General features: G+C 40.3%; 1 pseudogene; it reads right to left on the reverse strand.

The window, feature by feature from the left end:
* Nucleotides 1–30,694: 30,694 nt before the first annotated feature.
* On the reverse strand, nucleotides 30,695–54,700 carry LOC102914594 (abl interactor 1 pseudogene; annotated as a pseudogene).
* Between the last annotated feature and the right edge of the window lie 6,248 nt (nucleotides 54,701–60,948).

The raw sequence follows: 60,948 nt of genomic DNA on the forward strand, positions 1-60,948 counted from the left end.
GCAAAATTTAAAAAGTATTTTCCAAAGTTCCTTCGTATTTAATTATCACACTTTGGTGGTATGAATAGAGGAAGATAAGGAAAGTAATAACTTTGACTTCATGGCTTCAATCTGACAATGCTGCCAGATCAAAGTAGGGAGCTACAGTTTGCCTAAAACAGGTAAGTTCTGTGGTTATTTGAATATAACTTTTAATCTGGATTCAAACATCTCTTCCCTATGATTCATTTGAAAGAAGCTGGCTGAAATCGTCAAGGGTAACACACTATTTTTTTGTGCGCATACTTCTTAAGCAGATGACAGTAGCTTTCCCTGGCAAAACATTGCCTTTATGACCGTTCATGGCTTCTCGCCATCCCTTGCCTCTCTTACCCTTTCGTCTCTGCTTTGGTTAAGAGTTGATTCTGCTAATGCCCAATAGTGAAACTCCTTAGAGAAGGCAGCTACTGCTTCCTTCCTTGACTCCTTTCTGCAACAGCCCGCTGGCTGAGTTGCCTCAATCCCTTCCTTGAAACTTCTTAAGAAGCAATACCATCTCCAGCTTCTGTGTGCTCTTCATGCCCCTGTGAATGGCTGTTTCAGAAGCCAGAAAGGCCAGAGAGCCAAAATGCTTTGTTCTGCCACATCCTACCAAGCCTACCTTCATCCAAATGGCATGCAACTGGCCCCAGACTTGCCTCTGACTGGAGTTGGGCACCCATAAACACATTGAGCCAAGCCATCAGCCTACTGTTGCTGTTTAATTAAAGTCAGGTTGTTGTTTGAATAGAAAATTGGAAAGTTGAGAGAACACCGGAAATCCTGAAAACTTTGCTATAGTGATAATTTCTCTAAAGTTTGTGTTGTTTATTTGAAGATGTTTCCCTAAATCCTACTTGCATATGCATGTTTTATGCCTATCTACCTGGATACATATATGTATATATACATCCATATGTATAAAAGATACACATATTTTTAACTCTTTCTAGGAATGGAGCCAATAAGCAAAGACACCCCAATAAAATTAATATATGTAACTTTGTAATCTGGGTATCTAATAACATTCGTACAAGATGATCTAAAGGCATTTTGTTAGATTGAAAAGCAAGGATGTGCTCAAAAAGAAAATTTGAGGGGGTCTGTCAGGAAGGACTTTGAAAGGGCGCCTGTGGATCAAATCTGGGACATCTTGAGCATCAAAATAAGGAAGCAGAATAATGAATAATAAACTCCCGGATAAACATAAGAACTTGTGAGTTCATGTGACCATATCAATATATGATAGACAGGCAGACAGACGATTAAGTGGAGCAGAGAGGAAAGCTTCTACTTATAACTTGTACAGAAATCAGGAACTTGTACAGAAAACACTCCTCTTTCCACCTCCCTCAGTCAGCATTATGTTTGAGGTCCACCCAAATACTAGGAGGTAAGGACCATGTATAAAAGCAGATTTTAATTTTTCATTATTTTTTTTAATGAAACCAGTGGTCCTTTCGTAAGCTAACTTAAGAGGTACCTTATAAATGACTTGGGCTTTCACAGTTTTAGCCCTTGGCAAACACTCTTTAAGGAACTGACATAGATTTGGATTTCAGGACATAAATGTGGATTTGGTGAAGAAGGAATGGTGATAGCAGAGTCACTGTGTGAGAAGTTCATAGATACCATGTGGAACCATGCTCCATTGCTAGGTGTGGGTTGTTGAGGGAAACTGGGTTTTAATATTAAATGTCAGCTAATCCAAGGCCTGTATCTCACCTTCTAGTTTAGTTCAGCCCAATCTTATTACTTAGTAGAAATACAGACTCTCTCTACATAGCCCTGGCTGTTCTGGAACTCAGAGATCCGCCTGCCTCTGCCTCCCGAGTGCTGGGATTAAAGGCGTGCGCCACCACCACTGACTAACCTGGGGACTTTCAAAAGAACAGATGCCGAGTGTTACACCTTGAAATTCCTTTCAGTTAATTTGGCCACTGGGCCTTGATGTTTCTTTCTCTTGAACTACCCACATGATCTAGTGTGCAGGGTTGAAAGTTACCATTCCTTCCAAGTATGACAGCTCCAGTATTGGTGGCACCTTCTCAGTGAGGGGAGAGCAGTGAGATAGATCCTCATCAGTCTCTGCCATTTGTTGGCTTTGATCAAGGAAATCTCCAAACACTGACTGACTCAACTTGTTTTTATCTGGTACATTTTCTCTTATACCTACAACCACAAACTATTCCAGTCTATTTTAAGCCTTCCTGTGGTTTCTAAAGCACAATACTTTCCAAGCTGAGGACTTTACCATTGCAAATCTCATGGGCTATGTATGACTCAATCTAGAGTAGACTAAGTGCCCCAATGAGTAACTGAATATCTTCTTATTGATGAGATAAGGTGCATAAACATGCCTTGAACTGTAAATACCTCCATAAAATAGTGAGCTTCTTTTTATATGGGCTTGCCGTTGCTGTAATCTAGAATGTACAATGCAGGAAGTTAGGCAAAAGCCATGGAATAATTGCCATATGTAAACACGAGCATATATAAATTTGAATTTTTGGTTCAGCCACTTATTAGCCATGGTTCTTACCCTCTCAGAGCTTATATTTCATTAAAAAATGAGAATATGAAGAGCATTTACAGAAGGAAATATTGTAGCATAAAAGAGCTAATATAAATGGTGATTGACAAGAAGTAAGCCCTGAGTAATGAGCAGTTACTCTCAGGTATTAGTCAGCTTTTATTATGGAGCTGCTGCATAACCAGTAATCCTCCAAATCTTAGTGGCTTACCCAAATATTAATTTTATCACTCATAAGCTGATGAATTATCTATAGCTTCTCTGCCAAAGGTTTTGTTCAAATCATATAGATACATGTAGGACTTCTGTCTCATGTTAGAGTCAGCAGCTACCAAGGCATGTTCTTCTCATAGTAGATGACAAGAACATAGAGGGGTTTGATAGACATTTTCACTGTAGTATCTCAGCTCTGAATTTATATGACTAATCTCAAAGCCAGCATGACAGAGAAGCATAATTTATCCACTAGTGGCATGGCAAAAAGAACACAAGGAGTAATTATTAGCATGTAATATATTATGCCACACTTCCATTCTTTTCTGTGGGATACCAACAAAGAGAGGGGGGAACAGAAAGAAGGAAGGAAACAGTTCCTATAGTAGTTCTGCCTTGTACCTCATTTATGAGAGTTGGTACAGCCTCCTTTGTAGAAATGGTCCATTGCCCGTGCCCTGGAAGAAAAAACATTCTCTGGCACAGCACCCTCCTTTCTTCTTCTAGTTTCAAAGTGCTGATGATGAAAAAAAAAAAACCAAACTACTCTAAGGCAGTCTATAATTCACTCCAGTGCTTCTCAAATCTTGCCTGTACACATGCATCTAAACTTATTTTGAAAGATAAACAGAAGCAATGGGTAGTGGTGCTCATCTAATCAGACTGTAGTATACAATGATTGCAAAAATAACTAGATATTTATCTATATCCAATCTTTTCCCTTTTCCCTCCAGCAACTCTTAATGATGTATAGATAATGCCTATGACTATTTATTCCAAATGATCGAATCACTATTCTGATATATAATGATGGTAGCCTAAGAAACTTTTGAGTGTGTATGTCTATTTGTATACACATTAGTGTGTAGGGTTGCATGTGTGTGTAAGTCTGTACAGAGAGATCAGAGGTTGACATCATTTGCCTTCTTTAATCATTTCTCCACTTGATTTTTCTTTGAGACAGGGTATCTCACTGAACCTAGAACTCACCAATTGTCTAGACTGGCTGCCTAGTGAGCCCTAAGGATCCTCCTGTGTGTCTTCTTCCAAAGTCCCAAGATGGCACATATGTGCCTGCAATTTAATTTAGATTTGAAAGCTGGATGAACAGGTAGCCTCACACTGTTTTACCAGAATGTTCTTGTCAAGCATGTAGTGTGGTGAGTAGAGCATCACCAACCATGTCCTTGCATAGTCATTAACTGAAGGCAGGTTTTCATGAAAACAATAAAGGATTTTACCACCAACAACAACTGCCATGACCAAGGATAATTTTGAATGTATTTGAAGATATCAAGCCATCAAGTCATTCCTTTGATCTTAGTTGGAGACTTAGAGACAGCAGTGTGATTGGAGGGGAACTAGAGAGCGGCTGGATCACACTGTTACATAGTTCATTTCAAGCTCTCCGCCACTTCCTCAGAAATGGTCTCTAGGCCCACACACTTCAGAAAGACCTAGAACCATAAGATGCAGATTCCTAGGCAGACTTCAGACTTGCTGAGGCAGAATCTCTAGGATCTAAGAAGTTCCATGTTTTTTATATGGTGGAGGAGAAAGTTATTGTAGATATATGGAAGAGCATAGCCAGAGGCAGGGACATCTGGGAGAGTCCTGAGTGGTTATGACCAGCCTGAGCTGTGCCATGTGGGGAGAGGGGGATGGAAAGAGAGAGGGAAGAGAAGGGAACCAGGTGCAGAAGCCATGAGGTCCAAAGACACAGAAAGAGTGGGTAGCCAAAATGGTTGGATTATATGAGGACCAGCAGCCCAGCCCCTGGGCTGGAGGGTTCAGGGTAGAGGGCCTGGAAGGCCCTGTAACAGGTAGGGGCTGAGGGATGCAGGGAAAACCTGGAGGAGGCCAGGTCCACTTTGATCCATTAAATAGGCACCTTAGAAGCTCCACATTTTATGCACATCTAGGTTCTTGTACAGCATCAAGCACAGACAGACATTCTGCACATCTTTGCTTCCAAAGTTTGGTTATAGAAAACATGAACTTTCCATGATGAAAGATTATGGAGTATCACTCACTGATAAATACAACCAGAGGCCTAGTCTTTTTACTATTAATGATGAGCTTTTAAAAAATAAAGTAGTTGCTGGGTGGTGGTGGCGGCGGCGGCGGAGGCGGCAGCGGCGCACGCCTTTAATCCCAGCACTCGGGAGGCAGAGGCAAGCGGATCTCTGTGAGTTCGAGGCCAGCCTGGTCTACAAAGTGAGTTCCAGGAAAGGCACAAAACTACACAGAGAAAACCTGTCTCGAAAAACCAAAAACCAAACCAAAACAAACAAACAAAAAAAGTGGTTAAAATGTGCAATCCAGGAACTACAGTATTGAAATTGTTAGTAAATTTAGTATTTTTTTCCTGATGTAGAGATTTGATGAATGTTCTGAACTTTTTTTGTTGGTTGATTGGCTGTCTGACCTTTGGAGACAGGGTCTCATGTAGTCTAGGTTGATCTCAAACTCACTATATAGCCAAGGATGATCCTCCTGCATCTACCCCTCAAGTGCTGAAATCACAGGCATGTGCCACCATGACTGACTCCATAAATGGCATTTTTATGTGGTTTTAGATGCATGAACTGTCTGCAATGAAGGTAGCTTAACCATCTAAATTAAAATTCTTTTTCCTTTTTCATTTAATGTTTTAGGTGCATTTTGATACTTTTAGGTGCAGGGGATAATAGAAAGCATTCCGTCTTCAATAAATGGTCTCTGTATAAGGATGGTTTTTGAACCTTGAAATATAGACAGGAAACAACCACCAGGAGCCAATCACAGACTGCCTCCTCCTTTGCCCACCCTATTTCGTCTCCTGTTAATTACAGTTAAGTCCCACGGCTTCCTTGTTCAACTATGGAAGATGCTGAAAACTTCTGACTTAAATAACTAAATATGAAGCTGTAGAAAGGTGTGAGGACATCTGTTTCTTGAATTAGGAACATAACCAGGAAATTTTTTTTTTTTTTAAAAATCCTTGTCATATCTCACTCTTTATCCAATTAACAAGTATGGGTTATTTTTAAATGCTGGCAACTGTTGCTCAGTGAGGGAAAGGTCTAGAAAAGAAATCCACAAAGAGAATTGTCAGTGTTAGCTGAAGGCTATCTGAAGAACAGCAGGAAAGGTAAAGACATGGCCTGGGCATCGAGGCTTTTGTAGGCTCAGACGTAGAAAGTTTTCATTCTCTTTTTAATGACAAGTAAGATTTTGAAGTGGCAAGGGAAAATAATATTATCTCCAAAGTGTTTTCAAGAGAAAAGGAGATTTGTCTGTAAAAATAACAAGTGCTCCCCTGACTAACAGGGCTGAAATGTCATTTGTTTCAATTTCAAAGTTTTCTGAACTATTTCCCTTAACATATCTTCTAGCATTTTCCAGGGAGCTCAGGCAAGCCCTGGGATTGAAGCCAATATTTATTTCTTGGTTCTCAAACCATTTTTTTTGAGACAAGGTTTCTCTGTGTAGTAGAACTCACTCTGTAGACCAGGCTGGCCTCAAACTTAGAGGTGTGTGTGTGTGTGTGTGTGTGTGTGTGTGTGTGTGTGTGTGCCTCTGCCTCCTGAATGCTAGGATTAAAGATGTGCGCTACTGCTGCCTGGCTCACGAACAGGTTCTAATGGCAAAATTTGAGTGTGTGGAAATCTAATTGTATTTTGACTTTATTTTCTTTGGTAGCTCTTAATACTGTAATAACAACATGAGCACCAGTGAAGTAATACTGCACCACCTAAGACTCATGTTAAATTCTACTTATCCTGTGAAAGATATGGAAAACCATTTCTAAGAGCCATGCACCTTGGAAGTTCATTCTCATATATTTACGTGTACAGGATAATAAAGAGCATTATCTCTTGCAAAAATATGTATTAAATGCAAGGATGGCTTTGAAAGCTGGGAGAAATATAGAAAACCAATGCAAAACTCACTGATGTGTACTTAAACTTTGCATTTCTCCACCTGTCTCTCAATGTGCTTGCAAAACTAAACCAGCCATTTAAAATTGGCTGACATGGATATTTTCTCTAATTGAAGAATGAATTTTTTTACCTTGATATAATTCATTTTCATGAAGGTTAGTTACTGCCTGAAGGACTCCCAGCTTGAGTAATAACAATTTTGACTAGAATAAACAGGGCTTAATCCTTGGTATGTATAATATGTTCTCATTACTTGCTGAAAGAATGAATAAGAAAAGGAAAAATATTTGCTTTAGACTAGGCTAGAGAACAAATTTGTACACACATTCACATGCATGAGCACACACTTAGATACCTCCTTGGCTATTGTAGAATCAAACCAGAGTTCTTTAGGATATAAAGCATATTTGCAAATACAGATGAATCAGTTGACATTTCATCTTGGCAAATCCCCATGAGTCTGCACTGGAACACCTTTGTCTTCCTAGTGAATTGTGGGTATTTGATCTCACCAATACAGATTTGAAAATCTTTGAGGGCAGAAACTTTATCTTCTATCATCTCTGAAGTTTTACTGCAGTAATTCAGAGCTGTGGATCTGATACATGCTTGAATGTCGGCTGGCTTGTATGATACAAGGTTTTTAGAAAACCCAAACATAATAAAAGCCAGGATTGTAGTGTACGCATGTTTTAGGGATTGTGATTCTTATATATTCGTTTTTTCCAATGCAGGGTATTGGCATAAAATTTTCAAAGTGTTCTTCCTCATACATGTTCTCACCAGAACGCCCATGAGAGGGTAGGTAGGGCAATTCCATCTGCAGCCCTCTGGTGTCACAGTCAGATGTGGTCTCCTTGTCACAGTGCCAAACCATTTGTTTGGCTGGATGCAGACAATTGACCAGTTGTTTTGAATGGTAGCAGGTATAATAGCTACTTGTCCCACTGCTGTGACAAATATGCAACAGAAGCCACTTGACAGGGAGGGGTGTATTGTGGCCCACAGTTTGAGGCCGTGGTCCATCGTGGTGGGGGAGGCAGAGCAGTAGGAGTGGAAAGCAGCTGCTCGCATTTTAACTACAGTTAGGAAGCAGAGGGAGATGAATGTCACGCAGCACCCTAGCCCACGGGACGGTAGCACCCACATTTGGAGTGGGTCTTTCCTCCTCAGCTAAGGCCCTCTAGAGACACCCATATAGACAAGCTCAGAGGCGAGTCTCTTAAAAGATTCTAAATCCATTTGACAATCAAAATTAACTACCACAGGGGTAGATTGCATTGAATGGTCCATATTGAACACTTAGCACTTACTTGTTGTGAATGGTTTTTTAAAAATGAGTAACTATTTACCACTTTATGTTTGCCATGTAATGTATCCCCTATAGAGGAGATAACATTTATTATTCCTTTTGTTTTTTACTGTCAGCAGTACTTTCTAATTTTCTTGGAAAAAAATTTCATGCAATATATTCTGATCATACTTTCCCCCTTCCCTAACTCCTCCCAGATCCTCTCCACCTACCAACTGCGTGCATACCCTTTCTTTCTCCTTCTCTTTAGAAAACAAATACACACACACACACACACACACACACTTCACATACACTTTTTTTTCAGATGAGGAACTGAGGGAAAATGACTGAAGTTGCCTTAAGTTAAGATGAAATAGTAATTAAACAATTCCAGGCATAGTGTAGTACCTGGGGCTTCTCAGTCTAGGGCAACATGGCTAAAATGTGTGGTCTTGATCCATTTGTGCTACTATAACAAATATCCATACTGAGTTATTTATGAACAATGGATATTATTTTTCACAGTTCTTGAGGCTAGAAATCCAAGATCAAGGTGCCAACATATTCAGGGTCTAATATAGTTCTGGTCTTTCTCTGCTTCCAAGATGGTCGCTTGTTGCTGCATCCTCCATCCAGAGAGGATGAATATTATGCTCTCACATGGCAAAATGACACAAAATCAAACCACTCCAGTTCTTCCAAACCTCTGTTCTAGGGGAATGAATCCACTAAGGAAGTCAAAATGGTCTTGACTCAGTCACTTCTTCAAAGGCCTAGCCTGTAGTACCACCACAGTAAAGACTGCGATTCAATATGGACACTGGAGGGGACAAACAGTCAAACTCCATAAACTAGTACCTGTGTTTTCATAAAAATAATAGAAATTGTCAACCATGAAATTACAAGCCACAGACAATCACCTGCACATTCTCCTAACTTATTAGAGTAGCAAAAAAAACTAAGGCCTTTGAACTGCCAAGGCATACTGACATTGGAGCAACCTAGACAGACATTGTGAAATTGCATTAATTCTGTTGTGGAGATTTACTCTGACAAAATCCTGGCAAGTGCACTCAACCTGAGAGAGATTCAAGGGCTGGGGAGATGGATCCATCGGTGAAGTACTTGCCATATAAGCAGGAGAACCTGAATTCAACCCCTAAGAACCCATGTTACAAAGCTGGCCATGGTGGAATGCATGTAATCCCAGTGCTGGGGAAGCCAAGCCAAGATGGTGGATCCCAGGGTTTCACTGACCAGCCAGCCTAGTCTAATCAGCAAGTTGCAAGCCAACAAGAGACTCCATCACAAAAATCAAAGTAGATGACACCTAAAGTTGTCCTCTGACCTCTACACACAAATGCACATATGTTCTCCCTTGATAGCATGCATGCACTCATGTATGCACACACACAGAGAGAGAGAGAGAGAGAGAGAGAGAGAGAGAGAGAGAGAGAGAGAGAGAGAGAGGGAGAGACATACACGAGAGAGACAGAGACAGACAGGGAGAGACAGAGAGAAGATTCAGTAGGGGTCTCTTGATCTTCCCCCTCTGAAACCCTACATTGTCAAGTGACAAGAAAGAGCCCCACAAAAGCCCCCTGTTGTGCTACATAGAGGGTGTTATGCTATGACCAGTCCGCTAGACTTGCCAGCAGCTCTCCAGGGAAAAGGAGAGGATTCTAGCCTGATGCTAGCTAGCCTTCTGCCTGCTGATGCCCCACTCCCAGGCTCTCTTAGCCAGTTTGCTTCTCAAAGATGGTGAAACAATCTTTCAAAGCATGTTGCCACTTGCAATTTTGATGTGAATCCATGGATTTGGGGTGTGGTGGTATTGTGTTCCCCAAAATATTGTGCATGCTAATAAACTTATCTGGGGTCAGAGAACAGGACAGCCACAATATTAAACATAGAGGATAGGCAGTGGTAGCACACACCTTTAATTCTAGCATTCCAGAGGCAGAAATCCCTCTGGATCTCTGTGAGTTCAAGGCCACATTGGAAACAGCCAGGCATGGTGACACACACCTTTAATCCCAGGGAATGATGGCAGAAAACAGGAAGATATATAAGGCATGAGGACCAGAAACGATAAGCTTTTGACTGGTTAAGCACTCAGGCTTTCAAGAAGCAGTTCAGGTGAGAGCCATTGGGATGAGGACACAGAAGCTTCCAACCTGGCAAGGTGAGGTAGCTGTGGCTTGTTCTGCTTCTCTGGTCTTTCAGCATTCACCCCAATACCTGGCTCTGGGTTTGATCTTATTAATAAGAACTTTTAAGATTCCTGCTATGTTTGGGTAGCTTTTTGGAACCTGCAAGACATGAATGCAGTGAAACAGAGACAAATACAAGTAAGAAGTTGATGAAACCAATGATGAACGTCCTTGAGAATGTCCGGGCATTAGGAAGGCTTTTAAAAACCAATCGCTAATTCAATGTGATTAATTATCTTCAAGTAGCTCATAGAGTGTTTCCTGAGCAGTTCTGGTCATTTCAAATCAAGTAAATAACCCACAGCTAATGTGCTGACATTTTAAAGAGAAAAGGCAGTTGCTAAAAATGCCCATCCAATTTCCACTACTTACTACAAGTCATTAGAAGCAAGCAATGGGCTCATCGATCTGAAGTGCCTCAGATGCTATTTACTTGATTCAAACAGATTTAGCCAAAGAGAAATTTGAGAATTCTCCCTGAGATGGGCAGACAGACAGGCAGACGAAAAGAAGACCTTGAGCTGAGAAACTATGGTGTCCCAAACCTAGAAAAGCTTACTTGAAAAGAGTAACTGAGTTTCTGTCATAGTAAATCAACAGAGTCACTTTAAGGACCTCACAGGCCAGCATCATGTGGAAAGTCATTAAAAGTGCAGAATCTGTCCCATCAAAGAAAATGTTCTGGGAATTCATATGCACATTAGTATTTTAGATGCTCTGGTTTGTGCTATCATGCCTCATTATTTAAGTACTCAGTAAAAAAATAATTGCTGGGTAAGGAAGAAAGTGCTGCCAGATAGAAGCATCTTACTCCAAAGATGTATGGTGGGAATAAGCCCTCTCCTTTCCACTAACTTAGCCTCAAAGCAAAATTTAATAGTCCACTTGGCCACACAGCCCAGCAGTTGAGCACAAAATGAATCTGGGGTTGTTTGAGTGAGATCCAAAATGCCAATGGGAGACAGACTTCAAAGGATAAATGGTTATCTGATTATTACACAAAAATTCTTTTAAAAGTGATTTTTATAGCTACAGTTACCAGCCAGACAGAGCTTGCCAAGGTGGGATAAAATTCTAAAGACTAAGATATGCCTTTGGTCTTGGATGTATGGAGTTTAGAAAAACTCAGCTAGAGCAAACCCAGAAGGCTGGCCAGCTGAGGCAAGATGCCATGAGGGGAGACTGATGCAAAACATCTGGGCCAGGTTTGGCCGCTACCCTGAAAAACCATTTGGGGAGAAAGGCTATGTGAAAATGTTCACACCCACAGTGTAATTTTGGGAAATTTCTTTTGCATCATATTTGATACCAAAGTGGACAAATTTGATTTCTCTACTGGGATAGTTTGATTTCAAATGTCCTGTAAAAGCCAACCTTGTCTCTATTTTTCCTTGTGTACATCTATGATTGTGTAATTGCTTATTCTGAGGCTTTAAGAAATAAAGGGTTGAAAATAGACACATATCTGACTCATCAAATGGTTGTACAAGCTTAGCAGCTAGAGCAAATCACTATTTAACAAATTCATTGGCAAGCAATGCATTTGAATTTTCTTATTTAACTTTTTTTAACGAAAGAGAAAATGCTTTAAAACCAAGAAAATGCCTCTCTTTCCTTCTCTCCATGAAGCAAATCTTAGAAAACACTGACCACTTTCATAGGAAAATATCCTGATCATAGTTGCACTTTGCTATTAAACAAAGGTTTAAATAAAATGGGCTATCTGAACCCACATTCGACCCCATATCTTGTTGTTTACTTGGTTGGTGGAGATGACATTGAGAAAAACAAACCTAAGTTCATTCTAGTCAATGAACAGTCTTTTGCTTCAAAATACACAGAGCCAGGTGTGCAAAACGCACTTTCTTTTAATTGAGAAAAAATTTCCATATAGTATATTCTGATCATTGTTTCCCCTCTCCCAGCTCCTCCCAGACTTTTAATGCCAGCACGAGGGAGGTGGAGAAAGTAGAATACATTCAAGGCCAGCCTTGGCTATGTAGTAAGTTCAAGAATTCCCTGGGATATAGGACTCCACCTCTCAAAAAGAGTACCCCCATACTTCTTATTGTAATTCTTCTACTACTCTTGGCCCAGCCAGCTGCCAGCTGTAAACAGCCCCAGAAAGAGGCTCCCACTGAGGATTCTGGCCAACACTTTCTGAATAAGCTTGGAAGAGGGATCCTCAAACTGCCCATCCTCTCAGACACCTAGAGTCCCAGCCGATACCTTGATGTTAGTTTTGAGATACCCTGGGCCAACCAAACTGTTCCTGGATCTCCACTCAGTGAAACTGTGAGATATGGACTGCACTGCTTTAAGATGCCGATTTTCGGGGTAACTTACTGTAAAGAATGAATAATACACAGGGATATTAGGCTTCTTCTAGATTTATTCCATCATCATTTCAGCAGGTATTTATTGAGAAACTACCACATTCTAAGCACTCCTCAAATGGAGGTTGATCATCTACTCAACCAAGAAACATATTATGACCCTCCTGGTTCCTAAGCCCTATGTATATAGCACAGAAAGAAGGATTTTACACTTGGAAATTTGTTTGTGGCAATCACCTTTGGAAATACAACATACTACTTATAGTTAGCAGTATTAATTTCTTTATTATACACCGATGGCTTAGTAAATATTTGTAGATTGAATGCTTTTCTATGACATGTGCCTACTTGTGTACTTGAACATGGAAATGATGCTATGCCACGTGTCTTTCTCTCCTGCTTTCCACTGTGTTTTTGAAACAGGGTCTCTCATTGAACCCAGAAGTCATCGGTTGTCTAGACTTGCTGGCCAGTAAGCTCCAGGGATCATCTGCCTTTTGTGCCCTAGCACTGGGGTTACAAATACACATGGGTGCTGGGGATCTGAACTCAGGTCCTTATTCTTGTGGAACAAGCACTTTACTAACTAAGCCATCCCTCCAGCCCCCTAGTTCTCTGAAATTATTGTTCATCTTTTTCCCCATCGTCACCTCTCTTTTAATTTAAATCACATTGTCATCTTTGGGGAGGTCTTCCCTTCCTTTCTTTCTTGGTACTCTGCCTCTGTTTTCACCACCCTCCTCCATTCTGCCAGCAAGGTGATATTTAAGATGAAAGGATTCCATTCCCCTTTCATTCTGTTTAGTATTTCTCCATGGTTCTTACACTGTATGGCTCTGTGACAGATTCTTGCCTGCCTTTATTTCTCCATTTCTCCTGTTGCCCTTTGTACTCTAGGAATACTGAATGGTTTATAATTTCCTGAACATGTTTATCAGGTATTTCGTGCACGCAGTTCCTCTTGTCTGGAAGACCTGCTTGCCCACAGTTAGCATGGGACTCTTATTCCACACTCCTGGTTTTCCTGTCCACAGGAAGGGGCCTCTATTGGTGTAATATGTCTGGTATCTCTACCACTGTGGTCAGGGAAGAATGACTTACCTGACTGCTGAGTTTAGAAAGGATGTTGTAAGCTAACCCAAGTCAATGTGACTGTTCTTCAGTGGTAGGACGTTTTGTTTCAGTTGGTAGCCTCTACCAGTGAGATATAGGGAGAAGTAAGTATATTACTATTCCCAAAGCTTACCTAAGTCTTCTGTTAGGATAAAAAGCCAGTTGTAGACTAACTCCTACTAAGCATGTATCTTTCTGCAAGTAGACATAAACACAGTCATGAAACATGTTCTTTTTGTACACTTGTGGAAATTCCACTTTCTGTTCTTGAGCATTTTTAACAAGTTCCTTACAAAGAAAGTTCTCTCCAAAATGGATGCAATAAAATTCTGGTGGCTGGACTGGCTAATTTTATGGTTAATCTCCAGCACTGTTTTTCATGATATGGCTAGATTGGTCTATGGATAGACCAATGGGAGTCTAGAACTAGGACTCTGCTCCAAATGTATTGGACTGCTCAGATTGCCAGATTTGTACAGCTCATTTGTGCGAATGGGACTGGGCTGGTAAACATCTTTCCTGCCCAGGGTGTGCAGGTGGCTTTCTGTATCCTCAGGTCCCAAATCTACAAATTCAACTAATCTGGCTCAAAAATATTTTCAAATTGCATCTAAGAAGTTAATAACCAATTACTACAATCTAAATAATTCCCAAATTGTCAACATCCTGAATCAGATATGTTACAAGAGGAAATAGCTTACTATGTTTTCTTTAGTTGAGCATTAAAGAAAAGTTTTAGCCATTTAACCATTTAATGTAAAATCTTCCAGGTTATTAGAACTATGTATCTTGGTTAGAAATAATCAAAGAAGTGATTGCTAGGGGAAAAAATCACATCTGTGAATCACATTTCTGAACATTTGCAGATACTTTCCCTTGTTGTTATTCTCTAAACAAAAGAGCATCATAACCATTTCCTGAGCATTTACTTGGCATTAGGTATTATAACTAACCTATGGCTAATTTGAAGGACATGGGAAGATGTGTATAGGTGCTATGAAAATAATATGCCATTTTATGTAAAGGACTTCATCTCTTCAGATTTGGCTATTGAGAGAGGGTCTTGGAACCAATCCACCATAGTAAATGTAGATACTGACAATCGTAGTTTTTAAACATCTCTGATATGGGGGGTTCGGAGTAGGTATTTCAGATGTTGAACACCTACATCCAGGAGTTAGAGCCCATTTATATGTGCACAGACATTTATACCATGCTGTTTTTACAACACAGATATTATACAACCATGCATTGTCTAATCTATCATTTCTGGATACAAGTTTCCCTCAAAGTCACCATTCTCTTTCACTGCTACAGAGGCAAGCTCTCTCTGTCCCAACAGTGGGCAAACTCTTCCCTGGTCCAAGGATGCTGAGAGGGTAATTTAATCTAAGATTTTCTCATCATTAGGAATCCCACTTGTTGTCAAATAATAGTTACAGTCTCTGATAGCAACTGTTTTGGCCTAAAGATAACAGTTTGGTTTCTAACTGCCAACTTTTTGGTCATAGTTCATTAGTGATTCAGTTCTCAGGTAGGAAAGGGCTATTTACTGAGCCTTTCAAACACTGTACCTCCAAACCAGTATGCTCCTAGTCTCCATTAGAAGCCTATCCTGATCCCTCCACAGAGCTATCTGAATATCTTCTCCAACACCCACCCAACCTGAAAGTAGGGTCCAAACCCTGCATCTCTTCATTCTTAACACATAATACACAATGCAATTGTCTAAGTCTTCTTAGGTTACTATAGCAAAACATCATGGACTGAGTAGATTATAAACACAATTTATTTCTTATAATTACAAAGGCTTAGAAATCTAAGATCAATGTGGTGAAAGATGCAGTGTCTGGTAGAATCTGCCCCTTGGTTTCTAGATGATGCCATCTCTCTATTTCCTCATATGGGATGAGGTCTCTCTGGGGTTCTCTTATAAGGGCATAATCCCAACCACGAGAACTCTGTGATCATGACCCAATCATTTCTCAAAGGCTCCACCTCTAAAAACCATAACTTTGGGGATTAGGACTTCAATATCTGAATGTGGAGGGTTATGACACAGAACATAGCACTGATACATGTAGGTGTTCAGTGGCTATCAGCTTTATGAATGAGTCATTGTTAGTAGGATATATTCTCTGAAGGACTTTCCAGAGTTTTTGGTAAGTGGATGTAACCTCATTATCAATGTTCTTAAAATAATAGAGAACCAGTTTCAGATGAGTCAAACACAAAGAATTTCCAAGAAATACCATCACTCTTACAATTTTGAAGTTTGTTGATTTAATGTGTATTGCTTCGTCTTTTCCATTATTTATTGAAAATAGCAACTATGTTTTCTTTTAGATAAAATGCATGGTCATTTCATGTTGGTTTTTCCAATAGCCAATACATAACTGATTACCAATGTCTTGAGGGTAATTTTATGAATCATTAACAGTTCTATAGAAAGAGGAGGCTGGAGAGATGGCTCAGTGGTTAAGAGCAGAGGACCAGAGCTCATTTTCTAGCATGCATGTCAGGCAGCTTACCAACACTCAGATCTCTAGCTCCAGGAGATCCTCTGGCATCCATGAGCACCTGCACTCACATGCACATGCCCACACAGAAACACATACATCTCCTATGATGTCAGGAGCTACCCCATAAAGTTTCAGCAACATGATTGACTAAACTTGAACTAAACAAGGACAACAACAATAGACATGCAAGGATGTACAGGGAAAAGCCCATGAGGCCTCAACCCTACACAAAGACCTACAGGCAACTAAAGAATTCTGAGAGTGAGAGAAATGATCTTCCCCAGAACACACCAATTAGTTATCTTATACCAAATTGTCAGCCCTAAAAACATATACATTCAAGTAACATTATACAGACTGAGCAGGTTATATTTATGTATTTAGGAATATATATGCACGTGCATATGTGTATGTAACAATTAATGGAAAAAGGGGTTATGAATTTGAAAGAGAGCAAGGAGGGATATATGGGAGGATTTGGAGGGAGAAAGGGAAGGGGAAATGATGTAATTATGGCCTCAAAAATAAAAGAAATAATTAAAAATTAAAATAAAGAAATAGGCCGGGCGGTGGTGGCACACGCCTTTAATCCCAGCACTCGGGAGGCAGAGCCAGGTGGATCTTTGTGAGTTCGAGGCCAGCCTGGTCTACAGAGCGAGATCCAGGAAAGGCGCAAAGCTACACAGAGAAACCCTGTCTCAAAAAATCAAAAAAAAGAAAGAAAGAAAGAAAGAAAGAAATAATAAAAAAAAGACAAAAGGTGAAATCCCCAAGATAGCTACTTCATAAATATCTGTTCAATAAATTCAATACTTTAATTTTTAAATGGTGGCAGTTCAGTCACACCTTTTAATCATTATAATTATCGTCATTATCTTACATAGGCAGCTGAAAATTCACTTGTTAGAATAACCCCTAAGACCATTGGCTCCCATCTTTGCCTTACCTGTTCCATTGATCTGTAACATTTGGTTTTCTTAGCTGAAGCATACATTTGTTTCTAACACCGTAAGCTTGGAGAATGAGAAATTAAGAAGTCTGTGCCTCAAGATTTGACACCACTGTGATATGTGGCTTCAAGTCAAGCGTCCCACTTACCTGAATCCTTGTCTTCATTATCTCGTATGAGAAACCCTGGTGCTGGTGCATGAGCGTGTTCATTCAGGTGGCCACAGGACTAGAGCAATGCCGAAGGGAGCAACACACCACACGTACAAGTGCACTGATGACATGACTAGTGCCCTAAAAAGATAAGACATAGATTTCTGTTGGTTATAAGCTCCTCCTTCCCACCAAAAGAGAAGATCCCTGCTGAGCAAAATATCAACATTTTACCATGAGTTCTCCCATTTGACTCAGGTTCTAATATGGCTTTTCATAGCATGGATGTATTGTTCATCATGTTCTGGGTTTCTGCTTTTTGAGCCCCTCATTGCACTGGATGTCATGTCAACGCCCGAGCGTTGGTCCTATGATGAACACCAGTTAACGCTAAGCACTGTGGAGTGTCTGGCCTCTTTGGAAAGATGGGCAAGCTCTATAGACATGAATTATGACAGTGAGACAAGTGTTGGAACAGAACTAAACAAAGAGATGATGATGGTAGACGTGACTGTATGTATGTCTAAATGTCACAGTGTTTCAGCCTAAGGCAGTACTGTACAGCAGTCATAAATATAGGCCAGAGCTGCATGTTATGGGCTCGAGCAGTTCCTTCCCCTGCTGTCTTACTACGTTACATCTTACCTTCTGTGCATTTCATTCTCCTCACTTATAAAAGTGAGAACAATAATCATACTTACTCCATAGAGTTCTCCGCAATAATGAACTAAGATGTAGCTTGTTCCAAGGATAATGCCTAGGCTGCAGCAGAAGTTGGGAATAGGAGTTATAATTGGAAAGCCTCATTTTCTAGCAAGGAAATGTTTGACCAGATAAGATGAAAGCAAAGGCTCTTCTAAGCAATCTGTTACGAATAGTGGAGATTTTATCTTTCCCTGACTTGTCACTGTCTGTCCCAAACCACTTTCTCTTAGTTCCAGTTGAGCAGGAAAGGCTGTTTCATCCTTGGCAGGTCTTCCAAATTCAACAGACTGTGAACAGATCATTTACAAAGTTAATGGACAATTCCTGGCCCATGTACAAATGTACAAAACCTCATCATCGTTTTTCCGGAGCCTTTGATATGAAGGACGACAAGTGGACACTGTGGTAATGTTCCTCTTTAGAATGCATGAGGAAACTCTTATTCAGATTGTCTCACAGGAAGACCGATATGAGCCCTTTGAGGTGGGTAGAAAATGTCCTTCCAGTACTGTCTACATCCTGATTAGAAGCACGGAATAAACCAGAATAAGATTTCCTTTTTTTTTTTTTTATTGGACTGATGAAAGTATAAGGGGTGAAATTTTACCTTTGTAGCTTAATAGAACTCCGTTATATCCTGGGCCACCTGGATATTCTCTGAGGATCTGAGAACAATCTCTCTTTCCATAACCATCCTGGCAGGAGAAAAGATACTTTAAAGAGAGACTCCTATGCCATCAGATTCTTGAAACAATAGACTGCAAAGAAAGAAATGTTCCCTAGGAACTTTGGGCTGGGGAACAGAAAAGCCTGGAGCCCTGGCCTCCTGACCAGAGACTTGACACAGTGTTGACAATTTATGGGAGCACTCTGCAGGATAGACTGGGGCAGAGAAAATTCTTATTTAATAAGGAGTGGGGGTGGGACAACACCTTAACCAGGATGATTCAGGTATGCACCCCTCTTGCCCTCTATAAAGCTAAACCCCATGTTAGTACCACAGACAGACTTGGGGAGACACTGAACACTTTGAGTTGCTACTCCTTCCAACATTACCAGAGTGAATGAATCTCTGCTTTTTCCCTATTGCTTGTCACTCAAACTGGCACATTGAGGACAGAAGTCCAGCCTAGAATCATAGGGCTGCCACAGGCTGCTCTGAGCTCCCAAACTCCAGGAACATTTCTCTAATTTATTCCATCTTCTCTGATGAAGTCAAAAGCACCCCATCATTGGGATTGTATCCCTATACTTTTCCAATTCTCTAGAAATTTAAATGTGGACTGAAAAATAGATATATTTGTAAGTTTTTGTTAATTGTGAAAATAAGCATTGTGGCTACACAAGAAAAATCCTCTCACTCTCTCTTTCTCAGGTTCATACTGAACAAAACGACAATGGCGTGACAATGGAGATCTGCTTCATTGGAGCAAAGGGCATGGGGGGGGGGGTTGGGTGCTTGGTAAAGCCAGAATGGCAAAATAGTTTATAGCAGTTGTAGAATAAGCCTGGTGGCAATGAAAAACTTACTTGCATTCTCTCCTTTTACGTTCCAATTAAAAGTTTTAAAGGCACATTGTTTTTTCCTGAGGCATTGCCGCTCCATCTTGCCTTGGCGCCCTGGACAGTGTATTGACACCCTCCTTTTCTTGGTTGTGTAAAGTGGCTTCCTTTCCACAGGTGCTGATGTGAGTGACTGAGACAATGGCCCCGTATGAGCCCTTGGAGCCACTAATGTGGGTTGAAGAACAAGCATGGAGCTCAGAGTAACCAGAATCCTGGCACTGGTAGTCTACAGCCACAAGCTGTCTGCCCCAGGATGCTCTTCTGCTAAGTAGTGTCCTGTGTCTTCAGTTTCTAAGCAGTTTTTCAGAATAAGCAGCTTGTAAAATCCCCCGACTCCCAAATCCAGGTTTGAAGTGGCATGATCTAATACATTTATGGGTTTGGGGTTTTGGCCAGTAACAAACCCAGGGCTTCACACATGCTAAACCTGCTCTCTATCCTTGAGCTAAATCTCTAGCTCTGTCATTACTATTGTTTTTAATATCAATGGGTATTCTTGTTTAGATTTTATTTTTAATATTGTGTGTATGTATGTGTGTGAGGTGCCTATGAAGGCCAGAAAAGGAAGTCAGATCACCTGGTTGGAGTTATAGGTGTTTACGGGCCACTATGTGGGTGCTGGGAATCAAACTTGGGTCCTCTGCAAGATCAGCAAGTGATCTTAAGTATCAAGCCCATCTCTCAAGGTTTCCAAACAAACTTCTTATAGCCATTTTTTTTTTTTTTTTGGTTTCAGGTTTTGTTTTTAAGGGAACTGAAACTAAGATTTCTAGAAAAATGAGGTCTGAGGAACATCCACTAGATTTGACATACGTTTCCACTGTGCTCTTAGTGAGAAAGCTGAAAGGATGGGAAGGCAGCTGCATTTCAGGGAAGGACAGAAAATAGGCAGGGGACAGACATGGTAGATGGTGTGTGTGTGTGTGTGCTTGCAATGTGTAGAGTCCCTACTTCTAATCTTGATGAACACATAAAGTAAGAATGAAATCACTGTCACTGGGCATTGTGGTGTACACCTGTAATCCCAGGACTGGGGTGGGGGGTTAAGGCTGGGGAGGGATTGTGAGATAGTTATAGGTGTGAGACCCTGATTCAAAAAAGAAGGGGACCAGTGAGTTGGCTCAGTGAGTCAAGGCTGAGCAAGGCTTGCTGTCAAGCTTGATGACTTGAGATCATTTCCTGGAATTCACAAGCTGGAAAAAGAGAATTGTCTCCTGTGAGTTGTCCTCTGACCTCCACGTGTGAATCATGGTATGTACACATGCTTGTGCACACACACACACACACACACACACACACACACACACACAAATAAATAAATAAATAAATAAATAAATAAATAAATAAATAAATAAATGTAAATAAAGTTTTAAAACCAAATTTTCAAAAGGAAGAGAAGGGAGAGAGCTGGAAAGGGAATGGGGAGAGGGAAGAAAGGCAAGTAGGAGCAGATGGAGGAGGAGGAGGAAGGCAGAGAAAAGAAATGGTGGAGAAGACATCTCAGAAACAAATGTACTGAACTGCTACTCCTTAACCACACTCTAATAGTTTGGAGGGTTCACTTTTCTCCTGCTATGTGTTGCCTTAGAGGGAAGTAGTGTCTACCTCTTTGGGTGGACATTAATGGGACAGCTCCCTCACCTTCATGTGGATGACCTCCATGTGACCACAGGACAGGATACCCTTTCCTTGGTCATCCAAGCCTGAGTGATATCATAGGAAGGCAGATAAAGGGCCAGTTATCACAGGAGGTCCTGGTTTACCAGGCTCTCCCAAGCCTTCTTCTCTACTAAATCCTTTCAATGAGTTAACTCTTCCCCAAGATTACAGAGTACTTTGTGCAGCTGAGAATCCTGGTTAAGTAAGACCTTAGAGAAGGGCTTAAAGACAATGCAGTGACATGTTTTTGCTCAAAAAGTATTTCTGATTATAAAAGTAACTTGTGCTCAATGCAGAAGGTGGACCCCAAAAAAACGTGTAGAAAATTATTCAGAAGCAGGAAAGACAAAAGAGAAAATAATGAACCTGATAACCTTATCACTCAAAGACAAACACTATTTAGCCGAGATGTGGATTCAATTTAGCATCAAGTTTATAGAATTTGGCATAATGTTTTGTTTTATAACAACATGATGCCATACATAATTTCTTTATTTTTAATAACAACCTCTCTAATATAATTTTAATGATTCATAATGTTCTGATTGATGGATATACCGTGGTTCTCTAAAATTTCCAACATCATTTCATATTCCAGCTCTCTCAATATTTCCTCTATAGCAGTGGTTCTCAACCTTTCTAATGCTGTGACCCTTTAGTATAGTTCCTCATCTTGTGCTGACCCCCAACCATAAGATTACTTTCATTGCCACCTCATAACTGTAATTTTGCTACTGTTATGAATCGTAATGTAAATATTTTTGGAGACAGAGCTTTGCCAAAAGGGTCACAGTGTACAGGTTGAGAACTACTGCTCTATAGTAATGAGTATTATTTTGAACATCTTTCTTCATAACTTTGACAGCTCTGATTCTTTCTGCAGGCTTGATTCCCAGAAGTGTAGTTATCATTTCAAAAGCAATGGGCATTTTAAAAGCTCTAGAGACCTAGTGCCAGAATTATCTTTGGATAAGATTATGCCAATTTATTATATTCTACTAGTGTGCTTTTTAATCTTTAGTTTTGTTAATATGCATTAGTTGTACAGTATAATGGGTTTATTTGTGCCATTTCCATACATGCAACTAACCTGTTTTGCTCATATTCATTTCCTCCATTCCACTGTGTTTCTGGGACTGGGGTGAGAGAAAGAGTTACATAATATATCCGGGTTGGTCTTAGACTCAGTAGGCTAGGCTGGCTTTGAACTCACAGCATCCATTTTTCCTCAACCTCCCAAGTGCTGAGACTACAAGCATGTGCCACTACTCTTGGCTTTCCACCAGTGCTCTTAGTGGGGTTTCAAAAAAACAGTTAATGGGAGGGAAGATAGGCTGAATTTCTTTGAGTTACATTGACCCAGTTTCCTGAATTCTGAATTGTCTGTCTTTGTATTTGTATTTTCTGAGATTTATACAAACTCTTATTATATTAAAGGTAATGATCTTGCATTACATTAGTTCAAAGTCCTTAGCTTACTTAGTCAATCGCTTCATGTAGCTTTTATCTATTCAAATTCTTTTTAAAATTTTACATACCTATAGTCTTAGTACTTAGGAGGCGGAGGCAGAAGGATCAAGAAGAGTTCAAGGTCAACCTAAGTGATACAACTATTTTGAGGCCAGCTGGGATACTTGAGACCTTTCCTCAAAAATAAAAATGCCCCCAAAATGTTTTACATTATTTGAAGCTTGTAAAGTACTCTTGTCCCATGCCAGTGTTAGATAAATATCCTTTTTGGAAAGAATTTTGGCCTCAAATTCTGTGTCCTATAATACGGTCAGTAATGCTTTCCTTTACTACCTTTATTTAACTGATGTAGTTTCATTAGATTTATTTATTTGTGTGTGCATGCACGGGAGGGGGTGCATGTCACAGCATGCCCCTGTAGAGGTCAGTTCTCTCTTTCCACCATGTGGGTTCCAGGGATCAAACTCAGGCAGTAGGCTTTAGTTGAAAAATTTTTAAGTCTCCCTTTAAATTTTATCTTTTGATGTATTTTTGCTTTAGATGGTCTGTTATAAGTAGTACAAGAGCTGATTTATTTGTGTGGTGTGTGGTATTTTCCTGTTTCTTTTTTCTTTCTTTTCCTTTTTCCTTCACTGGTAATTTAGAAGGTGGTTCTTAATTTTGGTACTGTTTACTCTTGAAGAGACACTGGCAAGCTTTGCCTTTCTCCCCCATTCCCTCTCCTTTGCTAAAAATCCTTAGATTACATTCCTGAAGCTAGCCACCAAGGTCTATTCCCTTATTTCGCCACTAAGGTCCTCCAAGGTCCAGCTATCGAAGTATTGAAGTCCAGTATTTAAAAGCCCCTTTTGGCTCACTTAATTAACATGCTCAATTAAAATTAAACACCTCATCCTAACATGGGGTTTCTCCCTTACCTTTATAAACTACCATTTTCCTATGTGCCCTATCTGTCTCCTCTCTATCCAGAGGCAGTCCTTTGTCCTCCAGAACAAATACCCCCGCCCCTTTACCCTTGTTCCCTCCCCCTTCTCCCTCATCCTCTACTCATCTTTGTCCCTTATCCTTATCCTCTATCCTTCTGGGGCAAATAAATCTCCTTTGGTCTGAGAACTTGGTCTTGGGGGTCCTGAGTTGATACTTTGCCTTCCACCTCTTCTTTAAAGTTTGTGTTGATGTGGTTATCATTAAGTTTATGAAATGTAGCCCTAAATTTGCTATTTTTCTAGTTTGGAAATGAAGACCAAAAACCTATTTTTTTTAAATAAATCTAACAAGTAGGTTTTATTTTGGTTTGTTTTTGTTCCCCACAAATTCCTGTCTTCATTAATGTAATCTAAAGTCTTAAAACTCAGACAATTAAAATGTTACTTATTGAGCCGGGCGGTGGTGGCACACGCCTTTAATCCCAGCACTCGGGAGGCAGAGCCAGGCGGATCTCTGTGAGTTCGAGGCCAGCCTGGTCTACCAAGTGAGTTCCAGGAAAGGCGCAAAGCTACACAAAGAAACCCTGTCTCGAAGGAAAAAAAAAAAAACCAAAACAAAACAAAAAATGTTACTTATTATGTAAGTACTCTTGTTCAAGATTTGGGGGTTTACATTCTTTGTGTGTGTGTGTGTGTGTGTGTGTGTGTGTGTGTGTGTGTGTGTGTGTGAGAGAGAGAGAGAGAGAGAGAGAGAGAGAGAGAGAGAGAGAGAGAGGAGAGAGAGAGAGATTCTTTAATTCTCCCCCCCCCCCGAATATTCATTTTTAGATAGTGTTTTTGTTTAAGATTTGCTGCTAGTAATACAGTTAAGAAGCACAATCAAAACACTTATTTTCACCCAACTATCTAATTGGCTTCCAAATTTACTGCCCAGATTTTTATGATATGATATAAATTTTAAAATTGAATATGTAGGACTGGAGAAATAGCTCAGTGGTTAAGAGCACTTGCTGCTCTTTGAAAGGAACAGTGTTTGGTTCCCAGCACTTATGTCCAATGAGTCACATCCAGTTATAACTCTGGCTCCAAGTAATCCAGCACCCTCTTCTGGCCTCTATGGGCACTACACTCATGTGGCTTATGCACAGAAATACACACACTTACATATAAATAAACACAAAAATTAAATCTTTAATAAAATAAAATAGAGAATGCATGTGAGAATCACTCAGTGAGATTTGGGTAATTCCCCATTATCCAGTTTATATCTCACTTAGAGATTTTTCACTGTAGCTGTCCCAGATAGCCTTTGCATGACGTCTCTCTAGCCTTAGTTCTATGGTTTTTTGAGAATTATACACTGGGAATGATCAGAGAACATAGTAGGGGAGGACATTGAGGGGTTGGCTTAAAAGACCTTTAGTAAAGGTCTCCTTGGAATAAAGAGTCTTCTTGGGTTTCCAGTCAGTCCAGATGATGGTAAAGAAACATCTCTTGACTCCCCTCCATCCTCTGATTGAAACTCCAGTTGAGAACTGTTAGTATAGATGAAGGAGAATTAGACTTAGAAACTGGCCCTAATCCACGTGCTGCCACTTCTTTCATCAGTTCTTAAGGAAGTTCCTTGGTCCTTAGCCCTCAAATTTTCCATCTGTAAAAATGGTTAATTCTCCCTTGGGATGTAAACATAGAGCATCTGTAAAGTACTCAGCACAGTGCAACAGTGAGCTCAATAAAAATGTTTGTAATTATCATTATATATTGCTATGCCTACTTCTGTAGGACTCCTCTTTCACAACATGCCAACTTTACTTTCTCCTCTTGAAATAAGCAGATACAGCTGCAACCTGCATGCACCACCATGCTAAAAACTATTTCCTCCAAAGGAACTTGTCCAGTGTTTTCACAAGCAATGCTATCCAGTAGAACTTTGTACAATCATGGAAACATTCTATGGTACAGAACATGAAACTGTCATTGTCATGTACTTAGTGAGACTATGGAATGGAATTTTTAACTTTAATGAATTTTAAGTAGTCACATGTGATTAGTGGCCAACATATAAGACAGCACAATTCCACATCATTTGTTTCTTGAATGAAAACATTTATAATTTATGGCATGTTAGAAAAGAGAAAATTCATTTAAATTTTAGATTATTACTTGAATTTTTAGGTATAATTTTATACATTTGTTTTCAGACATAGTTTTACATTTTGTTCTTTTCTCTGAAAATGAATACTTTTACATCAGCTGAATGAAGGTCAAGATGAACCAGGTTCTTTTCTTGAAGCAAAGTATCTATTTAATAGTATCTATTTAATAGTATCTATTTAATAGTATCTATTCCAGGAACAATTACATGTTGTTTGTAAAACCTGTAGATTTTAGTTTTTACTTTTCTTTTGGTCAGAGAAGCAGAACACTCAGCAGGAGTTAAGTGCATGGTGAACCTTGCATGGACCAGAATCAAAGTAATCAAAAAAGAAGTTGGACAGAGACCAAATTTGAAGTCCAATCAGGTCACTGGCTTTCCATTTAATTTTCCATGATCAAGAGCATGAAATTCAGCTTATAACATGACACAATACACATATATCCATGTATATGGTTCATATATATCTATACATATACAATGGAAGTAAAGACTTTGCAAGAGTGATATTCTCTAATTTACTGTATCCCCTTCTGTGTATTCTATTATGTTTCATTCACCTCTATTTTAGTCTACTATCCTGGTCAAGATTCATTAACTCAACTGACTTCACAACCCACTACTAAGGAAGCCTGAGGGTTTCAGAAATAGAAAAAGTGAAGAGGGCTAATGTGGGGGTCTTAAGCTTCCTATTCCCAGAGGGACAGAAGGTAAATTAGTGTGTTATGGCTACAATAGCAAAATGCTACAGGCTAGATGGCTTTAGCAGTAGAAAAATGTAGTTGGAATTTTCTTTGGGCCACCAACCAGCTCACAAATAAAGACATGGAGACTTATTATTAATTATTAATGCTTGGCCTTAGCTTAGGCTTGTCCCACTAGTTCTCATAACTTAATTTAACCTGTTTCAATTCTTCTACACTTTGCCTTGGGGCTTTTTACCTTTCTCTCATTCTGTATGTCCTGCTTTCCTACTTCCTCCGTGCCTGGCTGGCTAGTTGGCCCCTGTTGTTTCCCTGGTGTCTCTTTTTCTTTCTCCCCTCCCCCAACCTAATTCCTCCTCCTACTCACTCTCCCTGGCCAGAAGTCCCACCTATACCTCTTCCCTGGATATTGTCTATTCAGCTTTTTATTAAACCAATGAGGTGCCTTAGGCAGGCAAGGTAAAGCAGTAACACATTTTTACATAGTTAAACAATTATTCCACAACATAAACAAATGCAACACATCTTTACATAGTTAAACAAATATTCCGCAACAGAAAAACATCTCTCAGTTCCAGAGGTTAACTGTCAAAGAACTGGGTATCAGCAAGGTTGGTTTCCTCTGAGGTCTCTTCTTGGCTTGCAGATGGCTACCCTTTGTAATGCTTCTTCTGGATGGATTGAGGTCCACCCTAAGATCTTCATTTTAATTTAATCACCTCCATGAAGACCTTATTTCTAAATATGACTATATTCTGAGCTACTGGGGGTTAGAACTTCAGTATCTGAACTTGAATTAGATATGAGTCAGCATATAGATGGGAAGGGCAGGAGGACATAAGTCCTGACAATTTACAAAGCAGAGTGTGGGGGTATAGATATAAATGTTGAGGGGTGCCTTTTGCTGGAGGCATCTAGAGTGACTTCCCTCATACCCTTCAAGATCTGAAGGCCCAAACTCACCCTCAGTTTGCAATATCTGGTTACCATTTTAATGTGGAGCTATCTTGTTCTAGTATTATTTTGAGACAGTACAGATATGAATCTGCTTACAGTCTAGAGTTAACCTCTGGTGGAAGACTTTTTTCTTAAATTACTCTTCTTGGGGGCTGGTAATGTAGCTCAGTTAGTAGAATGACTGTCTGGCATGCACAAAGCCCTGGGTTTGATCCCTAGTACTGTCTAAACTGAGTGTGGTGGCACATACTTGTATTCTCAGATAGAGGAAGTAAACGTCTTCCTTGGGTACATAAAAAGTTCAAGGCCATCCTGGGATACATAAAACCCCATCTCAAAAATTTGCTTTTCTTAATCAGTGAAAAAAAACTATGACAAGTGAAACTGATTGGGAATGGAGAAATTGAAAAATATAAAAATTTGAGGATAGGACATGGTGTTGCTTGAATTTCTAAAGGTCTTATAATTAAAAACCTGGTAGCAGATATTGGGGTGAATGCTGAAAGATCAGAGAGACAAAGGAACAAGCCAGCTCTTTCCTTTAGGACTCTTCAGCCTGAAAAGCCTTCCTCAGCCAAAAGCCTTTAGTTCCTGTCTCTTCACGCCTCATCTACCTTTCTCTGCCTACCATATCACTTCCTTTTTGTGCTGGGATTAAAGGTGTGTGCCACCACTGCCTGGCCTCTATGTGTAATCTAGTGGCTTGTTCTGTCCTCTGATCCTCAGGTAAATTTTATTAGGGTACACAATATGTCACCACAAAATGGCACCCTAGTCCAATTACAAAATGATTATAAAATTCTGTTGTTCTTATATTTTTTTTCTTTTTCTTTTTCCCTTTTAGTGGGCAATATTTTGTTGGCAAAGTTTTCTAAAAATTTAAAGAATATAAATAAGTCACCTGAGATTGATATCGTAGTTGTATAAATTCTCAAATATCCTGATGATTATATGAGGTATTAGTTATACTGCTAGTATCTGCACATAATGTCATTACACAAGCAATAATCAACATTAAAATTCAAATGGTTTGGACCAGTTAGATGGCTCAGCTGAGTAACCCCTTGCTGCCAAGTCTGGGAACCTGAGTTTGATCCCTAGCACCTACATGATAGAAGGAGACAACTGTCACCCACAAGTTGTTCTTTGACTTCCACATGTGTGCTGTCCTGTGCACCTCCCCAAATAAATAAACAAACAAACAAATAAAGGCAATTAAAAGGTTTAATTAAAATGGTTTATTTTGTTTCACTATGGGAGTCAAGGTCAGAAAATTTCGACACGTTTACTTAAATCCACATTGGTTGTATTTAACAGTATCCAAATCTTATAGGAGAATAGACTATTATGAGACTGTAGATAACATTTAGATAACAGGTTATATACAAATTAAGAGAGGGCTAGGGAGATGGCCAAGTAGTTAAGAACACTTGCTGCCCCTGCAGAGGACCTGGATTTGTTTCCCAGCACCCACTACCATCCATAACTCCAGTTTCAGGGAATCTGGTGCCCTCTTCTGCCCCCTACAGACACCAGGCATACACATGGTACACATACATACATACATACATACATACATACATGCAGACAAACATTCATATACCTAAAATAAAATTAATTAATAAAAACCCAAACAAATAAGTATTCTATTTCAAAAAAGAAAAGCAGGGGTTAAGAATGTAGCTTAGTTGGTAGAGTGCTGGCCTAGCAAACAGGGAGACCTGAGCTTGATCCTTGGCACCACATTAATCAGGCCTGTAAGCCCAGTACTTAGGAGGCACCGACAGGAGCATCATTCTCTGTTGTACAGAGTGTGAAGCCAGCCTAAGCTAGAGCCCTTGTCTCAAAAGCAGAAGGTAGCAAGCTGTCATCAGTACTTTGAAATGATCCAAGATAAAATGCATATGGAACAGCCGTATCACTTTGGTGGCAACAATTATCTTTATTTTTCAGAAACAAATGTTTTACACTAGTTTCTCCATTCAATACACAGTTGAAAGATTTTATATCCAGCACACAACTATAATTTGAAATACAAATAAATACTCAATATATAGAAATCCACACTTGAATGCTCTGCTTTAATATCCTAAGCAGTGTAGAATTACACACAAGAATGAGAACAAATCCTCTAACCCTCCCCCAATTAAGAGACACACTGTGTGTGTGTGTTATTTTAATTATGTAAAAAATGATGCAAATCCATTAGTTATTTCTCTGCTCACTGATGCATGTCTTATTTTCTGCCTCAATTATTTTAAAATCATATATTGCTAGTGCTAGGTAATGGGTTAAATGGTGCCTATTCACAAATAGATTGCATCCATTTTTTACAATTTATAATATAATGTATAATTGCTTTTCACTGAATCAATGTACAACAGTCAAACATAAACTGATGGGCTGTTCTGGCATTGAGAACTCTTAAAGAGTCCTTGAGAGCTATTAACACGTTTATTTTATGTATGTGAGTGTTTTGTCTTCATGTATAGATGTGTACCACATGCATGTGTGGTGTGCTAGGAGGTCAGAAGAGGGCATCGGATCCCCTGGAACTGGAGCTGCTAATGGTTATTAGCCACAGAGTGGGTGCTAGGAATCAAACCCAGGCTCCGCAGGAATGACCACTCTCCACCACTGAGCCTCTGTTCCTTGAGAGAACTTAGTAGATTGGCTTGTAAATAACCATCTCAGACTTTAAATCTGAAAAAAAAAATCTGTCACCTTGTTGGGACAGGTTGATACCAGGATATAATATTTTTTCAAGTTAATATATTGAGAAAATAGAACCATGATTCTGCAGTGAATGTTTTTTTTAAACAAATCACTTGAAGGAAAGGACAAAACTCTGGGTCACTCATATAATTATGAATGGAAAAATTTCAATAAAATTTCACTCATTAAAAACTTAGCTACAAATGACAATATTGTGGATAATTGTGGGGTTTTTTTTTAATATGGAGACCTTAGAGACTCTAGGTAAATGGTATGTGAATTACAAGCACCTTGGAATTTTTAAGTGTATTTCAAAGTATATATTTTTGTGTGTGCATGTGTGTATCTGTGTGTGTTTGTGTGTGTGTGTGTGTGTGTGTGTGTGTGTGTGTGTGTGTGTGTGTGTGTGTGTGTGTTTGGGTGTATAGGCCAGAGATAGATAGATTAGATGTCTAGTATCTTCAACATTCACTCGCCTGTAAGAGAAAATGCAGGTATGACCTGGTGGTCAGCCTGCTTGCCATACTGTGCTCCTAAATAAGAAGCATGGCACACCATGCTCCTGAAGTCAGAACACTGAAGTAGTGTAAGTCTCTAGTAGCTGGACCACTGACAAATCTGCACTGTCCATGTCTCCTTTTATGTGCTTCTTCTGCATAGAGACTTTGGTGGTATAAGCCTGCACTATCCAATCCGAAGTAATGTGCTAACCAATCACCTTCAATATAAGTGCTTGCTCATGTGCAATAAAGCAGCCGGTGTTCCCTGAAACCTTCTCTGGAGTGGTGTATCTTCACTCCCTTTACTGACCAACGGGCATTGCTGTCTTGTTGGGGACATCCAGTAACAATGGCACTTACCTTATTTTGTGATACAGGGTCTGTCACTGTACCTGTAACTTACCAGTTTGGCTAGTCTTGCTAATCAGCAAGCCCCAGAAATCCTCTCATTTATGCCTCTCCAGTGCTTGGATTGGAGGTGTGTGCTCCAGCACCTGGCTTTTTAATGTGGAGGTGAGGATCCAAACTGAGGTCCTCATGTTTCTGCACTTAATACCAACTGAGCCACAGAATCTTTCCAGACCCTCAATGTGTACATTTTTATATATGCTTAAACATCATTTTGGCAGTAGATTTTGTTATTTATTTATTTATTTATTTTGAGATGGATGTCATGTAGTAAAGACTGATTTTGAACTTACTATGTAGCCAAAGCTGGGCTTGAATACTGATCCTCCTGCTTCTGCTTCTTAAGTACTGAGGTTACAGGTACATGCCATCATGCCTATCTACAAATATATTTTTTAATGAGAATCTAAGTAAAAAGTATGACTGGCACCAAGATTTACATTTTCTTATTGATTTCAATATTAGCTTGACATTCATTAGCACTAATGTATAATCTGAATCATGATTTGTTCAATAAAATATACTCCACCCCCAGAACATTTAGGGTGGTTCTAAAGTTATCACTGTGTAAGTATATAAGCATAATCAATTTTGTACAGCTTCTTGTATAAACTGCTGTTTAGCAAATCACAAGCTGTCTCAAAGATTCATGCTTATAAGTAGACATTCAAATATACCAATAAAATAGCATGTCCTGAAGACATGGGCCCATTTAGTCCATTAGCCACAATAGTCCCATGGTACAACTAAAAGTAAGAACCAACTTTGAGAGTAAAACAAAGAAAAATTAATCAATATATTGCATAATGTAGCAGTCATTCTACTGCAGACCCCCTCATACCAGCTATTATCATTCTTCATAATATAAATGACTACATGCTCCTTAAATGATAGCTCATCTATGACTCTCGCATAGTCATTTTTTTTTGTATAGTCATATATTGTAACAACTTTCTTGGTATAGTTCCCAAGGGTTTCCACTGGATTCCCACCTGTACATAGATTATGGTACTGAACTACTGAAACTTCTTCATCTTCATAATCCACTGCAGGAGGTGGTGGTGGAGGTGTTAGAAGTGGAGTTGGGCTAACAGCAACAGGTCCAATAGTGGATGGTGAAGATGGCAGCCAGTATAACTGCATGCACTATCTTCTTGACTTCCACTTCCTCTACTCATTGCACTGTGCCTGCGATTTAAAGAAATCTTCCTGGGTGGACTGTGTTGATTGCCTAGCTTTGGGGAACTAGTCATGTAGTCCTTAGGAACTTTTGAGGATCTGACAGGTTCCTGAGTTTTATTAGGAGTATTCTAACCTGGCTTGACATGGTAAGATTTGGCAGTTTCTAAGTAGGAGGATTTGTCCTTGACTGTGTGCCAGTTCTTGCAGGCTTGTTATTTCCGTGCTTAACTTCATGGCCTATGCCATCTACAGCTGCGTAGTTGATAGGTTTTGGGATATAACATACGGTATGCTCTGTATCTGCAGGTGCTAGTCTTTTGTGAATTTTTGATATATTCTTATTTGTTGTCAAAATAGCAATCTCTTTTCAAGCCACTTTCTCTTCATGAGCATCCATGGTCTGTGAGGAATGATTGAATACTTCATTTCCCAAATAAGAGGCTTGGCTGTCTAGCAACTGGCATACATTCTTGGCCAATGCATTTTTCAATAAAGCAACAGTAGATATAGATTGAGTTGTATATGCTTTGGTCTATTGTAAACTTTTCTTTTGTCCATAGTCTGTATGTAGTTGTTTTCATGTTGGCACACTGTCTGAGTCAGGTTCGGATAGCTCTAACAGTGCCCTCTTGCCAGATGAATCTCCTGCGCTCTAGGGGCACCCACAGCAATGTCATTTACACCCCTGCACTGCTTCTTGTATAGAAGAGACAAACAGGAAGGTACACTGAGGACATTTCTTATATTTTCAACAAGCATCTACTACAGATAGGCAGAGATGAGGAAGCAGATACAGTTAAAATCGTAATGCCAGTAATTGTGGAAGAAAAAAAAATGGGTATATCATTTTTTAACTTCATGCAGAGAAACAATGAAAAACTTCATAATTGATGCTGATGGTTCTCAGACTAAGGAGAAAATGAGAGCAGAAATATCACTATAAAAGAAATTCCTGCCATTTTAATAAAAAGAAAAGTATAAAAGTATATTCTTGCTTATATTAAAATCTAACAAAACCCCTTTTGATCACATTTGGCTTACTGATTAATGTTGCACTCAAGGTTCACTTCTCATCAATGAGAACTGGAGGTACTTTTACAGTTGGAGGGGGAGGCTGTCTAGTGTCAATGTGCTATTTTTGAGAACTCATGAAGAGCAGAGCAGCATTTTCTCTGCTAACATTAACTTGCCATGTCTTATAAAAGTATTCCCTTTGGATGCCTGTATCAGGATAGTATCATCTCAGTTTTGCAGATACAGAGCAGCTCAGTTCTCTCTCTGAGACTGTATAAAAGCACTGGCAATCCAAGATGAGGCTAAAGTAAGAATCCACTGATTTTTATCCAATGCAGCTAAACCAGATGGATGGCACTGGCAACATCCAAGCCAATTCCATTTATTTTTTTTCAACCAAGATTTAATAGATGTGTGCACAGCATGCTTTTTTTCACTTGTTATCCCCAGGAGGGAGAAATGGAGAATATTTTCATACTCCCCTTTTGTAAGTGTGAAATAATGCTTTCAAGTTCATAGAAAATAAGAAAAGTCAAGTAAAAATGAAATAAGTCATGCATAACCCACTTTAAGGTTTTAGCATGTCATTCTTACATTTTATCCTGGTGCTACCAATGCATTTGATTATGAAAAGCATACTGTTTATATGCAGGAATTTAGAATCTTGCATGCCTGCTTAAAACTATATCCACCCCACTAACAACTCCTTTTATACATTATTTATTTTATAGCTACGGCATTTTTCTTTGCATGTGTCCAGAGGAAATACAAAACTGGCCATCCAACTCCCCTCACCCAAGAGAATAGTCTAAAAATCAGCTAATGGCATATGAGGGATGTATAAAAGGTGGCCAGCAACCCCGCAGACCAAGAAGGGAGCCAAAGCTGTGGGTTGCTGAGCTGCTGGATGGAATGTTGGAAGAAGAGAGTTTGTTTTAGAAGATTAAATATATCAGAAAAGAGTGGACAAAATGTGCCATATGAGCTAGAACCTGGAGCCAGGCCTGATGGCACACCCCTGTGATCCCAGCACTCAGGAGCCTGAGGCAGGAGGATCATAAATTCAAACCAGTCTGGGTTACACAACAACACCCTGAAGATAGAAAAAAGAAAGAGAGAAAGGAGGGAGAGGAAGAAAATGTGGAAGAGGGGAAGGAAAAGGAGAAAAAGGAGGAAGAAGCATGGAGATATAAACCCTAAATCCTAGGCCTTGTAGTCCATGGGTACTGATGAAAATATCAATAATATGAATGTCTATATTGTATAAGTTGTAAGGTCCATTTAGAAATTCTAGTCCCTTGTGGTGTCCTTCTTGAGTGTTAGAAGAAGTGCAAAGGGCACCTTATGCGTTTGCAGCTATCTGTTGGTTTCTGTGTCTCTGAGTTCTAGTCCAGCCTTGTTAGCCCTCTTTGGGAAGGCTCTCTGCCTCAGTCAGCCTCTACGCACAGAAGGAAAACTTCTAAGAGTGTCACTGTGGCCGATCCTTACACCCTCCAGTCACCCAGCAGCGCGTTAGTACTTGATACCTTCTGTGCTGGACTGTGTATTAGTTACATTTCTCCTTGTTGTGATAAAACAGCCGGCTCACAGTTGGAGGGGAGAGTGCAGCATGGTGGGGCCATCGTGGCAGCAAGAGCGCAAGGCGGCTGCTCACACTAAATCCACAGTCGGGAAGCAGAGATGAATGTTGGTGCTCAACTGCTTTCTCCTTTTCCTTTGGTCCAGGCCCCCAACCCCGTGGAATGGTACTACTCACATTTAATGTGAGTCTCCTCACCTAAATGAAGCTAACCTAGAAACTCCCTCTCAGACATGCCCAGACACTTGTCTCCTAGGAGATTCTACATCAGTTGAGTTGCCGATCAATATCAACCATCACAGATGAAGGACCAGAGCCTGTACAGGAATTAGGGGGGCCGCTCTCTGCATTTTGTCCCTCCATCACTAGTGTTGTATCATGCTTTCCCAGTGGTTTCTCTTAGCATCTCAAGCTTTGTTGCTAAGTCAACCTTTTCGCTCTCAATCGCTTCTCTAATTAATTCTCCCTATCTGCAAATCCACTAACTCTATAATCAATCTGCCTGATGTATCTGTATAGCTTTTATTTATAGTTTATATTTATTTATGTTTATAGATTTTTTTTTATTTTTATCAGTATGGGCATTTTATCTCAGTATACATATGTGTACCACATGCATGCCTGATGCTTGTGGAGGCCAGAAGAGGACATTGGAGCCCCTGGACCTAGAGTTAGAGTTCATAGCCATCATGCAAGTGCTGAGAACTGAATGCGGGACCTCTGCTAGTACAGCAAATGCTCATAACCACTGAGCCATCTCCCCGGATTCCTCTGTATAGATTTTGTATAGATCTCAAGCTATGGGCTTAAGTTGAAGCTCTTATTGTTCCAGGGTCCATGTGTATCAGTTATTTCACATCTCTACTCAGAGGGTGGGACTGCACCACACAAAAGTCTCTGTGTTGACCTGACTGGACCTCTGCTGTACCAACTAGGCCAGTTCCCTGCAGAGGGGGCCGATTATACAGACTTTCACTGCTCTAGTATTACAATAATAAGCATCTTTTGTATAAATCTCTAGCAATCATTTGTACCTCTGGTAATAATTTCAGGAAAGGTCATAAAAGTGAAATTATAGTCACAAGGTATAGATGTTCAAAGGGGTCTATTACATAGTACAAATTACCTTTTACAAGGGTAGTTCTAACTTTCAGTTTCATCTACCACAAGGCACAATAGAAACTGCACATTTTAGCAAGCATTCTTGAATTTCTAACGGTGTGAACGGGTGATGGTTGCACAGATTACTGGAGCCAGAGCCAGAGCCAGGAAGCCTTGCTCTAAACTCTGGCTTTCCAACTGTGTGAGTGGAATGGGTCACTGGTCTCTACTCATCTCTCCTTTCCTCACCTTATTTCTCCTCTCCTCTCCTCACCTCTCCTCTCTTCTTCCATCCTATTTCCTCACCCCTTCCCCTCCCTTTTCTTCCCCTTTCCTCCCCTCTCCTATTTGTCTTGACAAGCTCTTACTGTGTAGTCCAGGTTGGCCTCAGGATGGGAGCAATCCTTTGCTCTAGCCTACCAATGGCTTGCATTAGAGGCCTAAGTCTTCATGCCCAGGTCACTTACTTTTCAAAAATATGGCTTCTTCACATGTGTAATAGGATTCAAGATACTTTCTCTACAGAAGTATTGGAATGAATATGTAAGAAAATGGACCCGTGAGGGCTGATGCACATCCCCTTTGAGCATGCCTGGGGACCAGGTGATTTTGGAACCCAATGGGAGTTTGCATTTTAGTTACCAATAATGATCTGACAGACAACTCTGCCAGGCTACCTTCACTGGTGCCAGGTAAGTGAGAACAATCGTTGCTTTTTGCTCTTTTCCCCATTCTGTCCCTTTCCTTCTCTCTCCTTCTCTCCTCCCTCCCTTTTGCTCTTCTTTGTGACTGATCAAGTGTAGTGGCTATGGTGGAGGTTTTCCAGAAACCCTGGGACCACACCATACACAGGCTTCAGCAAGGTAAATGCCACACGGAGAATGTAAAGCTTTGGGCTAGCATTTCTGTTTTACAGATGGTTCCACAGTTTGGAATTCAGCTGACTACCATACTTGCCAACAATAGCAAAGTAAGAATACAATTCAGCACCTCATTAATCCCAATATTATTACATGTGTGGTTTTCATTTCACATTTAATATTTATTTTTCTCAGGAGGAGGCCAGGACTAAATTAAGCATGTTATAGTCATCCAGACTTAAGGTCAGGAAGGTGCTGGTAGAGGGGGGGGAGGGGGGGACTTTTGCAAGAAGCAAGGGCTCTGTGGCTGACTTCAGCTTATGCCCCAATGGGTAACACTCACTGTAAATGTTACAGCTCTGAGGCAGAAAGTATCCTGGCAGCCTGGAACCAAGGAACTCCACAAAATCACACCTCACACCAAACCTCACACAAGAGATTTATTGGGAGAGACACAAGAGGGCGGCTGCCTCTGCTGGGGGGGGGGGAGAAGCAGCAGGGCCCTGAGCAGGGGGCAGGCTTTATGTAGGGCTTCTTGGAGTAGGGTGGAGCTTTCCAGGATGGCCTGGGATTAGAGGGATTTTGTGGCCTGATCTTGGGTTGATTTTCTGGTAGGATGAGACCCTGCCACTCTCCTGCCTTGAGAGGCTGGACCAGGCAATCATAGTAGTCCGAGGGTGGGACCTAGCTGCTCCACCTTTAAGGCCCTAAGAGAAATCGGGGGGGGGGGGGGGGGGGGCGCTCAAGGAGTTTACACTCACTGATTATCACTGGGGATCTGAAAGATTAAGTAGACTTTGGACTGATTTAATTAAAACCATGGGATGAATGCACACATTTGCATGGATCTGTCCACTCATTTGTTCCCAGCAACTACCTACCCCTTCAGGCCAGGGTGAAAAATCTTAGAGACAGTCTACCTGCTTCGCAGATCAAACAAACAAACAAACAAACAAACCCTGAAATCCAGTAATGTTAATCATTGTCTTATTGTCAACTGGCCTATTTTGGGTAAATCCAGAGCAGAACTGAGGCCTTTTTTGTTGCTCAGCCCAACACAGGATGCTGCCTGCCTCCTCCCCCCTGTGTGCATTTGTGATGGGTTTATCATGCCAGTGCCTATTGGCTGCGTTGAAACACAATAGAAAAGCCACTGGAAAATCAGTGGCTTAATTCCTTCCTGGAATTAAAATCCCATGCTAGAAACTATAGGAGGGCATTCATATGTGGAATTTTGTTCGAATTTACTGATAAAAGCCTTATCTCTGGAATGAGCGACCTGGGGAAGCAAAGCTGTTTCTAATCTATTTCCAGTAAATTTGAAAGGGCAGTGAAGTACTTTGAACTTCTCTTAAGTAGGAGAAAGGTAAGAGTCTAAAGCCCACATGGTTTTTCTCCCCCTCCCTTCACTTCTTCCATCTGTGGCTCTGGAGCAGCTAGGAGCAGGCGCCACATTCAAGGGTGCTGTGAGCCAAGGGCGAGGAGTGTTCTGGGCTAGATTACCAGAGTCTGGGCTTTTCTTCTCGCTTAGAGCCTGGGGTGAGAGCAAACGCTTTTGAACAAGGAGGATGGTACAGCTGCATATTCTGTAGGGGGAAGGATGAGCTGGGAGCTCTGTGTGATAAGAAAGGCAAGCTCAAGAGATTGTAGTCTGGCAGGCCCAGTGGGAGAACCTGTCTAATCACTGCAGAGGCTGGCAATGCGTCTCACCACTAGATCACTAGTATGTTCAAAGCCCTTGGTTTGAGCCCCAGCACCCCCCCCCCCCCCCCCCCCCGCCGAGTCATGAAAGATAGAGGTTTTTTTTTTCCTTTTTAGCCAAATTAGACAATTTATTTTATAAGTTGCTCTGGTCATGGTGTTTTTTTTTTTTTTTTTTTTTTTTTTTTTTTTTTTTTTTTTTTTGGTTTTTCGAGACAGGGTTTCTCTGTGTAGCTTTGCGCCTTTCCTGGAGCTCACTTGGTAGCCCAGGCTGGCCTCGAACTCACAGAGATCCGCCTGGCTCTGCCTCCCGAGTGCTGGGATTAAAGGCGTGCGCCACCAACGCCCGGCTCTGGTCATGGTGTTTTATCACAACAATAAGAAGGTAAAACAATTAGGCATGAAATGCTTTCCATTTCCTTAATCATAATAGATGGACTACAAAGGCATTCCCCTAATTACTCTATCAAAAATAAATTACAGAATTTGACAACCATAAGAAACATAGTCCACATAATAATAGTACTGACTGGCACTGGGGAGTTGTGTCAATATTAAAGTGTTTGCTGTACGCGTATGAGGACCTGAGTTCAAGTCCCCAGACCCCACATAAATGCTCAGGGGGCTTGGTGGCTGGCCTGTAATTCAGTCACTCACTAGCCAGAGGCAGAGAGGAAGCTGGCTAACTGGGTTGGCTGTATAGGCAAGGATAGAGATTTTTAAAGACGGCCCAAATTAGGGTTTAAGAGCCATGGATTATCTTAATTTGAGTGGCTTCCAAAGCAGGCTTTGCAACAAAGGATTCCGGTACAAGTGGTGTATGGGGGAGATGACCCTAGAATCACTGGGTAAAGACTAGAAAAGGGAGAGGAACAGAAAAGAAACCAGTAAAGGCAATGGTTATGAAAGGACCAAGCAGTTTCTGGGAGGGCCGTGAACAAAAGACATAGTCCTTGCAGTAGCTCCCTTTCTGCATGTACTCTGACTGCTCAAGGTTCAGCCAATTGTTTACTGTCTGGGACCCCCCCACCTACTTAGAGCTATGGGTCAATGTGAACATGTGAGGCCAGCCAGCCTCCATGGCAGCTCAAGGACAGAGCCTGGGCCCTTGAGTCAGCACCCCCCGAACCCCCCCACCCCCCACAGACAGAATCTGGAGTTAACTCGTAGTAAAAAGACTCTGCTTTTGCGTCAGATTTGGTCTCTTGGTGGTCTTTGGGGGACTCTGGGTACAACAGTTAGGGTTTGGGTTTGGATTAGGGAAAGGCAAAGTCACTCACTGAGCCTACACTGGAGCTCACTCCTTCTGGTTGAGAAGCCTTGGGAGACCATGGTGAACACGCGCCAATGGTCTCTCTGCAAGGGACCGGGGAGGTGTGGAGGATTCATCCATAATTTTTCTGTCATTGGTTAAGAACTGCTTCCAGGCTCAGGGGTGGTGGTGCACACCTTTAATCCCAGCACTCAGGAGCAGAGACATGCAAATCTCTGTGAGTTCGAGGCCAGCCTGGTCTACAGATTGAGTTCCAGGACAGCCAGGACTGTTACACAGAGAATCCCTGTGTAACAGACAAACAAATAAATAAAACAAAAAAAGAACTGCTTCCAGACCCACTAACTCCTTTTAAATTTTTTGTTGGACAGTTTCATACATGTATATAATGTATATAATGACTTTTAGTTGCCTCTCAATCCTCTCTCTCTCATCCTCCAACCTCACCCACTGAAACCCTTCTCCACAAGTTCTCCTCCTATTTTCATGTCTTCTCTTTGTGTTGGACACACTGAGTTTAACTAAAGTTTCTTTCCTGAGCTGGGGTGGGAAGTTATTTACTGGAGCCAAGGCAACTTATGAGTGGCTATACTCCAAAGAAAATGACATTTCCACCTCTAAGAACCATTAACTGTCCCTCAGGGAGGGGTGGGCCTCTTGGGCTCCTCCCTTATCCATGGTGAAGTGTTGATAGACCCAATCTTGTGCAGGTCTTGGACAGATAACCATAGTTACAGTGAGTTCTTGAGTGCAATGACTATAAAGACATGTCCAGAAGACATCTTCTTGCTGCACATCTCCCCATCCCCTGATTCTGACATTATTCCTGTCTTCTCTTCTGGGATGTTTCCTAAGACTTGGAAAAGGTGATTTAGCTGTCATCACTTATTCTCAGCAGTTTGGCCAGTTAGGGGTTTTCTACATTACCCACTACCTGCTACAATAAAGTTTTACTGATGAAAGGCCATGGACAACAGTAATATATGGGTACAAACATGAGTAACTAGAAGGTAGTGTGACTAGGAAGTTTGATGTGACCATTCTGCAAAAAAGTAGTAGTAGGGCAGCCCCCTCCCCCAGGACCTCCTCAACCAGGGGCTCTTGACCAAGTTTATAGAACCAAGACTGAGTTCCCTTCTGTGGAGTGACCCTCAAATCCAGGTTTACAGAACCAGGCATGAGTTCCCTTCTGTGGAGAGGTCCTCAAATCCATTAAAAAATGGGTTGGTTAGCCCCACAACAGTCACACACTATTGCCCTAGTGGGCCAGATCCATGAACTCTTCAGCACTCAAGGTTTACCATGCCTGGAGGGACAGAGGTACTCCAACAAAAGTGCCCTTAGGAAGACAGTGGATGTTTCCAACACTAAACAACCTTAGGGGAAAAGAACTGAATGTCAAGAGAGTATGAGTAGAGGGCCCAAAGTATCTGCTTTTGATGCTTATTTCTCCCTGATGATACTTGAGCAGTTTTAAATCTTATAAATAGAATTTATCCTTGGGAGTTGTATAATAGGAAGACTTTCTAATTCATTTTCTTCTCTGAATTCTGTGATTCCTTTACTTCCCAAAACAGCCCATTCCATGAGCACACATTACATTCTTACTTATATCTAATTCTGACGTTGAGGGATGTTTCTAGGGATGGAACCCAGGGCCTCACAGATGCTAAGCAAACACTCTATCATTAAGCTGTACCCTCAGCTCCAATCATCACTTTGAATCAATGCCCTCTTTAAAAATTATACTCTGCAGTATAAATTTACTTAAGGAATTTGCACTTACTGTTGTACATATATTATAGAATCCTATTTTCAAAATACTTCACAATCAGATTACAGAAGATTGACAATTATAATAATGAAGGCAATAGTTAAGCTTGTGATACACAGGGTAGGAAAGAAAAACTTTAAGACGACTTGATATGACATACTTGAGTGAAGCTGGCAACAGGCAAAGCTCTCCATCTCCAGCATTTATTAGAATTTATTCAAAGTCCAGCTTTGAGAATAGAAAGTTGCCAGGACTTCATACTGGAAATAATTCAACCTACAAACCAGCATGACGGATTTTCTTTTCAGAACCATGCTCCTCAAAATTTAAGAAATTTGAGGAATTTCTGGGAAATTGCATAGTAGGACAATGGCAACTCCAATAAAAGAGATGTGACCTTGGGGAAAAATAAGTTGCTTGCATTTATGAACCTTAAAAATGATCTCCTTTATTCTTTTAATTAGTTTATTAAATTGATAGGGAGTGGGGAAGCACTAACAGCTCCCAGGATGGATTTTTGTTTTTTCAGAAAAAAATCATGTTACAAGAAAGGACAATGAATTACAGTGTGGTAGTGTGAATGTAATTGGTCCCCATAAGCTTATAGGGAGTGGCACTATTAGGAGGTGTGGCTTTGTTGTAGTAGGTGTGGTCTTTTTGGAGGAAGTGTGTCACTGTGGAGGTGGGCTTTGAGGTCTCATTTATACTTAAGCAATTCCCAGGGTCTCAGTTCACTTCCAGTTATCTGCTAGATCAAGATGTAGCTCCTTCTCCACTCTCAGCTTCTTCTCCAGCACCATGTCTGCCTGTGTGCCACCATGTCCCACCATGATGATAATGGACTGACCCTCTGAACTGTAAGCCACTCAATTAAATGTTTTCCTTTATAAGAGTTGCTATGTCATGGTGTCTCTTCACAGCAATAGAAACCCTAGGGCAAGCAGAAAGAAAAGAATGGGAAACCCTAAAAATAATGTGTGTAGGCAAATATTAGAGATAATTATATTTGTGCAATTTTTATTCCTAGAGGATATAATTGACCATTTTAAGGAAAACATGTAACAATGTAGCATAAGATATATACCATTAGATGAGTAAAATGTACAAAAATAGCAGGATGGATCTTTGAGCACTCATGTACACTCAGTGAACTTCAGAGCCAAGTAATCAACCCTTGAAAATCTGTTTACATCGTGGAAGTAGAAAAGTCAAACCCCAGATAGCCTAATGTAAGGTCCTGAATGAACATGTGGCACCTTTGAGTGAGACAGATTGCTAGCTAAGTGACCCTCAGGGACCAGCATGTTTTCATTTCCTTAGGGTTGGGATTACAAGCACACGTCACTGGGCCTGGCATTTTTTTATGTAGGTTCTGAGGAGTCAGGCCAGGTTCTCATGCTTTCAAGGCAAGCACTGGCTGAGCTGTCTCCCAAGCCTAAGCTAAGGCTCACATCCGAGGCCTCAAGCATGCTGGCTATGTGAGGTCTCTGCTGCTGAGCTACAACCACAGCCCCATACAATATGTCTTTAATATTAGGTCCTATATGAATATAGCTTTAGTTACTTCGGAAGATTCTTTGAGGTACAACATCTGTACTTCCATTTTTTAGTTCTAGCACTTGGCACACAGCCTGGTTCCAGAGGATTCTTGATAAATATTAATTGAAGGACTGAATGAATGAACTCAAAGCACCAATGAAACTCCTTATCTGTCTAGAGGAGTAAACATTTACTCATCAACATGAGGGAAGGCTACAGGCAGGAAGTAGCATCTGGCTTCGACCTTGACTGGTGGTTGGGATTCATGGATGTGGAAAGGCATATATCATAGTTGCTTTCTGTCACTGTGACAAAACACCAAAACCAACTTGGGGATGAAAGGGTTTATTTGGCTTATATGTTCTAGTCCCTGTCCATCATAAAGGGAAGTCAGGATAGGAACTCAAGGCAGGAACCTGGAGGCAGGGACTGAATCAGAAACCAGAGAGCAAATGTTGCTTACTGGCTTGTTCAGTGCTTGAGGCTGGATTCCTTAGTGTTTGGGGTAGTGCCACAGAGGCTGACTCTTACCAGGGATGCCAACAACCCAAAAGTTCATCACTCCACCAGGTTGGGTGTCTTAGCAGTCCTAAGCTGGTGCTGCAACCCTGGAAGATTCCTGAGGTGCTCAGCAACAGCAACAATAGGGTAAATTTACTTGGTGGAATAGCAAACAAAAGATGAATAACCTTCCTTCTGCTGTGCCCTTATTATGTGGGCACATCCCTTATTGAGATGCGTCTTCTGGCATCAGTTAAAGCAGTCTGGACAGTTGTTCAGGTGAGGCTTCCTACTTAGGTCATCTAACTTGTGGCAAATTGACATTGGCATTAAAACCAGCCATAATAGCATATTTCAGTGTCTTTTTTTGTTTCTTTCTTCTTCCTTCCTCCCTCCCTCCCTCCCTTTTTTCTTCCTTCCTCTTTCTTTCTTTTTCTTTCTTTCATGGTGTGTGTGTGTGTGTGTGTGTGTGTGTGTGTGTGTGTTTGTGTGTGTGTGTGTGTGTTTGTGTGTGTGTGTGTGTGTGTGTGTGTGAGAGAGAGAGAGAGAGAGAGGGAGGGAGGGAGGGAGGGAGGGAGGGAGGGAGGGAGAGAGAGAGAGAGAGAGAGAGAGAGAGAGAGAGAGAGAGAGAGAGAGAGAGAGAGAGAGAGAGCATGCACGTGCCGTGGCATGCATATGGAGGTCCTAGGACAACTTTGTGCGGTTGCTTCTCTCCTTCCACCTTTATGTGGGATCCAGGGATCAAACTTGGATCATCAGACTTGCATAGCAAGCTCTTGACTCACTGAACCATCCTGGACATTTTCTTATTCTACACTGTGTGCTGAATCTGTCCCTTAGGAAGTAAATGCTTCGTTGGAGGGCCTATATCCTATTACTTGGAGGGCCTGCTCACCAAAAGGAATATGCGTTTCATTGGCAAGCGCCTAGAGTTATGGGTCATTCCTCCAGGGGCTTGGAGAATGCTGGGGGGCAGAGGGAGCGGGTGCATGCTCAATAAGTGCCCTCCCCAAAAATGTTTTTGAGGCTGAGGAATTTGAGGCTTCCCTACCTGAAATGTTGTTAGGCTGGGTCTGTTCCTGGAGGCCAGGACTCAGCATACCCAGAGAGGGGTATACTTGTCCTGGAGCATAAGCACAGGGGAATTGGTAAACAGGCCACTTCTGGCACTTCCCAGATTTCAGGGGCTGTGGCTATGGAGAAGCACCTGTCAGAGTGAATCTTCTGGGGGGATCCAGCTGGAGCTCGGCCGCATGACTTGAAGAGCCCATCTTGTGACAAGGGTAGAGGGTGTTTATAGTAGCAAGGAAGACTATTGGCAGAGAATTCAGTGATGGTCTAAGGCTATGAGGAAAAGACTCCTGGGGCTGATAGCTTGATTGTGTACGCACCATTGACAAACAGCCCAAGTACAACGGTTTAGGGATTCATGATGTTGTAAGGTTGGGGGAGGGCCTACTGGGCTCCTCTTAGCTGTGTACCTGCCCTGTCCTTAATTCTGATGTTGTAAACCACCATGGACCCTACTCTTACACAGCCACTGTGAAGGAAGGAACAGGAAGTGGAACTGGAAAATCCCAGGCACAAAATATAAGCTGCATAGTTTTAATTTGCTACTTAATAACACCACAGTTTGGCATGTCAGTAAAGCTATGGCAGGGCAGTTGGATAGAACTAGTTAGAAGCACTTGTCCAGGATGTTAAAATCTTTGTTTAGAAAATCCAAAAAGAGGGAAAAAACCCTAGTGATTATCAAAAGTACTCAAAGTGTCTCATGTAAAACTATCTTCAAATTTTTTAATACACATGATAATTGTGTGTGTGTATGTGTGTGTATGTAACAGATGATCAAATCAGAGTATTTCTGTCTCCTCTAACATGAGATCATCTTGATTATGAAATTACAGACTGAAAATAGTTTGATGAGTTTGAGGAATATAATAAAACTGAAAGGTATAGTTTAGTATGCTAAAATTTATTTAAGAGACAAATATTTTTCAGGAAAACTTTATTGCCTATTAAAAACAATGGTGCTTTAGCCAACATTTTAGGAAAGTTTATGGATAATCTAATTTGGAAATAAAACACTGTATTCAATTCTCTCTGCATGATGTAATAAAATAATAAATCAGGTAGAACAGAGATTGCTCCCTGGGTATAATGGGAAACTCTGGCCCAGTGCTTAATTATGCTCAGCTGCTAAACTGAAAAATAAGAATATTTTCACCTGTGGAAATGATATAAAAGTTGAATCCTAGAATCCACAAATTAAATGTTGCACTGGCAACTGTTTTTGTCCATGGCAACAGAATGTCTGTCTCAAAAAACCTGGTAGTGTCTGTATAATCCCAGTGCTCCCATGGTGAGGTGGGAGGCAGACACAGGAGGACCTCCAGAAGTTTGCAGACAAGCTAGCCTGGTGTACACAGTTGTAAACAATGAGAAACCCTGCCTCAAACAAGATGGACATCAAGGACCATCACTGGAGGTTGCTCTCTGACCTAGACACATGCATAGTGCGTGCCAGAACTCACACGTACAAACACATATGCATAAATATTATACACAAAGATGAAAACGTCAAGACAGATAATTTTATACAGTATGATTGGTTTCATATGCATGATTTATTTCAAGTACATCATGTACTTTGATCATTGATTTTCAAAATTAAGGAAAGAAATGTTGAATATAAAAAAAAATTATCAGATTAATGAGATTCAGAAAATCTCCAAATATTAATGTTTAACAGAAGCTGAAATGTGTATCAGCCATAAAAATGATATTAAGATGAATTACCAGCAGGGCGGTGGTGGCACATGCCTTTAATCCCAGCACTCAGGAGGCAGAGGCAGGCGGATCTCTGTGAGTTTGAGGCCCGCCTGGGCTACAGAGTGAGTTCCAGGAAAGGCGCAAAGCTACACAGAGAAACCCTGTCTAGAAAAACCGAAAAAAAAAAGATGAATTACCTACTAGGTAAGATTACAGTTTACACAGAGGTGTTGCTAGAATTTTTTGTACTATTGAGAATAGAACCCACAACCTCATACAGAGGAGGCAAGCAGTCTGCCACTGAGCTACATCCCCAACTCCTATGAAAAGAATTTGATGTTTCCTGTTTCAAATCATTGCTCACTGAGGTATTTAAGTTGACAGTAACAGCTAGTGTCAATAAACAAACAAACAAACAAGAAACCAACTATAGGCCATGGGTATAGCTCGGTTGGCAGAATATTTGGCTATCATGCAGAAAAAACTGGGTTTGATCTCCAACACTGTATAAAACAGGCATAATGACACATGTCTATAATCCCAGCACTCAGGAGGTAGATGCAGAAGGATCAGAAGTTCAAACTCATCCTTGACTGTAGAGTGAGTTCAAGGCTAGCCTGGGCTATATGAGACCATATCTCAAAGGGAAAGAAAGGAAGAAAGAAAGAAAGAAAGAAAGAAAGAAAGAAAGAAAGAAAGAAAGAAAGAAAGAAAGAAAGAAAGAAAGAAAGAGAAAGAGAGAAAGAGAGAGAGAGGGAGAAGGAAGGAAGGAAGAAAGAAAGAAAGAAAGAAAGAAAGAAAGAAAGAAAGAAAGAAAGAAAGAAAGAAAGGAAGGAAGAAAGAAAGGAAGGATAGAGAGAGAAAAGAAAGGGGAGAAAGAAAGAGAGAGAAAAGACTTTGCTAAAATCTTCTAAAAATAAATACACATGGATTTGGATGGGAAGGGAGGTGGGGAGAATCTCTGAGGCATTGAGAGAGAGAATATTATATGCAAAAATATATTTTCAGTAAAAGAAAAGTAGAAAAATTATTAGCATGATTGTCATTCCAATTGCTAAATATTTTCACTTCACTCCCAGGTACAACAAAGTTCCAGGTCAGTTTTCTGTACTGGCTTCATCTTTTGGTGGCCACACATGAAACTGACTGACTTCTTGGCTTGGACTCTGCACCCAGTAAAAGCTCTGCTGGTTCTCTGGTGTCACTACCTCAGATTGCCATCAGTCACAACCCTCTTGATTCAGTCCAGGCCTTGTGACCTCCCTTTGCTGGCAGGGCTGGCAGGGAACATTGCCACTGAGGGTCTCAGCAGGGCTTTCGGCCCGTCTACCTCCATCAATACTGCTTCTCAGGAAGCATCTACATTCTTGGCTAACATGTCTTTTCCCAAAGGCCCTTTTTACTTCATGTCTTCACTTTAGCAATGGAAAAAAAAAAGCTTTTATCCCTTGGAGAAGAAAGCTTTTATCCCTTCAGACATCAAAGGCAAGGCAGGTGAGGAAGAATTTTGAGACCTGAAGATGATAGAATACATGAATGTTTTACGAGTCTACCTGTAAAGATTTGGATTCTTGAATTTGGGTTTTTGACTTATTCTTTTTACAAGACTTTTTTCGGGGGGTGCTCCTTTGCATTCATTTTGTTTGGTTGTTGTTGTTGTTTGTTTGAGACAGGGTTTCTCTGTGTAGCCCTTGTTGCCCTGGATCTCTCGCTCTATAAATCAGGCTGACCCCGAACTCAAGAGATCCACCTGTCTCTGCCTCCTGAGTACTGAGATTAAGGGCGTGTGCCCCACAGCCCCGCTTGCATTCATTGTTTTGTGCTTCATTGTTCAAATAGATTTTGCCAGTGTACAACCTTAAACAAGATGAAGCTGCTGTCTGGTATATCACTTATTACGTTATGACAAATAAACTCATATAAACCTATATAAACTCATTTATCTGGGTAAGCCAGCTTTAAGACTCATAAATCTTAACATTGATTGTTATATTATCCACAATTTAGTATACATCAGTAATAGTCCATACAATAAAAACACTGTAGATGTAGGTGCTGTAGATGTAACTCGGTAGAGTGCTTGCCTGGCATAGAAAGTCCTGGGTTTAGTCTTCAGCACTGCATAAATGCTGGGTGGTGGCATATTCTGGTAATCCTAGCACTCTGGAGGAAGAAGCAAGAGGATCAAGAGTTTAAGGTCCTCAGTTACATAGGAAGGTTCCAGTATAACTTGAGCAATATGAGACCCTCTCTCAAAAACAGGACAAACAAGCAGGCAAACAAAAGTCCACTAGCTATCATTAATTGACCCTTCTTGTGACAGGCTTGCGATACATATTATACATGTGTAGCATGAATCTTAGATGGTCTTATTAATGAAAACAAACCTGGGGCAGGTATTGGTGTGAATACTGGAAGATCAGAGAAGCAGAACAAGCCACAGCTTCCTCACCTCGCCAAATTCCTCAGCTGATCCTGCTTCCTCAGACTGGAATTCTCTGAGTCCTCATCCAGAATGGATCTCAGCTGAACTGTTGCTCGAAAGCCTGAAAACTTAACCAGCCAAATGCTTCTAGTTTCTGGTCTTCATGCCTTATATATCTTTCTGCCTTCCGCCATCACTCCCTGGGATTAAAGGCTCACTTCTTGGTATTAAAGGCATGTGTCACCATGCTAGGCTGTTTCCAATATGGCCTTGAACTCACAGAGAACCAGAGGAATTTCTGCCTCTGGAATGCTAGGATTAAAGGCGTGTGCTAACACTGCCTATCCTCTGTTTAATATTGTGGCTGTCCTGTTCTCTGACCCCAGATAAGTTTATTAGCGTGCACAATATTTTGGGGAACACAATACCACCACATACATGCATTGTTTCATTGAAACCTCAAGTCAAAGTTTGGAGATTGACACTGTTTCCATTATTTTGCATATTATGACACACTGATATTCTATCTTAATTCCCTTCTTACCTTAATCTTGTCCCATCTGGGGCCCTGCTCTGTGTCCCAGACCCATTTGCCTTTAACTTTGGATTCTGTTTGGATTTGGCCAATGGGGGTCACCACAGGAGATTGGAAGACACTGGGTGTGGGGGAAGTTGGTCTCCCTTTACAATTATAATGTGCCCCCTGTCTATAGCTCCAGCTCTTACTGGGAGCTCATAAAGTAGTTTTATCCTCTTTCCCTTTCTGCATCAGGGATAGCAAGTGTTTCCCATGTTCCTGGGTACTCTGACACGTCTGTTTGGTTCCCTCAACCCTGCCCATATCTCCATCTAGGATTTTTGATCACTGGTCATTACAGCTGTGCATGCCTTCTATTTATGGTTGAGATCCTGCCCACTAAGGTAATATTTGGTCTCAAACCTATCTGCTACAGATCCTGACCATACAACTTCCTATCTTCCTACTTCCTACTTCCATCTTCTAGAGTTTTGTTTGTTTTGAGCTGTTTTGCTTTGTTTGAGAGAAGCTGATGTTACACATGAAGTTACCTAGTTTTCAGGTGTTGACTGTTTCAATTCTGGCTTTGGGACCCTCTACTGGGACTGTAGATGCATATTCACAAGCACTGAGCTTGTCTATGGGATTACTGCTCCTTATTCATGAATGTGCAGTGAGAAAGTCTCAAGGGCTGGTATTCAGTTTGACAGAAGCACACATTATAGTAACCAGCAAGCAATTTTTATCCCTTTAACCAAAATAAACACTTGGGGGCATTTCTGGAAAATGTGATGAGCCAAATTTCAGTGAGAAGCTGCCCGTGGCTTTTGCAATGCCTGTGAAGGAGAGAATTTTTTTTTTCATTGGTAACTCAAGGTGTTTGGCAGCTCAGTTGCACTGTTTGGAAAACTTGAATATTTAGGATATAATTTTATAGATGGATAAATGACCTTGTGTTCGGGTGAATTAACATGTGTTTGAAATGAGAGCAGAGATTAGAAATCCAGCCTTGGAATTACAGCTTCACATTGGCTCTCATGTTCTTAGAGGTTAAGTAAGAAAACATTTTTAACTACTTGTCCTGGGAGGCTCTATCTGTAGACATAACTCAGTATCAAATGATGTGTAAGGCACCCACACACATAATAGTTTTTTAATATCATATAAATGCAATCCAGTTTTCCTTTTCCCAGCCCTCATGATTCATATTTTCTTAGCCACTGGGATTCTTACATATAGTTTCCGAGTTGATAGGATTGATGTTTTCCAACCCTGTGACTAAGCAGTGATAGTTTCTTGTTAGAGCTAGAGCACTCCAGGCACCAATTTACTTCCTGGATTACATTCTACTCTGCGGTGTGTATGTTAAGATACTTGCGGTTTATCCAAGTCCACTTGGATTTTTATTCCCTTAGCAGGGGAAACAAACAGAAAACACAGATTCCAAGAGTGCCCAAACACAGGTTGGGGTTGCAGTTCAGTTGGCAGAGTACTTGCTTAGTAGCGTTCATGAAGTCCTGGGTTTGATCTCTGAATAAAACTGGGCATGATAATGTACATCTGTAATCCCAGCACTGGGGAAGTAGAAACAAGAGGGTTGAGGTGGGGTTCAAGATCACCCTTGGCTACATTGTGAGTTCAAGGCCAGATTGGGCTACATAAAACTTTACCTCAGAAATGAGTAAAAAGAAAGAGAGGATCCAGGTGGTGGTGGCGCTTACCTTCAATCCCAGCACTCAGGAGGCAGAGGCAGGAGAATCTTTGTGAGTTCAAGGCCAGCCTCGGCTACAGAGTGAGTTCCAGGACAGGCTCCAAAGCTACACAGAGAAACCCTGTCTCAAAAAACAAAAAAAAAGGAAGAAGAAAAGAAAAGAGTATATAAATATAAGTCTATACTACAGTTTTGAAGATATAGGGGTTTTTGTGAAAATCAAATGGGGTTATTAAACACTTATATACTTATTTTTAATTTTTTTATTTTCATTTGAAAGAATTCATGATCATTTAAGTGAATAGTTGCATAAGCCAGTAGCATTATCAATGGTATTTTGCAGACCGAGTAGCATTGCAGAGTTGCCAACGTAGAATACAATTACAAAGCATAGTTCCTAATTTTATATATATGAGGCCTACATCTCAAAGAAAGCCTACCTCAAAATCCTCACTGTTGCTTTCTATCTGAAACTTTGGGACTTTTTTTCTTTCTCTTTTCTGTTTCCGTTTTCACTTTTTAATTAGCTCAGGCTGAACTAGAACTCACTATGTAGCCAAGGCTGGCCTTGAACTCTAATTGTGCTGTCTCCACCTCCCAAATACTAGGATTCCAGTTGTTTATCACTACACCTGGCCAGTTATATTCCTTTAGGTTAAACTTTTAATACCTGTTGAAATGCTAGTGCCATTGAAAGGTTTAATATTAGATTGGAAAGAAAAAGAAAGAAGCTCCTTTTAGCACCAGTGGCTAAATGGTGTTGGAGTTCATTTTTTTTCTTCATATATAATAAATCCAGAAGCAGTCCAGTGTTGCTAAGGAAGTCTCATGGTCACCAGAAACTGGGGTCCCTTTATCTATTTACTTTATTATCCTAGGCATGTATACACATTCCATTTGCAAGCTCTGCTTAGCATCCAAGATGGCTGCTGGAGCTCAGGCCATCTGTTAATCCCAGAAAACAGGAAAGGAAGAGCATGCAAAGGGCATGTGATAATTTCTATCAGCTTCTAAAGGGACTTCATGAATGCTCCGTCCAGCAACCTCCCTTTACATTGCATTGGTCAAACCCAGCTACAAGGTAAGCTGAGTAGCAAAGTCTTGTTACTACTTCCTTTCTATCCATTGTCATCCAAAAGAAAAGTAACATATTTACCTAAGGAAAATAATGAGAAGTCTCACCACAGAAAGACAACATTTTCATCTTTTATTACTCATTTAAGCAGAAGTGTAGACAAAAGACTTGAAATAATTACTTTAGGACAGAATTAGAAATATCTGAGATGAAGAGAAGGAAGGAGCACCCAGAATATAAAACACATGGTTAAGAGAAGAATTAATGTTTGGCACTTAACAGTTACTCATGAAGATCTTGTAGAGTAAGAGTGGAAGATGGGATGAGAGGATGGGAGGGAAAAACAGAGGATAAGATGATGGGATGAAAAAAGAGAGGGAGAAAGTGAGGATGGGAGGAAGAAGGGGAGGGAAGAAGGAAAGGAGAAAGGAAGGGAGGATAGAGTAAAAGGGGATAGATGGAAGGAAGAGAGGATAGAAACATGGGAGGAAGAGAGGAAAGCAATGTGGTGGTTTGAATGAGAATGGCCCCCATAGGCTCAGATGTTTGAATGCTTGGTCCCCAGCTGGTAGAACTGTTTAGGAAGGATTAGGAGGTGTGTCACTGGAGGCAGGCTTAGAGGTTTCAAAACACTCATGTCCATACCATTCCCAATGTGCTCTCTCCCTCTAGCTTATGAGATGTGAGCTCTTAGCTGATGTTTCATTGCTGCTCCAACTACCTGCCACTGTGTCTTTGCTCAGCCATCATGGAGTCTAACCCTCTGAAACACTTTCTAAGTTGCCTTGGTCATGATGTTTTGTCATATAGCAGTAGAAAAGTAACTAATATAGGGAGGAAGAGAGGATGGGAAGAAGAAAGAAGGAAAGGGAGGAAGAGAGGGAGGGATGCAAGGATGGAAGGAAAAGGGGAAGGAAGGGAAGGAAGAGAAAGAAGAAAGGAAAGAAGGATATTTTTGTGACTGCTTAGGAACTAAAGACGTTGATTTTAATTTTTCTGCTACAATCCAAGAACCCAGGCTTTTGGCATTTAAGTAGTTTTGTACTTAAGGTCTTCTCTAGAGCTCTGATACAGTTCTCTGTGCCTTGACAATGTCACATCATTTTGTTATCTCCTCTGGACTTCATCAACAAATTATGCATTCTCAATGAAAGTAAAAAGACTCCCAAGGAGGCAAATTGAGTCCCAGGAGAGGGACCAAATTTTAGATATGATAATGGTGGGTGGCCTCCAAAGAGCCACAAACACACAGATAGATAATATGTCTGTAGAATTAAAATTGGGAGAGATGAGGAGACGAAGGGGAAATTTAATATGAAATAAAGGTATATTACCCTTCAAGGGATGATGATGAAAAATGCCAAACTATTTGTTCCTTTCAGGCTGGGGAGAACTCTCATTTTGTGTTCCTCAAGCCCAGCATGGAACCTGAAGTGGGTAGGTGAATGAACACTTGTTGAATCAATGCATAGATGTCCAAAGGAACAATTTGACATAAGAAGGAAGACATAATATCTCAGTTTTGGGTGGGTATCAGCCCTCACTTACTAGCTATGCCAAACAGCCAATAAACACTCTGCCTGCCATGGAATGTTTTCATCTAAAAGGCCAATGCAAAGACAGTTTATGAAAGAAAACAAAAATAAAGGGAACATTTAAACAGGAGAAAGGAAAACATTTTTGAAAGTACCAAAAAAAAATGGAAAAGGGCAGCTTGGGAAATGTAGAAAACAATGAATTCTCCTGTCCCTCTTTCTTGCATCAAATTCTTCTCTTTTCAAATTTAATATTCTTTCCTTTTATACAAGTGGTCCTTCCTGGATTGAGGATGCAATTTTATTAATAGACTACTTGTATAGCATGCATGAAGCCCTGAATTCAGTCCCTGGACTGCATAATTTCATAATTCCAGCACCCAAAAGTAGAGGTTCAAGGTAATCTTCAGCTACATACTGAATTTGAGGCCCACCTGGGCTGCTAGAGATGCTGTACCAAGACAAAATAAACAAACAAACTAACTCACAAATACACATCTAGGAAGACATGAAAAGTTCAAGACTCATTCTTCTTTGAGAAGTGGGGAGGATATCTGAAGAAGACGGGGACATCTGAAAGATATTACTCATCAACACAACATTATTTGAAGCAAGATTTTTGATGTGTGATAGTTTGAACATGTGAACCAAATGTTAATTGTACAGCAACACCCCCCCACACACACAATCACATACACTTGGCAAATGCCTTGTGCCTCTGTAGAAATAACCTAAAGAGAAATATCAATGTGAAGAGTATTACAATTTGAATTATCTTTTTGATCACCTTTGTTTCTTTATGTAGTCAAATTGTGTGGGTGTATTTTATTTTGTTTATCCACTCATCAGTTGATGGACATTTTAACTGTTTCTACTTTGGGGCTGTTATGAATAAGGCTTCCATGAATCTACAAATGCAAGTTTTAGTGTGAATGTATGTTCACATTTCTTTAAGTATATACCAAGGCCTAGAACTATTGGATTGTATGGTACCTATATGTGAAGCTTTTTAAGAAATCTCCAAAGTGATTTCCAAGCAGCTACTGCATCTTACCTACCAGTAATGCATGAAGGTTTCAATTTCTCAACATCCTCGCTGTTAGTCATGATTATCTTTCCTAATCATAGTCATACCAGTGAGCATGAAATGGTTTCTTACTATGGGTATGATTTGTATTTCCTTGATGATTAATGATGATTAGCAACTGTCTGTGTGCTTATTGGTTATTCTCTGAGGAACTGTCCAGTCAGATCCTTTGCCCACTTTTCAATTAAGCTGTCTTATTATTTTGAGCTGTCATAGTTCTATTTTTAGTATATAAACCCCTTTCAAGATATGTGATCTTAGCCGGGCGGTGGTGGCGCACCCCTTTAATCCCAGCACTCAGGAGGCAGAGGCAGGCGGATCTCTGTGAGTTCGAGGCCATCCTGGGCTACCAAGTGAGTTCCAGGAAAAGGTGCAAAGCTACACAGAGAAACCCTGTCTAGAAAAACCAAAAAAAAAAAAAAAAATATGTGATCTGAAACTATTTGCTCTCATTTTATGTACTATCCTCTCATTTTATTTATCTCCTTTAAAATACAGTTGTTTATAACCTTAATGAAATCTAATGTATATAGTATTTTATTGTTGCTTGTACTTCTTGGATTTATATCGAAGAAATCATTGCCAAATTCAAGACTGGGAAGATTTGGCCTGGCAAGATGGCTCAGTAGATACAGGCACTTGCTGTGAATCTGGACAGCTTGAGGTTGATCCCTGAAATCCACATGGTGGAAGGAGAAAACTGACTCCTCCAAGTTTGTCCTCTGGCCTCCACACATGACCTGTGGCATAGATACACAATTAAGTTAAACAAACAAACAAATAAATAAATAAATAAATAAATAAATAAATAAATAAATAAATAAATAAATGTTTTTTTAAAAGTCTGAAAAGAATTAAGTCTCTATTTTCTTCTAAGAGCTTTAATACTTTTGGCTTTTAGTTCCTACATTTAGTTCTTTGATACATTTGCAGTTACATGGTATAAAGTAAGGATCCAAGTTAATTCTTTTGCATGTTCATATCCAGCCATACCAGTACAACTTTATTTTGTTTGTTTGTTTGTTTGTTTGTTTTTAAAGTAATCTTTAAAATGCCTATTGAATTATTTTGGCTAGTTTCCTAAAAATCAACTGACTGTAAGTATAGAAATTTCCTTCCAGACTATAAATTATCTTCCACTGACTTATTTTTTTGTCTTGATGTCATTACCAGACTTCATTGGTTGATGTAGCTTTATCATAAGTTTTGAGATTGTAAAATTTTAGTTCAGATTTGCTCTTTTATTGGAGATTGTTTCATGGAGTGTGTGCTGGATCGTTTACATTTCTGTGAGTCTAGATTTTGATAGGGACAGCATTTTAATGTCTGTTTGAGGGCCATTGCCATCTGAACAAGATTGACTCTTCCAGTCCATTGACATGGTTGTGTGGCCATTTACTTTCTTTCGAGAATATTTTATTGTTTTCAGACCTGCACTTTTTATTTCTTGCTTTCATTTTATTTATTTATTTAGTGGTTGTTGTTGTAGTGTAATTTGGGAGGGGAGATGCTAGGACAGGGTCTCTAGGACAGGGTCTCATGTAGTTCAAGCTGCCTCAAACTTGCTATGTAACCAAGAGTGAGCTTCAACTCCTGATCCTCCTGTCTTTACCTCCCAACTGCTACAATTACAGCGTATCTGGATAACTTTTAAATTTTCATTTTTGGATTGTTCATTACAGCTACAGAAAAGTATAATACCATTTTATAATAAAAATGCTTAAAGAAAAACGTCTTGATCTGAGGGAAAAGTAACTGAAACATCCACAGCCGACATCATCATCAGGTGAAAATATCCTAATGGCTTATTCTATAACCTTTCTGGACTTGTTAGCTCTACTGGTTCTGCATGTGTTTCTTCAGACATACACCATTTTCTTCAACTTCAATCACATTTGGTGGTCTAAAGAGAAGCACTTACAGACATTTTCTCTTTGGGGGCCAAGTAGATTTTGTCTCAGGCTGTTCTATGTTCTCTCAGTCCATTAAGAACCCCTAAGAAATAAATTACTATTGATCTAAAAATTGTCTATAATCCCCATTGGTTCCCTAAATGTTGTTGGGAGTGGGTGATCAACTTCTTGTGATTTATTCCCTGAATTTTTCCCTTTTGCACATTAATACATTCATATGCCTTTTGGCCTATTTATTCATCGTTAGTTAATTTCAGCAAATAGAAAAAGAGAAGAGCAGCGTTCCTTTACCACAGCACCTGTGCACCACAGGATATTTAGGAGCATACTATTAGGTGCTAGTTCCCCTCTCCCACCTTTGTGGTAACATCAAAAATATCTCCAGACACCTCCCGGTGCACCCTCCAAGGCAAAATTATACTCTGCTTTGAGCCACTACTTTAATACAAAGAAGATCTACAGGTAAGTATAGAGATAAGCAATTGTGTCAGATGGACAGTGTTTCTATTTTTGTGTTACATGTGGGAATTCTTTGTGTGTATTTGCTCTAATGTCTAATTTAATGTCTAATTTTAACTATTTGGTTATCTAAATCATTAGCCTTATGTTCCTAATTGAAAATGTGCATGTGAGCAATTAATTTGGGTTTGCAATAACCAGTTTACCATACTTGTCAAAAATATTAGAACATTTGAAAGAACTCACTTAGAAGGCTAATTTATTAACTAATTTTTTAAGCTTTATTAGAGTCAGTGACATTCTTGAAGAAGTTGTTAGGAAACAATGGATGTACTTAAGAAATTAAGCATGTGGCATGTATGTATAAGTGTAGTTTAAATTGTTTTAAAGAACTTAATTATTACAGTCCCTGTAAATTTTTGATAAAATTCAACTGTATTTATAACACAAATAGTTGAATTTACGATTTGAACTTAAAAATTTAAGAACAATCTCAGCTTTAAAATTTGTTGATTTAGTTTGAATTGAATATTATTTCCAAGAACAAAATTAGCCTCTGAATAATATTTTCTTTGTACAAAAGCCATGGTTGAGGACACAAAGGAACTCCACATTGACAAAGAGAAGCTTGTTGCTTCAGAAGGGGTGTAACCAATAGTTTTACACACTGTCCCTGGGGCCTCCAAGGAACAGCTTTATGCCCTCTAGTCCTCTAATTCCACAGACTCACTTTCTGGAAAGATAAATAAAGCATATGATTTAAAATGAGAAAATTGAGAGTGTAGGGATGAGTGTTCCCTCCAAATCAGGGAAAACGAAAACTATTTAAGCTCTTAGTACTGAGCTATCTTTCCAGCCCCACACAGAACATTTTTTAAAAAAATAATCACATAACAATTTTATTAAAGTGCATATTTTTGAATTGTTATCAAGCACCCAGATGATGCAGTTACTACTGAGTTGGAAACCATACTCTGATAGCAAGGTTCCAGATGGACCATACCATTTTCATTCTCACAATAATCTTGTGTACTGTTAATATCTCCATTTTACAAGTAGGGAAATCCACTACTAGGGAGGGAGAGTGGTTCACTCAAGCACTGGATCTGGTATTCTGCCTCCAGAACTGTGTTTAAGTTGCACTTATCTGATTAGAAGTTCTAGTTAAGCTTTGAAAGTTTTAAGAATTTGTTTTAAAGGGCTGAGGATGTAGCTCAATTGTAGAGTGTTTGTGTAGCATGCACACTGCCTTGGGTTTGATCCTTGGTTATATAGGAAATTTGAGACCAGCCCAAGAAAAATGGGATACTGTCTCAAAAGTTTTGTTTTGAGGAGAGAAAAAAAGTCAGGATAATGTGTCAATTAAAAAAAAAGATGTAAGAAGTCATTGTATAAAGTATCTGCAACAGAATTTCTCATATTTTCATGTGCATCAAGGAGCTTATTAAAATACAAATTTCTGTGTAGTAGGGCTAGACGAGGACCTGAGATTATGCATTTCTAACCACCTCCAGGTGCTGTCCCTAGTAGCACACTTGTAGTAAGAAGTCCAAAGTTCAGACATTTTGTTGTTGTTGCTCTTTGTTTATTTTGAGGCACTCTAGCCCAGGCTGAACTGGAATTTACTTTGTAGCCCAGGCTGGCCTTGAACTCATGGTGACTATCTTTCGTCAACCTCCCTTGTGCTGGGATTAGAGATATGAGCAAACATGTCTGACTCACACAGTGCTGTTAACTAACAACAAGTTATATCTGTAACTATCATAAACAAATAACAAAAGAACTTCTGCTCTTTTAAAAGAGGATGAAGAGGTGAGGGGGATCTTACTGGTGATATTTCTTGCTTATTGTCGTGGGTGCTGAACAAAGCGTCCATCCTCAGAGAACTCACCAGAGTCTGGTATTAACTCTCTTGAAATCAGGATTCTTATGTCTTCATGGTGGGTTCAAGGACTTTGACTATTTTGAAATATACCGAGAAACTTCTGAAGATTCCTCGTGGGTTTTAATAAAGCTGACAATAGTCTAGGCCAGAAACAAAAAGGAAAAGCAAATTGTTAGACTAGCCATAGAAACGACCTTATCAGTAGCTCACAAGATGGGTTTGGTGAATTCTGTGGAAGATGCTACATTCAGTGAGCTTGGAGGTTAGGGTTGTGTTGATTTCTTGAAAAACATAAGCTTACCTAATTAGTAGTTCTAATTACCTAGAGTGCTTTAAAATGTTGATAACCCCAAATTCTCTGAGGATGGGCTCATGCATCAATGTTTAAGTTCCCCAGGACAGCCCAGTGTTTAAGTCTAGGTGCCACTCAGTAGGTCATTCCAGTTCTTTAACAAGTAAGGAAATAAATGGACGTTCCCCAAGAGTGAGTGCTTACTATAAAGAACCCAGGCTTGCTATGAAAGACTGGATCCTCTCAACATCCTGTCATCAAGGGGGAAGGCACTCCACAGGCTCTACCCTTTCCTCTGAATCTAGCAATGTTGCTAGAGGATGGAGAGAGATTTTCTTTAGTGGTGTAACCACTGGTGAGGTGCTCATGCTCCTATCAATGAATCTCCCACCCATGCTCTTGTAAGCAACCTTAATGAAACTCATTGGTTTTTAAAAAAGGACATGAAAGTAGAAGGGGGTGGGGGCTTGTTGGGATGAGGAAGGGAATCGGCAAGAGTGGGAAGGGGGCAAGAGAGAGTAATGGGGGTGAATCTTACCAAACACATTACTTACATGAAAGAAAATCTGCTGTGATGCATAATAATATATGCTAACAACAAAAAAGAATCCAGATTTCCTGATTGGGTACTCTGCTGAAAATAAGCCATTGCTCTGCAGGCTGTGGTTGGAGAGAAATGTTTAAATTTCTTTACAAACAAAACAATGTAATCCTTATGAAATGATCAAAAAAGTGACTATTAGTTTGCCTTCTGTTGCTGTGATAAAACACTGACCAAAAGCAACTTGGAGAGGAAAGGGTTTGTTTGTTCCCATCACAGTCCATCATTGAAGGAAGTCAGGGAAGGAACTCAAGCAGAAGCAGAGACAGGAATTCTGTAGGAAAGCTGCTTACTGGCTTTCTTCCAAGCTCACGTTAGCCATCTTTCTTATATGTCCCAGGCCCACCTGCCTGGGGATAGTGATGCCCACAGAGACCTGGGTCCTCCTATATCAATCACCAATTAAGAAAATGCCCCACAGACATGCCCACAGACCATTCTCATAGAAACAACTTCTCAAATGAGATTTTCTCTTCCCAGATGTGTCCAGCACGATGTGACAAGCAAGATTAGCCATCACAGGAACACTTGCTGAAAAAGACTAAACAATATTTAACTTGAAATTAATTTATCTTACTTTGAGAGAAGAAAGGGTATATGATTGTGCGTTCAGAGCCAAAGGAGGATTGTAACGAGCTTTGTAAGCACACAAGACTGTTAAGAGATGGTAGATGTGATGAGTTTTAGCCCAACATTCTACTTGGAGGATAAACAAAAAGAAAAAAAGAGAAGAGCACTAGATAAGACAGTTACAGAGATTATAGTTTGAGAAAAGTGCGGCCCATCATAGTAAGGTAGTCCCCAGCTTCAGAGCAAGTGTGTGTTCTGAGCTTAGCCAGTGCTTTTATTCCTTCACCCTCACCACGTGATGCTCTAGACTAGGCAAATCGGAATCAGAGTCTGTCCCTAGGACAGAAAGTCAGGGTCCTCTTTCTTTTCTGCGGTTACCATCTGGGATCGTATAAGCTGGAGGTATTTGTAGCCATCCCTTACGGTGCTTAGCATGGAAGAAGCCTTGGCATAGAAGGACATTGAGATGGGGTGGGGCTAGGGAATGAGAAAGAAAATGAAAAAACCCTCCAATAAGATAATTCGAATTCCTGTAATCAGAATCCATC

The sequence above is a fragment of the Peromyscus maniculatus genome, chromosome X, assembly GCF_049852395.1.
Source record: "Peromyscus maniculatus bairdii isolate BWxNUB_F1_BW_parent chromosome X, HU_Pman_BW_mat_3.1, whole genome shotgun sequence".
Classification (NCBI taxonomy): Eukaryota; Metazoa; Chordata; class Mammalia; order Rodentia; family Cricetidae; genus Peromyscus; species Peromyscus maniculatus.